At 38.4% G+C, this 72,089-nt stretch overlaps 3 protein-coding genes, 5 long non-coding RNA genes and 1 pseudogene across 8 annotated transcripts in view; all 9 read left to right on the top strand.

Moving 5' to 3' along the window:
* LOC128318571 (uncharacterized) overlaps nt 1-145 on the top strand; it is a 1,834-nt gene extending 1,689 nt beyond the window's left edge. The window contains exon 6 of the mRNA XM_053235263.1: nt 1-145. This exon is cut by the window's left edge and continues 46 nt beyond it. Coding sequence (XP_053091238.1) covers nt 1-101 — 101 coding nt within the window. The 3' untranslated portion in view covers nt 102-145.
* Nucleotides 146-11,252: 11,107 nt separating this feature from the next.
* On the top strand, nt 11,253-12,385 carry LOC117597717 (uncharacterized). Its single transcript, XR_008302063.1, has 3 exons — nt 11,253-11,730; nt 11,827-11,864; nt 11,989-12,385. It is a non-coding gene; the product is annotated as an uncharacterized LOC117597717 (long non-coding RNA).
* A 10,598-nt stretch (nt 12,386-22,983) lies between these two features.
* Nucleotides 22,984-24,097, top strand: LOC128318576 (uncharacterized). Its single transcript, XR_008301977.1, has 3 exons — nt 22,984-23,423; nt 23,525-23,562; nt 23,809-24,097. It is a non-coding gene; the product is annotated as an uncharacterized LOC128318576 (long non-coding RNA).
* Nucleotides 24,098-33,742: 9,645 nt separating this feature from the next.
* On the top strand, nt 33,743-34,897 carry LOC128318642 (uncharacterized). The gene is made up of 3 exons (XR_008302064.1): nt 33,743-34,219; nt 34,321-34,358; nt 34,501-34,897. It is a non-coding gene; the product is annotated as an uncharacterized LOC128318642 (long non-coding RNA).
* A 3,862-nt stretch (nt 34,898-38,759) lies between these two features.
* On the top strand, nt 38,760-40,655 carry LOC117597662 (uncharacterized). Its single transcript, XM_034305768.2, is given in 7 exon segments — nt 38,760-38,802; nt 38,967-39,351; nt 39,498-39,637; nt 39,768-39,863; nt 39,964-40,001; nt 40,227-40,346; nt 40,647-40,655. Coding segments are annotated over 7 exon segments (831 nt in total).
* A 3,879-nt stretch (nt 40,656-44,534) lies between these two features.
* Nucleotides 44,535-50,791, top strand: LOC113542720 (uncharacterized). Its single transcript, XM_034306052.2, has 7 exons — nt 44,535-44,577; nt 44,778-45,158; nt 45,337-45,453; nt 45,584-45,664; nt 45,782-45,819; nt 46,066-46,185; nt 50,657-50,791. Exons 1-7 carry the CDS (start codon nt 44,535-44,537, stop codon nt 50,789-50,791), a joined length of 915 nt encoding a protein of 304 aa, XP_034161943.2.
* A 481-nt stretch (nt 50,792-51,272) lies between these two features.
* LOC117597653 (uncharacterized) lies at nt 51,273-52,306 on the top strand. Its single transcript, XR_008301959.1, has 3 exons — nt 51,273-51,569; nt 51,671-51,708; nt 51,949-52,306. It is a non-coding gene; the product is annotated as an uncharacterized LOC117597653 (long non-coding RNA).
* Nucleotides 52,307-60,922: 8,616 nt separating this feature from the next.
* On the top strand, nt 60,923-62,066 carry LOC128318641 (uncharacterized). Its single transcript, XR_008302062.1, has 4 exons — nt 60,923-61,044; nt 61,174-61,263; nt 61,360-61,397; nt 61,762-62,066. It is a non-coding gene; the product is annotated as an uncharacterized LOC128318641 (long non-coding RNA).
* Nucleotides 62,067-69,440: 7,374 nt separating this feature from the next.
* Nucleotides 69,441-71,585, top strand: LOC117597671 (uncharacterized; annotated as a pseudogene).
* The last annotated feature ends 504 nt before the right edge of the window (nt 71,586-72,089 follow it).

Here is a 72,089-nt window from a genome sequence, read left to right as displayed (position 1 = left end):
AGCAGAAAGCCAAAGTTGGAAAAAGAAAAACTGGCCCATCAGATGAGTGTGTGTACTCTGATGTGAATAAAACTGTAAGATGTAACATAAATGATTCATAACACATGGTACTATTACACTGTAAAAACAGTGAAAATATTTTACCAAGTGAAAATATCTTGACTATACACTAATTTGTTCCACATTTTTGATTATGAGATGAAAAGAAACTTGAAATTGTCTTATTTGACTGAATTATGTATCTATTTCTAGAAGTAAAATTATATGCCAATAGAAAAAACAGAGATGTCTAGAGATAATCTTGTGATTTCTTTTTTACAGTAATCTCACAGTAAGAATAATTTAAAAAATGCCTTCTATTCAAGTTATCATGTTTTTTTTTTTTTTTTTTTTGCTGTGTAGCTAATCTTCTATGCCACAGGTTTATTTATTTACACGTTTAATGTAACTCTTGATTTTTTGACCTTTATTTCAAGTGCCATATATCTAACTACCAGTAACAGTGAACTTGTAAAAAATACATATTTGTATGACTTCAGATTTTGTGGCCTCATTTGTAAAACTCTGCCTTTTGCTGAAGACACAATAAATGTAAAGAGCAATCTCATTAAAAGAGTGAAAAAAATAAATAAATCAAACATATTTCTGAAAATTTCAGAGTTTAAATAAAAGTAATTTTCCATTACTGGTGTATTCTCAAAAAGGTTGTTCATTGGCCTTAAACATAATTCAAGGACCGTGACATCCACATTAACAGATTCATTGGGGGCGGGGCTTGTTTTATTCACCCATCTCTGTGCTCACATTTGCAGCACTAGTGAAAGGACATTGACAGTTATGCCTTATAAATGGATTATTTTAGAGGGTCAGATAGTGGTGTGAGGTTTTCCAGTGTAAGTGAGAAACCAGTGAATGCAGTGGGGATTATTAAATCAGCAGTAAAAGTACAACAAGGGCAACTGATATATTGATCCTAATACACGATCTGCTGAAAAACTGCCTTCCAACCTCTTTTAAGGCCAATTTTTGTTGTTGTTGTTGTTGTTTTCTTTCTTCTATATTTTTTCCTATGTTTACTTTGTTTTCCTGAATGTGGTGCCCAAAACACGGAAGTAATATTGTTCTGCGTTGAGTGTTGAGTAAAACTCCTTCAAACACTTTAAATTAACCAAAGTGAAGCATCAAACAGCAAAGATGAATCCTTCCAGAAACTACGCCATAAAAACTATTGTACAGTTCAGGGTTTTCAATACACAGTGCATACAATCATCATTCATTTATTGATTATGGATTTTACTGGCTTCTCTTTTAGCACATGAAAACTATGTTCATGCAATTTATTTGATCATCAGATTATTATAAACACATGATACCAATGGAGATTATTAAATAAAGTTTAATTACTAAAAAAATTAGGTGTAGTATGTCTAACTTTATTCGACACACAGGTTTAAAAATCGCTGCTGGAGTCTGGTTTAAAAAGAGTCTGCTGGTTGTTGCTCAAATGCTGCAGTACCTCTTACCAGATGCTAGTAGGCAGAAGAGACTGTGCTTAGGATCGATAGAAACATTGGTTTCTCTGCATGCTCTTGTTTTATAGTGCTGGAGGTAGATTCCTGATAAGGGGCTTAGTGGTGTGCCAACGATACCGTAGATGGGTTCCTTTGTTTATTTTTTAAAAATATTCCAAGTGACACATTTGACTTTTTCTAGCCTCCTGAGACAGAATAGGACTTGCTGGGCTTTCTTGGCCAGGGAGGATGTTGTGGTGGTTCATTTGAGGCCTTCAGCAATGTGCATACAGAGGAGATTGTAGTTTGAACACTTTCAGCAGAGGATCTGCAGATCGCTCATAGAGCATGTTCTTTTTCTTGTCTCAACACTAATTTCCTTGGTTTTGCTGACATTTACATAATTTTTGTCCGGACCACCAGCATGCAAGAGGGACCACCTCTTCCTTCTAAGCTGTTAGAAATTTTACGAGTCATTTCATTAGCAAACTTTAGAATGGTGTTGGTGCTATGTGTACTACAAGTACAAGAGAGAACTGAGGACACCTCCCTATGGGGCTGTGGTGATGGTGGTCCTAGTTGGACAGAACACATGCTGGTGAAATTTGGGAAGGACAGATCTTAGGTTGGCATGGTTAACATCTCTGGAGATAATGATGAACACTTTTAGTGTGCTATTTGTAGTTCATTGACCAAATTATGCAATCAGTTGTTAGAATTTTCAACATTTGCACTCACCAGGTGCTGTTCATGTAGATGCTTATGCCATCACTTTTGTTCTACCTGGATAGAGCAGTCCTGTCCCCTTGGATCAAAACAAGGCCACGTGCTGAGACAATTTCTTGTATGTCAACCAGCTGATTTCTCTCTGGATCAGACTGGGCAATATTCTAAGAGATATAGCGTCACAATCACTCAGTTTGGTGACTGAGATGTTAAGAAATTCAACCCCAGAGTCCATGGTAGTGGACCGAACCCAAACTGTCCCCAGAGAAATGTGCCAGAAGAATATGGGAATGTCTGTGTCTTTGTTGTAGTCTGGACACATGCAAGATTACTAGTGGCCTGAAGAGACCTGTATCTTAATTTGGGAGTAATATCTCTTAACATGATATTACAGACCTGGTTGACTCTGGGGGCATGGGCAGCTTTATAGCCGAGACCCGGTTCCCCTCCTCTCTGAGACCAGGATGTGGATGGTAGAACTCTGGCCTTAATATAAGTTCTGTTTCAAACCCATCCACTGACAGTACAGATTGAACCTATCCATTCAGAGACCACTGTAATTTTTGCCATTGACTCAACCAGACATTCTGCCATGCCAAAGATAATCTGGTCAAGAGGGTGGAGATAGCTGGCCACTGAGCTGCTCAGACATGTTGTTTCCAGTTTCCATAACTCCACAGAAAGCCCTAAAGCCCTGAAATGGAGACTGTGCCCACAAAGACCCATCGTCTGGGCAGATGTCTTTAGCAAGCAAGGTACCACCAAACTCCCACACTACAGACCATGAGATTGTGCTCTTGATCGGTTGCTAGAGGCCAATCCTTCTAGATTCCACTTATATCTTCTCTCCATCAAAAAAAAAAAAAAAACAGTTTCTGTGTAGGTGTACAGCGGGGAGGGCCATTCAACACTCCATATCACCTGTATCAGTTGACTACTTCTTCATAGAGTAAAAGGCCAAAGATTTGAGGCCATGCAATGACAGATTGGCCAAGCAAACAGCAGATCATTTGGGAGGGGGATGAGTGGAAGACAGTCTTCTCTAGAAGCCACTGGGCACTATGAATACTTGGTGATGCTGTATGGTTTGACAAATGCCCAAAATGTGTTCCAGTAATTCATTAAGATGGCGTTCCTGACACACATGGTTTACATTGATGATACCTTGATGTATCTTTTAGGAGGGTGGGGGTGAGGGGCTCCCAGTACGTGTCACAATTTGGAGTGTTTTAATGTTTAATCCACTTTTTGATGCTGCTTTTAAGTATAAGCTCAGGAATACATTCAGTATTTCCAAAGATGACCTGCATAGGCAGCTACAGATATACTGTTTAATTAATTTCAGGCATTGAAACAGGTATATATTGCTCCATAATACTGTACTATCTATGTGTCAGACAGATTCTCATATGCATCTTATACAGATGGTATAAATAATAAATTAGTATCCCAGACATGTCCCCCAATCATCAGCTTTTATTATTTTTAAAGTATTTCATGACTCTTTTGGGGAGCTAAGCTCCATCTGTAATGTCAACACTGTTGTCATGTTCTTCAATAATAAAAGTCAGATGAGATGTTAGTGTAGGCACATGTGAGAGTAAAAGTAACCCACATTTTCCATTTTGTCATAACATCTTTGTCATGATATCTCTGTGCAACACCAAAACACAAATATGGAAATATGTGGGTTAGATGTAGGCAGATCAGAATAGTGTGCTTGCTTATCATGTGTTTTTTTTTTTTTTTTATTACAACCAATCATGTCATATTCTGGGGCGTGCTCAGTACAGACCGCCTATAGTATAAATATAAATTCATACCATGCTTCAAGCGCATTCATATTCTGCTGATAAATGAAATACAAACACTGTAGAAACACTGTGAGAAATGAAAAATGACTAGTTTCTGGATTTTCATTTTGATCTTCAGTGCAATGTGTAAGTACTTTGAGCAAATTGTATGTAGAAAAAACTCTAATGTTATTCCTTTCAGGTGATTTTTAATAACCCTTTTTATATAATAATATCTGAAATACATTATTTACTTAATTAATGCATTTCCTTTTCTAGATACAGTCCAACCTGGTAGACGCTGGGTTACTGCACAATCCCTCACAGAATCACCAGTTTATCAGCCTGATAAAGAGCTCAGTGTGGATATCGGAGACTCGGCTACTCTGCGGTGTTGCATTTCTGAAAATGAAGTTGGGGTAATTGCCTGGTTTAAGCAACCAAACGGAAAAAAACCTCAGATTATAGTCACTGTATATAAAAGTGGCGGAGAGACATTTTACAATGAATCCCAAAAGCCTCGTTTCAAAATAGAAAGATCTTCAAACTGCTTCAATATGACCATTTTAAACACCATTCAGTCTGATGACGCCATGTACTACTGTGCACTGACAACACCCGACCTTGTGTTTGCAGATGGAACTTATTTAAAAATTAAAGGTAGGATTTCCACTAAAATTGATTAAGCTCCTGGTTTAATGTAGTGATATTTTTCCTTATTACCATTAGCATGTTCAACCTGGAAGACAAATAATAGTGAAGTAGTGAAATGCGAAGTGTGTTTTCTTCAACAACACTGAGTTACAGACTTTTAGTGAATCATGATAAATGTTTATAGGTGAGCATGTTACTATTGCATCAGAAACATCTACACCAGCTCTGTGTGATAATTCAGTGGTGTGTGAACCAACACTGCATGGAAACAGCACTAACATGAACACACAGGAGAAAACAAGTAAGGAGTCATAAAATTAATTTATTCATTAATCTTTAATTCATAATTCTTAATTTGTCTGGAAAATCATCTGCTCTTATCCAATTTTTAATGTGTTGAGTGTAAATTCAGTAATATGAAATGAAATTACAGTTTCAGAAATGTTATTTCTTTTTATCTATATATCTGACAGTGCTGGCTTTGGGAACGGCTTTGGGCTTGTGTGCACTTCTGATTTTATTTCTAACTTATTTCATACTCTGGAAAAGAAATTGTGATAAAAGTAAGTGTATTTCTCATCAGATAATAATTATTCATTTTAAAATTGGAAATTATGTTTCGTCATCTGCGACCATCACTTGGGGGGTTCCTCAGGGATCAATTCTTGGTCCGACTTTATTTTCATTATATATGTTACCTTTGGGGTCAATTTTTAGGCAATGTAATATTAATTATCACTTGTATGCTGATGATCTACAGCTGTATTTTCCCTTGGAGTGTGATGGCTGTACATCTTTTGCTAATTTTTATAAGTGTTTCACTGAGGTAAAGGGAAGGCTAGCAAATAATTTTTTACAACTAAATGAGGATAAGACTGAGTTTATTATGTTTGGGAACAAACTACCTGGAAATGACCTGATTGAAAGTTATGGACTGTTGTCCAATAATAGTTATGTGAAGAATCTTGGAGTAATTTTTGATTCTGAAATTCGCTTTGATCGTCAAGTTTACAGCGTTGTGAAAACATCTTTTTTTCAGTTAAGAAAATTGACTAAACTCAAACCTATCCTTTCAAACAAGGACTTGGAGACTGTTTTGCATGCCTTTATTTCCACACGGTTGGATTGTTGTAATGCTCTTTATATAGGCATAAGTGAATCCCTGGTTGCTCGTCTTCAGTACGTCCAAAATGCTGCTGCAAGAATTCTGACAAACACCAGAAAACGAGCTCATATAACGCCTGTATTGATATCTCTTCATTGGTTACCTGTAAAATACAGGATACAATACAAGGACATGTTAATCTCTTACCAGTCTCAACGTCATTTACGTTCCTCTCAAACTATGCTCCTAACTGTCCCACAGTCTAGGTTGAGGCGTAGTGGAGACCGCGCTTTTTCTGTTGCGGCTCCTGCACTCTGGAATGTGTTACCGTTATCTATAAAATCCTCGTCAAGCATGGACATTTTTAAAAAGGACTTGAAGACCTATTTATTTTATCAAGCTTGCGGCGTGTGATTAGGTCGGAGAATTGTGAAGGATTGGCTGTATGTTTTTCATGATGTTATGTCTTCTTGTTATTCTATGTTTTCATGAATTTTAGTATTTTATTATCTATGGACAGCACTTTGGTCCATTTTAATGGTTTTGAAAGTGCTTTATAAATAAAAGTTGAGTTGATTTGAGTTGATTCAGTTCAGTTCTATCTGCGTGATTAAATAAATAAATTTATGTTTTAATAGTGAACACCTTTACAGAAATCTCTTCAGGAATGAGAAAGGTACGTGTGCAGATATGTAAACATTTTATGTATTTAAACTGTAGTTTATGGAAGAAAAACTATGCATGATTATATATTGTACATTACTGTTTTCTTAGATATGACTGTGTTCTTTAGTCGTGGAGAAATCTCACTACTTCACTAGTTACATTTCTTTCCTTATGCATATTTTGTATATATGCTATTTTATATGATGCTCTAGTCAAATAGTGTTACTTATAATGGTCTACATTTAACTACATGTTGATTGTTGAAGCTTTTCTCAGCACTGTGTTCGTGTCACTGCTGAGTCTCATCCACCGCCCAAATAATATCTGCTCAGTGCCGCTCCTACACTGATCCTGTATACACACACACACACACTATATACTGATTTCATAATTCAATTAATTAATTCTTTTTTTCAGGAATCTCATTTCGACACCTTGAATTATGAAGCTTTGCTATTCTTCAAGAATAAAGTCAAACCTGGAGGAAGGGATGATTTGGTGTACTCTGATGTGATGTATGTGAAACTGTAATATATAACATGAACACAAGTGTAACATGAACACAAGTTAGTATTAGCTGAACTCCTGCTATGCTAAAGGTTATTATTATTATTATTATTATTATTATTATTATTATAGAATATAAACAAATGTATAAATAAATATGTATAATATAATGTGTAATGAATGTGAGTTTATATCATTCTATCTGTTGATGCTGTATATTTAACAAGTCATCGCTCTGCGTTCTACAGTACACCTATCCCAAACACTTGTTTATAAAAAGAAATGTCATATTTTTAACCCGAACTTTCCGAGTTTCATGAAAAATTTTATTCACTGAACAGAAAATCCAGATAATCCAGATTGTTTAACAGTAGATCTCGGCTCTGAGTGAACTGACACACCGGAGACTTAAACATCGACCAGACACTAGTGTAAGAACCACATGATCTGTTTAAAGAAAGACACTTAGGTTGACTTTGATGTGTATTATTACATCCTGTTTATTGCAGTCACAGCATTTTGCACAAGTAGCCGTTGGCACTTTGCTGCGCTTCTACAGGAAGACTAACAATAGCTCATAAGCAAACTCTGACCACAACTGACACCAGCAACAGCTTTGACCAACTGTGAAGTGCATTCAGCATCTCCAGTCTCTAATGCTGACTTTCACACACACACACACACACACACACACACACACACACACACACACACACAGAATATCTTTCCAAATGTCAGATTTACTGATTTAAAGAAGTTAGAAACTATTAACATTAAATTTGCTGGTAGATTTTCTGGACTCAGGGTCAAATATAATTTCTGAGGTAGTTTCTTTTAGCAATCACTGTGCATTAAGTAGTGTTTATTATATTATTTAATTTTTCATATTATAGACAGTTTACTCTATGAATTCATTGTCTGGTTTCATTTTGTTATAAACGCTAAACCCTTTACTGTCTAGTCAGTGCCCTGATCTTCATCACTACTTCGGTTCACCTCACTGCTCTAGTCTACATTACAGCTGTGTCACTTTCACTGCCTCGTTCACTTTTATTTCTCTCTTCTCCATAACTGCTCTGATCTTCCTCATAATCTTCACCACTGCACTCACTCTCACTACATCAAGAATCTGATATCTGAAAGGCTTCTACCAACAGTCTTGCTATTTCTTCAGCACACACTTTGATTTCAGCATAAAGCATAAATGTGCAAAATACCCATCATGCACAGTGTTATAATGGACAATATATGTACAGTGGTTACTAGGTGAAACCATTATATTTTAGCATTATAACATTCATATTTGATTTAATTTTCTTAGTGTTTTTTTTTTTAAATAAACAATAATTCTGTAAGATGTTGTCTGTAATATAAAACTACAACCATACATACATACAGAACTGGATGACCTGATAAGCAGTTTTGGAGGGGCCCCTCCTATAACCATGTAGACTCAGCTTTACAGAAAACCTGCAGTTATTACATCACTTCCTGTGTGCTACCTTTTTACCCTCCCCTGAACAACATTAAACATTTTCCTTAACTGTAGAGGTTCCCTGTTTAAACATTAATGCAATGAAGAAATGGGAAAAGAAAAGCTGGTTTCTCACAGGGACAATTCAGTACATCTATGATTTTATTATCTGCTATAATAATATATGCAAAAACATTTATCATGGTCAATGAACATGTTTAATTTTGATAATTATACCAGTGCGTTTCAGTGCCTATGCCTCTCATAAACATAAACAAGCAAGATTTTTTTCAGTAGTTAGGCCTGTACCTGGTTTAATCTTGATATCTCTGTTGCAGAATGTATTTACTTGCTTTTTTTTTTTTTTTTTTTAAAAAGATATTTATCTTTAAATAATGGCCTATACCAGCTGTTGATTCATGGATTCATTGATTCACTGATTAAGTACCTGATTCACTTGTTCATCATAGAGGTTATTGAGGTGCATTAACACTGTATTTGTAGTTGACTGTTGTTCTGTGGTTCCTGTTGCTATGGTAACCGAAATGCACTATTTCGTCACAAGAGTTTCAACACCACGGACAGCGACGTACTTTCACTCCTCATTGAGCTTCTCTCTGATCTCAAACTCTCACATTTCTGCTCTCAGTCTCTCTCTCACTGTCATCATCACACACTTTGTTACGCTTTTCTCCAACTTCACTACAAACACTATCTACCAGTGAGTACCAGTGTGTAGCACAACACTATAATATTTTATAGATTTTAATGTTTTAGGATTAAGAACTAATAAAACAATGGGAGACTCCTGATAGCTCGGGTTTAGCAGGAAAACAGCTTCATCTGATCATTTCAAGAAGGTTGATCATTTCATGATCATTTCAAATCTGCATACTTTATAATGCCTTAAATCTAGTCCTTGAATGATGTTAGGAGTAAAATATTCATTTCATTGTGAACACACTCTTCAGGGAACAATACTTACAGTTTGAACAGTTTTTTGAAATGTTATTTATTTATCATTTAATTAAGAAATCTGAAAAATGATTGTCCAAAATTGTCATTTCTAACTGTAGCGTCTCGCCTTAACATCACTTTTTTCCCATCTACTGACACTTACATTTACTGGTAGATCCTTTTATTAATCTAAAGCTATTTTAATCCAAATATAAAGCGGAGCAGTTTAGAGTTTAGGGTCTCACTCAGGCTCCAACATGCGCAGTTCTGGGATTTAAACACACAATGCTGTAACTCAGTGTCACTGTAACTGCTGAGGTTTCATTTATAGGAAACATCTTTAAACAATTGAATCATGAGTTAAATATACACTGCTATCTCCCACTAGGTGGCAATAAATTCTCACCCATCCAGCTCTGGTAGTAAAAGCTAGTTGTACAAAAATGAAGTTACATTAAACAACTGAAGAAATTTTCCTGTATTTGAAGTAATTTATGTACTTAAATTCACTGACAGTTATACACTCTTATACATTTTATATTGTGACAGAAACAGACCTTATGCTAAGACGGATCTGTTTCAGGTCACAGAGCAGGCCTTGACCTTACTGGCTATTATTTGACAGTTAAATACAAATACATATGAAGATGTTCAGTTATATCATACACTTCAATAGAATTCACAGTTCAGCTCAACACAACACTGGAAGTCCCACGTAACAGGGTGGTGACTATAGGGTGTACAGGGCCAAGTCTGTGTGTAACTGCTTCATTTATATTTACATCATTTGGCAGACTCACTAATCCAAGCAACATATTTGATTCTTTGTACAAACAAGTTGCATTAAGAGGGCAATTAAAATAAGCAACAATGAGATGTTAGTGTAGGCACATGTGAGTGTAAAAGTAACCCACATTTTCCTTTCAGTCATAACATCTTTGTCATGATATCTCTGTGCAACACCAAAACACAAATATGGAAATATGTGGGGTAGATGTAGGCAGATCACAATACCATGTGCTTCCTTATCATGTCTTTTTTTAAATTACAACCAATCACATCATATTCTGGGGCATGCTCAGTACAGACCGCCTATAGTATAAATATAAATTCAGACCATGCTTCAAGCGCATTCATATTCTGTAGTTAAATGAGATACAAACACTGTAGAATTTCTAAGAAATGAAAAAATGACAGCTTCATGGATTTTAATTTTGATCATCAGCACCATGTGTAAGTAATATGAGCTAATTATTCCCATCCATTTTAGTGTATTTTGAAAAATAAATTAATGAGAACTCTGTTACTCTATGTATGTAGAAGGAACTCTAATGTTATTCCATTAAGGTGATCTTTAATAACTCTTTATGCATAATAATATCTGAAATACATTATTTACTTAATTAATCCATTTGCTTTTCTAGATCCAGTCCAACCTGGTAGACGCTGGGTTACTGCACAATCCCTCACAGAGTCACCAGTTTATCAGCCTGATAAAGAGCTCAGTGTGGATATCGGAGACTCGGCTACTCTGCAGTGTTGTGTTTCTGAAAAAGAAATCGGGATAATTTCCTGGTTTAAGCAACTAAACAGAAAACAACCTCAGATTATAGTCACTGTATATAAAAGTGGTCAAGAAACATTTTACAGTGGATTCCAAAAGTCTCGTTTCAAAATAGAAAGATCTTCAAACTGCTTCAATATGACCATTTTAAACATCATTCAGTCTGATGAAGCCATGTACTACTGTTCAATGACGAGACTCAGCCTTGTGTTTGCAGATGGAACTTATTTAAAAATTAAAGGTAGGATTTCCACTAAAATTGATTAAGCTCCTGGTTTAATGTATTGATATTTTTCCTTATTACCATTAGCATGTTCAACCTGGGAGACAAATAATAGTGAAGTAGCGAAATGCTAACTGTGTTTTCTTCAACAACACTGAATTACAGACTTTTAGTGAATCATGATAAACGTTTATAGGTGAGCATGTTACTATTGCATCAGAAACATCTACACCAGCTCTGTGTGATAATTCAGTGGTGTGTGAACCAACACTGCGTGGAAACAGCACTAACATGAACACACAAGAGAAAACAGGTAAGATGTCTTATGATTCACAATTAATTAATTATCTTTAATTCATTCAAAATAATTTGCCTATAAAATAATTTGTACTAATATGAATGTAATGTGGTAAAATAACAGAACCAGAAAAGATTGGATCTCTACATTCGACAGTGCTCGGTTTGGGAACGGCTTTGGGTTTGTGTGCACTTCTGATTTTCTGCCTCATTTATTTCATTCTGAGGAGAAGAAAATGTGAAAACTCTAGAAGTAAGTGCTTTTGTAATCACGTAAAATAAAAGATTATAAATACAGTTAACATTAGTTGTACTAAAAGGACTAATAAGTGCGTTTCTATATTAATAGATAATGCTTCTATAGCAGATTCTCCAGGAGCGAGGCAGGTACGTGTGAAGATAATTTATTTTCTGTAGATAGACTAAAGTCTTATTACTAATTTCCCTGCCTGTGTACTTTAAATGTTGCTTCATTATTATTATTATTATTATTATTATTATTATTATTCAGGAATCTGATGCTGAAATGCTGAATTATGCAGCTCTACATTTCCCTAAGACGAAAGCCAAAGCTGAAAAAAGGAAAACTGGCTCATCAGATGAGTGTGTGTACTCCGATGTGAAGAAAACTTTTAGATAACATAAATGTTTCATAACACATGGTATTATTACACTGCAAAAACAGTGGAAATATTTTAGCAAGTGAAAATATCTTGACAGAAGGCAAATGTATTCCTTATTTATCATTGTGAAATCAAATGATTATTAAACTACCATTTTTGCTACAGAAATTTCAAGCTTGAAATTGTCTTATTCGACTGACAGGATAATTTATTTTTAGAAGTAAAATTATAAGCCAATAGAACAAAAACAGAGAAACCTAGATATAATCTTATGTTTGTTTACAATAATCCCATAACAAAAATATTTTATAATTTTATTTAAAATTTTTTTTTGCAGTGTAGCTAAAGTTCCATGCCACAGGTTTTATCTATGTACACGTTTAAAGTAACTTTGTACAGTAAAGTAACATGTTTAAAGTAAAGTACCTGACGTATTGTCCTGTTATTAGCAAGTGTCCTGTTATTCAATTTCACTAACAGTAAACTGTTCGGCTTTTGAACCTTAAACCACTTAATGAAAAGAAAAAGTAAAAATACAAAGCAAACAATATCTTAGTCTCGCTAGTCCTTTATTCCTTTGTATTTTGCATCCACACCTAGACCAGGTCGTAATAATGCTACTTAATTCATTTCAGGCATTGAAACAGGTATATAATTACACCATAATACTGTACTATCTGTGTGTCAGACAGATTCTGATCTGCATCTTATACAGTTGCTATAAATAATAAACTAATATCCCAGACCTGTCCCCCAATCATCAGCTTTTATTGTTTTTAAAGGATTTCATGACTCTTTTAGGGAGCTAAGCTCCATCTAGCTCCGCTTTACTTTCAACGCTGTTGTCAGGTTCTTCAATAATAAAAGTCAAAACCAAAATTCAAATGCATTACTCTGGCCCAAATGACCTTTACTATATTGGGAAGATTTTGTACAAACAAGTTGAATTAAGAGGGCAATTAAAATAAACAATGTGAATGTACAAATAAACCACATTTTCCATTTTGTCATAACATGTTTGTCATGATATCTCTGTGCAACACCAAAACACAAATATGGAAATATGTGGGGCAGAAAAATGACTGGTTTCTGGATTTTAATTTTGATCTTCAGCACCATGTGTAAGTAATATGAGCAAATTATTCCCATCTTTTTTGATATATTAAAAAAAAAAGAAGCCTATTACTCTAAGTATGTAGAAGGAACTCCAATATTAACCCTTTAAGGCGATCTTTAATGACTCTTTGTGTATAATAATATCTGAAATATATTGTTGACTTAATTAATGCATTTGATTTATACACTATACAATCATTTCATAATTCAATTAATTAATTCTTTTTTCAGGAATCTCATTTTGACACCTTGAATTATGCAGCTTTGAAATTCTTCAAGAATAAAGTCAAACCTGGAGGAAGGGATGATTTGGTGTATTCTGATGTGATGTATGTGAAACTGTAATATATAACATAAACACAAGTCTAACATGAACACAAGTTAGTATTAGCTGAACTCCTGCTATGCTAAATGTTATTATTATTATTATTATTATTATTATAGAATATAATCAAATGTATAAATAAATATGTATAATATAATGTGTAATCCATGTGAGTTTATATCTGTACATTCTATCTGTTGATGCTGTATATTTAACAAGTCATCGCTCTGCGTTCTACAGTACACCTATCCCAAACACTTGTTTCTAAAAAGAAATGTCATATTTTTAACCCGAACTTTCCGAGTTTCATGAAGGATTTTATTCACTGAACAGAAAATGCAGATAATCCAGATTGTTTAACAGTAGATCTCGGCTCTGAGTGAACTGACACACCGGAGACTTAAACATCGACCAGACACTAGTGTAAGAACCACATGATCTGTTTAAAGATAGACACTTAGGTTGACTTTGATGTGTATTATTACATCCTGTTTATTGCAGTCACAGCATTTTGCACAAGTAGCTGTTGGAACTTTGCTGCGCTTCTACAGGAAGACTAACAATAGCTCATAAGCAAACTCTGACCACAACTGACACCAGCAACAGCTTTGACCAACTGTGAAGTGCATTCAGCATCTCCAGTCTCTAATGCTGACTTTCACACACACACACACACACACACACACACACACAGAATATCTTTCCAAATGTCAGATTTATTGATTTAAAGAAGTTAGAAACTATTAACATTAAATTTGCTGGTAGATTTTCTGGGCTCAGGGTCAAATATAATTTCTGAGGTAGTTTCTTTTAGCAATCACTGTGCATTAAGTAGTGTTTATTATATTATTTAATTTTTCATATTATAGACAGTTTACTCTATGAATTCATTGTCTGGTTTCATTTTGTTATAAACGCTAAACCCTTTACTGTCTAGTCAGTGCCCTGATCTTCATCACTACTTCGGTTCACCTCACTGCTCTAGTCTACATTACGGCTGTGTCACTTTCACTGCCTCGTTCACTTTTATTTCTCTCTTCTCCATAAGTGCTCTGATCTTCCTCATAATCTTCACCACTGCACTCACTCTCACTACATCAAGAATCTGATATCTGAAAGGCTTCTACCAACAGTCTTGCTATTTCTTCAGCACACACTTTTGGTTTCAGCATAAAGCATAAATGTGCAAAACATCCATCACGCACAGTGTCATAATGGACAATATATGTACAGTGGTTACTAGGTGAAACCATTATATTTTAGCGTTATAACATTCATATTGTATTTAATTTTCTCAGGGTTTTTTTTTTAAAATAAACAATCATTCTGTAAGATGTTGTCTGTAATATAAAACTACAACCATACATACATACAGAACTGGATGACCTGATAAGCAGTTTTGGAGGGGCCCCTCCTATAACCATGTAGACTCAGCTTTACAGAAAACCTGCAGTTATTACATCACTTCCTGTGTGCTACCTTTTTACCCTCCCCTGAACAACATTAAACATTTTCCTTGACTGTAGAGGTTCCCTGTTTAAACATTAATGCAATGAAGAAATGGGAAAAGAAAAGCTGGTTTCTCACAGGGACAAGTCAGTACATCTGTGATTTTATTATCTGCTACAATAATATATGCAAAAACATTTATCATGGTCAATGAACATATTTAATTTTGATAATTATACCAGTACATTTCAGTGCCTATGCCTCTCATAAACATAAACAAACAAGATTTTTTTCAGTAGTTAGGCCTGTACCTGGTTTAATCTTGATATCTCTGTTGCAGAATGTATTTACTTACCTTTTTTTTTTTTTTAAAAAGATATTTATCTTTAAATAATGGCCTATACCAGCTGTTGATTCATGGATTCATTGATTCACTGATTCGGTACCTGGTTCACTTGTTCATCATAGAGGTTATTGAGGTGTATTAACACTGTATTTGTAGTCGACTGTTGTTCTGTGGTTCCTGTTGCTATGGTAACCGAGATGCACTGTTTCGTCACAAGAGTTTCAACACCATGGACAGCGACGAACTTTAACTCCTCATTGAGCTTCTCTCTGATCTCAAACTCTCACATTTCTGCTCTCAGTCTCTCTCTCACTGTCACCATCACACACTTTTTTACGCTTTTCTCCAACTTCACTACAAACACTATCTACCAGTGAGTACCAGTGTGTAGCACAACACTATAATATTTTATAGATTTTAATGTTTTAGGATTAAGAACTAATAAAACAATGGGAAACTCCTGATAGCTCGGGTTTAGCAGGAAAACAGCTTCATCTGATCATTTCATGAAGGTTGATCATTTCATGATCATTTCAAATCTACATACTTTATAATACCTTAAATCTAGTCCTTGAATGATGTTAGGAGTAAAATATTCATTTCATTGTCAACACAGTCTTCAGGGAACAATATTTACAGTTTGAACAGTTTTTTGAAATGCTATTTATTTATCATTTAATTAAGAAATCTGACAAATGATTGTCCAAAATTGTCATTTCTAACTGTAGCGTCTCGCCTTAACATCACTTTTTTCCCATCTACTGATACTTACATTTACTGGTAGATCCTTTTATTAATCTAAAGCTATTTTAATCCAGATATAAAGCTGAGCAGTTTAGAGTTTAGGGTCTCACTCAGGCTCCAACATGCACAGTTCTGGGACTTAAACACACAATGCTGTAACTCAGTGTCACTGTAACTGCTGAGGTTTCATTTACAGGAAACATCTTTAAACAATTGAATCATGAGTTAAATATACACTGCTATCTCCCACTAGGTGGCAATAAATTCTCACCCATCCAGCTCTGGTAGTAAAAGCTAGATGAACAAAAATTAATTTACATTAAACAACTGAAGAAATTTTCCTGTATTTATAGTAATTTATGTACTTAAATTCACTGACAGTTATACACTCTTATATATTTTATATTGTGACAGAAACAGACCTCATGCTAAGGAAGGAACTGTTTCAGGTCACAGAGCAGGCCTTGACTTTACTGGCTATTATTTGAACATTAAATACAAATACATATGAATGCATTCAGTTATATCATACACTTCAATACAATTCACAGTTCAGCTCAACACAACACTGGAAGTCCCACGTAACAGGGTGGTGACTATAGGGTGTATAGGGCCAAGTCTGTGTGTAACTGCTTCATTTATATTTACATCATTTTGCAGACTCACTAATCCAAGCAACATATTTGATTCTTTGTACAAATAAGTTGCATTCAGAGAACAATTAAAATAAACAATGAGATGTTAGTGTAGGCACATGAGAGAGTAAAAGTAACCCACATTTTCCATTCGGTCATAACATCTTTGTCATGATATCTCTGTGCAACACCAAAACACAAATATAGAAATATGTGAGGTAGATGTAGGCAGATCACAATACCATGTGCTTCCTTATCATGTCTTTTTTTAAATTACAACCAATCACATGTTATATTCTGGGGCGTGCTCAATACAGACCGCCTATAGTATAAATATAAATTCAGACCATGCTTCAAGCGCATTCATTTTGTGTAGTTAAATGAGATACAAAGACTGTAGAATTTCTAAGAAATGAAAAATGGCTGCTTCATGGATTTTAATTTTGATCTTTAGCACCATGTGTAAGTAATATGAGCAAATTATTCCCATCCATTTTAGTGTATTTTGAAAAATAAATTAATGAGAAGCCTGTTACTCTATGTATGTAGAAGGAAATCTAATGTAATTCCATTAAGGTGATCTTTAATTACTCTTTATGCATAATAATATCTGAAATAAATTATTTACTTAATTAATGCATTTCCTTTTCTAGATCCAGTCCAACCTGGTAGACGCTGGGTTACTGCACAATCCCTCACAGAGTCACCAGTTTATCAGCCTGATAAAGAGCTCAGTGTGGATATCGGAGACTCGGCTACTCTGCAGTGTTGTATTTCTGAAAAAGTAGTTGGGATGATAGCCTGGTTTAAGCAACCACACAGAAAACAGCCTCAGATTATAGTCAAAATCTTTCAAAATGTTGGAGGAACATTTTCCATTGAATTCCAAAATCCTGGTTTCCAGACAGAAAAACATTTAAACTGCTTCAATATGACCATTTTAAACATCACTCAGTCTGATGAAGCCATGTACTACTGTGCACTGATATACCCCAACTTCGTGTTTGCAGATGGAACTTATTTAAAAATTAAAGGTAGGATTTCCACTACAATTGATTAAGCTCCTGGTTTAATGTAGTGATATTTTTCCTTATTACCATTAGCATGTTCAACCTAGAATACAAATAATAATGAAGTAGTGAAATGCTAACTGTGTTTTCTTCAACAGCACTGAGTTACAGACTTTTAGTGAATCATGATAAATGTTTATAGGTGAGCATGTTACTATTGCATCAGAAACATCTACACCAGCTCTGTGTGATGATTCAGTGGTGTGTGAACCAACACTGCGTGGAAACAGCACTAACATGAACACACAACAGAAAACAGGTAAGGAGTCATGAAATTAATTTATTCATTAATCTTGAATTCATAATTCTTAATTTGTCTGGAAAATCATCTGCTCTTATCCAATTTTTAATGTGTTCAGTGTAAATTCAGTAATATGAAATGAAATTACAGTTTCAGAAATGTTATTTCTTTTGATCTATATATCTGATAGTGCTCGGTTTGGGAACGGCTTTGGGTTTGTGTGCACTTCTGATTTTATTTCTAACCTATTTCCTACTCTGGAAAAGAAATTGTGATAAAAGTAAGTGTATTTCTCATCAGATAGTAATTATTCAGTTCAGTTCTTTCTGCATGATTAAATAAGTGTATTTGTGTTTTAATAGTGAACACCTCTACAGAAATCTCTTCAGGAATGAGAAAGGTACGTGTGCAGATATGTAAACATTTTATGTATTTAAACTGTAGTTTATGGAAGAAAAACTATGCATGATTATATATTGTACATTACTGTTTTCTTAGATATGACTGTCTTCTTTAGTCATGGAGAAATCTCACTACTTCACTAGTTACATTTCTTTCCTTATGCATATTTTGTATATATGCTTTTTTATATGATGCTCTAGTCAAATAGTGTTACTTATAATGGTCTACATTTAACTACATGTTGATTGATGGAGCTTTTCTCAGCACTGTGTTCGTGTCACTGCTGAGTCTCATCCACCGCCCAAATAATATCTGCTCAGTGCTGCTCCTACACTGATCCTGTATACACACACACACACACACACACACACTATATACTGATTTCATAATTCAATTATTTAATTCTTTTTTTCAGGAATCTCATTTTGACACCTTGAATTATGCAGCTTTGAAATTCTTCAAGAATAAAGTCAAACCTGGAGGAAGGGATGATTTGGTGTACTCTGATGTGATGTATGTGAAACTGTAATATATAACATAAACACAAGTCTAACATGAACACAAGTTAGTATTAGCTGAACTCCTGCTATGCTAAAGGTTGTTATTTTTATTATTATTATTATTATCAAATGTATAAATAAATATGTATAATATAATGTGTAATCCATGTGAGTTTATATCATTATATCTGTTGATGCTGTATATTTAACAAGTCATCGCTCTGCGTTCTACAGTACACCTATCCCAAACACTTGTTTCTAAAAAGAAATGTCATATTTTTAACCCGAACTTTCCGAGTTTCATGAAAAATTTTATTCACTGAACAGAAAATGCAGATAATCCAGATTGTTTAACAGTAGATCTCGGCTCTGAGTGAACTGACACACCGGAGACTTAAACATTGACCAGACACTAGTGTAAGAACCACATGATCTGTTTAAAGAAAGACACTTAGGTTGACTTTGATGTGTATTATTACATCCTGTTTATTGCAGTCACAGCATTTTGCACAAGTAGCCGTTGGCACTTTGCTGCGCTTCTACAGGAAGACTAACAATAGCTCATAAGCAAACTCTGACCACAACTGACACCAGCAACAGCTTTGACCAACTGTGAAGTGCATTCAGCATCTCCAGTCTCTAATGCTGACTTTCACACACACACACACACACACACACACACACACAGAATTCCTTTCAAAATGTCAGATTAATTGATTTAAAGAAATTAGAAACTATTAACATTAAATTTGCTGGTAGATTTTCTGGACTCAGGGTCAAATGTAATTTCTGAGGTAGTTTCTTTTAGCAATCACTGTGCATTAAGTGGTGTTAATTATATTATTTAATTTTTCATATTATAGGCAGTTTACTCTATGAATTCATTATCTGGATTCATTTTGTTATAAACCCTAAACCCTTTACTGTCTAGTCAGTGCCCTGATCTTCATCACTACTTCGGTTCACCTCACTGCTCTAGTCTACATTACGGCTGTGTCACTTTCACTGCCTCGTTCACTTTTATTTCTCTCTTCTCCATAACTGCTCTGATCTTCCTCATAATCTTCACCACTGCACTCACTCTCACTACATCAAGAATCTGATATCTGAAAGGCTTCTACCAACAGTCTTGCTATTTCTTCAGCACACAATTTTGGTTTCAGCATAAAGCATAAATGTGCAAAACATCCATCACGCACAGTGTCATAATGGACAATATATGTACAGTGGTTACTAGGTGAAACCATTATATTTTAGCGTTATAACATTCATATTGTATTTAATTTTCTCAGGGTTTTTTTTTTTAAATAAACAATCATTCTGTAAGATGTTGTCTGTAATATAAAACTACAACCATACATACATACAGAACTGGATGACCTGATAAGCAGTTTTGGAGGGGCCCCTCCTATAACCATGTAGACTCAGCTTTACAGAAAACCTGCAGTTATTACATCACTTCCTGTGTGCTACCTTTTTACCCTCCCCTGAACAATATTAAACATTTTCTTTAACTGTAGAGGTTCCCTGTTTAAACATTAATGCAATGAAGAAATGGGAAAAGAAAAGCTGGTTTCTCACAGGGACAAGTCAGTACATCTGGGATTTTATTATCTGCTATAATAATATATGCAAAAACATTTATCATGGTCAATGAACATATTTAATTTTGATAATTATACCAGTGCATTTCAGTGCCTATGCCTCTCATAAACATAAACAAACAAGATTTTTTTCAGTAGTTACGTCTGTACCTGGTTTAATCTTTATATCTCTGTTGCAGAATGTATTTATTTACCTTTTTTTTTTTTTTTTAAAGATATTTATCTTTAAATAATGGCCTATACCAGCTGTTGATTCATGGATTCATTGATTCACTGATTAAGTACCTGGTTCACTTGTTCATCAGAAAGGTTATTGAGGTGCATTAACACTGTATTTGTAGTTGACTATTGTTCTGTGGTTCCTGTTGCTATGGTAACCGAGATGCACTATTTCGTCACAAGAGTTTCAACACCACGGACAGCGACGAACTTTAACTCCTCATTGAGCTTCTCTCTGATCTCAAACTCTCACATTTCTGCTCTCAGTCTCTCTCTCACTGTCACCATCACACACTTTTTTTACACTTTTCTCCACCTTCACTACAAACACTATCTACCAGTGAGTACCAGTGTGTAGCACAACACTATAATATTTTATAGATTTTAATGTTTTAGGATTAAGAACTAATAAAACAATGGGAGACTCCTGATAGCTCGGGTTTAGCAGGAAAACAGCTTCATCTGATCATTTCAAGAAGGTTGATCATTTCATGATCATTTCAAATCTGCATACTTTATAATACCTTAAATCTAGTCCTTGAATGATGTAAAGCGGAGCAGTTTAGAGTTTAGGGTCTCGCTCAGGCTCCAACATGCACAGTTCTGGGATTTAAACACACAATGCTGTAACTCAGTGTCACTGTAACTGCTGAGGTTTCATTTATAGGAAACATCTTTAAACAATTACATCATGAGTTAAATATACACTGCTATCTCCCACTAGGTGGCAATAAATTCTCACCCATCCAGCTCTGGTAGTAAAAGCTAGATGTACAAAAATTAAGTTACATTAAACAACTGAAGAAATTTTCCTGTATTTGAAGTAATTTATGTACTTAAATTCACTGACAGTTATACACTCTTATACATTTTATATTGTGACAGAAACAGACCTTGTGCTAAGACGGATCTGTTTCAGGTCACAGAGCAGGCCTTGACTTTACTGGCTATTATTTGACCTTTATATACAAATACATATGAAGATGTTCAGTTATATCATACACTTCAATACAATTCACAGTTCAGCTCAACACAACACTGGAAGTCCCACGTAACAGGGTGGTGACTATAGGGTGTGTAGCACCAAGTCTGTGTGTAACTGCTTCATTTATATTTACATCATTTTGCAGACTCACTAATCCAAGCAACATATTTGATTCTTTGTACAAACAAGTTGCATCCAGAGGGCAATTAGAATAAGCAACAATGAGATGTTAGTGTAGGCACATGTGAGAGTAAAAGTAACCCACATTTTCCATTTTGTGATAACATCTTCGTCATGATATCTCTGTGCAACACCAAAACACAAATATAGAAATATGTGGGGTAGATGTAGGCAGAGCAGAATACCATGTGCTTCCTTATCATGTCTTTTTTTTATTACAACCAATCACATCATATTCTGGGGCGTGCTCAGTACAGACCGCCTATAGTATAAATATAAATTCAAACCATGCTTCAAGCGCATTCATATTCTGTAGTTAAATGAGATACAAACACTGAAGAATTTCTAAGAAATGAAAAAATGACAGCTTCATGGATTTTAATTTTGATCATCAGCACCATGTGTAAGTAATATGAGCAAATTATTCTGATCCATTTTAGTGTATTTTGAAAAATAAATTAATGAGAAGCCTGTTACTCTATGTGTGTAGAAAGAACTCCAGTGTTATTCCTTTAAGCTGATCTTTAATAACTCTTTATGCATAATAATATCTGGAATACATTATTTGCTTAATTAATCCATTTGCTTTTCTAAATCCAGTCCAACCTGGTAGACGCTGGGTTACTGCACAATCCCTCACAGAGTCACCAGTTTATCAGCCTGATAAAGAGCTCAGTGTGGATATCGGAGACTCGGCTACTCTGCGTTGTTGTGTTTCTGAAAAAGTAGATGGGATAACTGCCTGGTTTAAGCAGCCAAACGGAAAAAAAACTCAGATTATAGTCATATTATATCAAAGTGGTGCAGAAACATTTAACAATGGATTCCAAAAGTCTCGTTTCAAAATAAAAAGATCTTCAAACTGCTGCAATATGACCATTTTAAACATCATTGAGTCTGATGAAGCCATGTACTACTGTGCACTGATGAGAAGCAGACTTGTGTATGGAGATGGAACTTATTTAAAAATTAAAGGTAGGATTTCCACTACAATTGATTAAGCTCCTGGTTTAATGTAGTGATATTTTTCCTTAGTACCATTAGCATGTTCAACCTGGAATACAAATAACAGTGAAGTAGTGAAATGCTAACTGTGTTTTCTTCAACAACACTGAGTTGCAGACTTTTAGTGAATCATGATAAATGTTTATAGTTGAGCATGTTACTATTGCATCAGAAACATCTACACCAGCTCTGTGTGATAATTCAGTGGTGTGTGAACCAACAGTGCATGGAAACAGCACTAACATGAACACACAAGAGAAAACAGGTAAGATGTCTTATAATTCACCATTAAATAATTATCCTTAATTCATAAAATAAAATTTGCCTAGACAATCAATTGTGCTAAGGTAAATGTAATGTGGTGAAATAACAGTATCAGAAATGACTAGATCTCTACATTCGACAGTGCTCGGTTTGGGAACGGCTTTGGGTTTGTGTGCACTTCTGATTTTCTGCCTCATTTATTTCATACTGAGGAGAAGAAAATGTGAAAACTCTAGAAGTAAGTGCTTTTATCATCACAATTATAATTATTATTTTTTATAAATACAATTAACTTTAGTTTCACCGGAAAAACTAATATGAGTGTTTCTGTATTAATAGTGAAAGCTTGTACAGAAAATTCTTCGGGAATGAGGCAGGTACGTGTCTTACTTATGTATGTGAAATGTTGCTACATTTATGTTACTTGTTATAATGTTCTAGAAATAATTTCTACAGTCACTTTGCTCAGATTTGTGGAACAATCCCAAGCTTTTATTTTGATGCTGCTCTTGTTCTGTCTAGTTAGTGTGTATAGTGCAGTTACCCATATTGTATGGTTATTACTTTAATTTGAACTTATTATTATTATTATTATTATTATTATTATTATTATTATTATTCAGGAATCTGAAGCTGAACCACTGAATTATGCAGCTGTGCAATTTACCAAGAGGAAAGCCAAAGCTGAAAAAAAGAAAACTGGCTCATTAGATGAGTGTGTGTACTCCGATGTGAAGAAAACTGTCAGATGTAACAGAAATAATTCATAACACATGGTATAATTACACTGCATAAACATAAAAATGCCTAGAAATAATCCTACATTTTACAATTCTATATTAGTTTACGCTTATGTATTATATAAGATATTATAATATAATATTATATATAATATAAGAGTTATATTAAAGTTCTGCCTGTATTTAAGATATTGTTGTTTTTTTTTTGCAGTGTAGATAGACTTCTATGCTACAGTTTTTATTTCTGGGCACATGTATGAACATTCGCTAACAGTGAACTTGTGAAAAATTCAACTTGAATGTTTTTTTTTTTTTTTATGATTTCAATATTGCACCTGTGTTGCACTTCCAATACAAATTTTATGGCTTCATTTGTATGCCTAATTTTTGCTGAAGACACAATAAATGTAAAAAGCGATTCCATTAAAAAATGTAACATGATCTTTAACATTATTCTGAAAGTTTGTGAGTTTTAACAATAGTAATGTTCCATTACTAATGTATTTTCAAAAAAGATGTGGGTTGCCTATGAAGGCAAATTAAGGACTGTGACCTCAACATTACTTGGCAGTGAGACTTGTTTTATTCACTCATCTCTGTGCTCGTGTTTCCCGGCACTAGTGAAAAGACACCAAAAATCAGGCCTCATGAATAGATTATTTTAGACGGTCAGAAAGTGGTGGGAGGTTTGCCAGTATAAGTGAGAAACCAGTGAGGATCATTAAAGCAGCTGTAAAAATACAACAAAGGTAACTATTGCATTTATCTTAATAAAGACCCTGTTGCAGAACTGGCTTCCAACCTCTTTTAAGGCTGTTTTTTGTCATTATTCTTTTGAGATTTTGTTGGTTTACTTTGTTTTCCTGATTGTGATGCCCAGAACCTGGAAGTAGTTTTCTTTACCATTGAGTGTCAAGTAAAACTTTTTCAAACACATTTTACACTAAACAAAGTGAAGCATCAAGCACAAAGATAAATCCTTCCAGAAATGGAGCCATAATCATTTATCATGCAGTCCAGGATTTTCACTTCACACTGCATGCAACATACAGCCATCACTCATTTATTTATGGATTTTACATGCTTTCTTACTATAAGTAAATATTATATCATGCAGATTGTTTGACCATCAGTTAATTATAAACATATGATACCAGTGAAGACTACCAAAAGTTTATGTAGCCGACAAAATATGCTTAGATTGTGATACCACTGGAATTGGTCATTAAATGAAAAAAGAAAAAGCCAATAAAATATTGGTGAACCCAAATAAAATAAAAAAAATTGGATAGATTCAGATTTTTATCTTTGATTTTCTAATAAAGAAGTAAAACAAAAGCAAAATGTAGTACTTATGGTTAGTGCAGGACAACAAACATATGGATGGGCAATAATTATTTAAAAATAACTAATATAAGTAAACCAAAATGCGTTAGTGCAATAATACTTACTTTTGTTGCTACTTAACATCTTATGTTAAACTTAATTTAGTTTACTCAGTATGGGTACTGTACTCTGCATTCTCTGTGCATAGTCTGTGTCCTTGTAATTTCTGTTGTTTATTGTGCTGACCACGTTCTGAAGCACATGTGAAATCAGTCCAATGGAGAAGTGAGACGTCACAAGCGGGGTGATGGGAGCAACCAGGAAGCATAAAGGCGAACCCGGCAAACGCACGTTAGCTTCTGCTTAAGCGAGCGCCTTCAGGGATGCAAGGAGTATGGCAGAGAGACGCAGAGTCTCGTTCCCTTCGGGGAACCATGGTTACATGCGTAATTTAGAGACGTTCCCCTTCAGGAATTCGAGCTGAGTTGAAACGCTTTGGGAATGAGAATACCCACTGCGCCATACGAGAAAGTCCCTGTCTGTGTGTATCTGGTGAGCACATTAAGGCGAGAGAACTTGGGACCCTGGGGTAGATGTCAGGTCCAAATTGTAGAAACGGACAAATGTGTGCAGAGAGGACCAGCCTGCCACAGCACAAATGTCCTGAAAGCCCACAAGGCCTTGGCGGCCGCAATATCCCTAGTCGAGTGCGCTCTGACCCCCATGGGTGACTGGAGGCCAGAGGACTCTTAGGCCAGTGTGATGGTCTCGACCACCCACCTACTCATGGTTTGCTTGGTCGCTGGAACCCCTTTTTAGGCGGACCGAAGCAAACAAACAACTGATCTGCCTTACGCCACTGGGCAGCTCTGTGGACGTAAGCGTCCAGTGCTCGCACTGGATAAAGTAGATTGAGTCTTTCCTGGCCTGCTTCCTGGAAGGGAGGAGGACAAAAGGCTCGCAGTACCATGCAGCCTGGCGAAGAAGTGGGCACTTTAGGGACATACCAAGGCAAACTCCAGGCATGACACAGCAAGTGCCTGAAAGAGAATATAGCGAGCAAGAAGATGCATGAGGAGCTTATCAGAAATATCTTCAATGGGTTCGAAGGGAGCATTGCACAAAGCCTCCAGAACCACGGCCAGGTCCCATGAGGGCACCTTGGTGCGCTGTACTGGCCTCAGCCTCAGGAAACGTGTAATGAATGACTGACCACCTAGAAGGGTGTGGTAAGCAACTATGGCCACCACGTAAACCTTCAGAGTGGAGGGAGATAACCCTGTGGAGAAGCGCTCCTGCAGAAACTCCAGAACTGTACCAACTGGGCAGTTGCTGGGTCTTGCATTTGCTGTCTGCACCAAGAAGTGAAAAGTTTCCACTTCAAGGTGTTCAGTTTCCTCATGGTGGGAGCTCTAGACTGGAGTATGGTCTTAACAACCTCAGTTGAGAGACCAGATGCTATGAGCTGTGCCCCCTCAGGGGCCACGCCCACAGCTTCCATAACTCTGGGCGGGGGTGAAGGATGGTGCCCCCCGCCTGAGAGAGGAGGTCCCTCCTGATTGGAATCTCCAGTAGAGAGCCGTTGAGGAGGGACACAAGGTCCGAGAACCATACTCGGGCCGGCCAGAACGGGGCAGAAGACGGACCCCGTACCGGCGTACTCTCTCCAGAACTCCCGGGAGCAGAGCAATCAGGGGAAAAGCATACAGATGAAGCCTCGGCCACGTCTGCACAGTGTGTCATTTCCTGTGACGCAAATAGATCCACTTCCACCTGACCGAACTCCCTCCAGAGGAGCTCCACCACCTCAGGGTGGAGCCTCCATTCCCCGGGCCTCAGCCCCTGTCTCGACAGGATGTCTGCTCCCTGATTGAGATGCCAGGGATGTAGACTGCTCTGAGCGAGAGGAGCTTTCCCTGAGCGTACAGGAGGATCTGGTGCGCCAGCCTGTATAGGGGGCGTGAGCGCAGACCCCCCTGTCGGTTGATGTAGGAGACCACTGATGTGTGGTCCATACGGACAAGCACAAGATGTCCCCTTAGGTCTGGAAGGAAGTGTTTTAGAGCTCGAAACACGGCCAGCATCTCCAGGAAGTTTATGTGCCACGTGAGATGTTGGCCTTCCCACAGACCTTGGGCAGACCGGCCACTCATGAACGCTCCCCAGCCCATGAGGGAGGTGTCCGTTGTTAGCATTACACGACGGCAAGGAGTCCACATGTCTAAGGCACGTAAGCATTGCCGCGTGACCTTGATCATGCGAAGCGGGTTCGCCCTTGGGGAAAACCCCTTGGCCCTGAGCCACCACTGCAGGGGTCTAATGTACAGCAGGCCAAAAGGTATCATGTTGGACGCAGCTGCCATCAGACCCAACAGTCTCTGAAATTGTTTGACAGTGAGTGACTAGCCTTCTCTCACTCCCCTCACAGCTGTGAGAATTGCTTCGATATGAGCTGGAGACAACTGTGCATGCATTGGATGCAACCCCCCATCCTTCTTCGGAATGATGAAGTAGCGGCTGTAGAACCCAGACTCTCTCTCGAGAGGAGGAACACGTTCTATGGTCTCCTTGCTCAAGAGAGTGTCTACTTCTTGTTCCAATACCAGAGCCTGCTCGGGGCCCACTAGTGTAGGAATGACCCCGTTGAAGTGAGGCGGACGAGAACCAAATCGAATTCTGTAACCTCCTTCTACAGTCTGCAGGACCCATTGTGAGACATTTGGCAGAAGTTTCCACACTGCCAGGAAGTCTACTAAGGGAACCAACCTCTCGAGACTGGCCTCTGGTGCAGCTAGAGGAGCCACTTCGGCACCGGCAGGGAACGACCGACCTGACTGCTCTAGCGCCCTCACTTGAGGGACGAGCTTTCCCGTGCCGTACCGCTGGCGGGCGGCACTCGGGAATTCCACTCGTTGGAGCCCACTGAGCCCTGAAGCACTGGGGGTGGCAGGGGTGACAGCTGGCCTAAGGACGCTAGCCCCTCAGGACTGGCGTCTGCTAGAGATTTTAATTTGGTGTCCTGAAGCAAATGACCGCCAGGTAGCGACCGATTTATCCACTCTAGCACCTTGACTTGAGGGAACGAGCTTTCCTGTGCTGTACCGTTGCCGGGCGGCAGCTGGGAAATTAGCCCGTTGGAGCTGACTGAGCCCTAAAGCACCGGGGGTGGCAGGGGTGTCAGTGCAGCTCTCTGAGGGCACTGAGGAGGATCGGGCACTGTATACTGAGGTGTGTACCTCTCCTCCCAGGGCCCTGGGATGGTGGCGTCAGGGCCGCTTGGCCGAGGTCCTCTTAGCCAGAATAACGGTCCGTAGATCCGTTTCCCGTTTCGAAGACCCAGACCGAGAGTGCCGCCCCGATGCCTGCTCTTTCTGCGGGGGGGTATGGGTCGCGATGCTCTGTTTCTGGGTCTGGCGATATGAGGAGCTAGACGGCCGGGGCTGCTCCCGCTCAGCAGCCCCAAAGACCTGGGAACGGCGAGGGAGGGAGTGCTGGAATGCCGCCGCCTGCTTCTTTGCCTCCTGAAACCTCTCGACGACAGTATCGATGCGCCACCGAAGAGGCCAGAAGGCGATAGCGGGGCATCCAGCAGGAAGAATCTGTCCTTGTCTTTTAGCTCAGACAGATTCAACCACAGGTGCCGCTCCATGGACACCAATGCTGCCATTGAACGGCCAATGGCTCTGGCCATTTCTTTGGTGGCCCAGAGCGACAGATCTGTGGCCCGTTGTAGTTCAGCAACCACGTCGGATTCCCCTTCCTCCGTTACATCCAGGTCTTTTAGCAGGTCGGCCTGGTACACCTGCAACACTGCCATGGTGTGCAGACACGCACCAATCTGACCTGCCACTGTATAAGCTTTGCCAACCAGGCTGGATGTCAGTCTTACTGGCCTTGTGGGAAGCCTTGGGGCCTTCAGGGACGATGCTGAAGATGGGGAGAGATAGCTCAAGAGCGTCTGCTCCACCGCCGGCATCACCCTATATCCGTTCTCATTCAGCCCTGTGATGTTTAAGTAATTTGAAACTGTAGGGCTGAAGAGTCGGAATGAATATGGTATCTCCCACAATCTCGACACCTCGGCGTGGAGCTTGGGGAAAAATGGAAGGCCACATCGTGAATGCTGTGATTTAGCTCCAAAGAAGCGCTCGTCCATCTTCTCGGCCGGCCAATCGATATTGAGCTTATCGGCACGAGTCACAACCTCCACGAGCTCCTCATACACAAGGGACTGTGGTGGCGAGCCCACAGTCTCCTCTGTGTCGATGCTGATCACGTCAACCTCCTCGGAGGAAGACAGATGAAACGCCTGGCTTTCTCTCCAGGGGGAAGAAACTGCGGGGCGGGCTTCCGATCCCTGAGAAGGATACATGGATCTAGTGGGTGAGGACTGAGATAAGGATGAGACCTTCTCGGATCCCTCCGCTAAATCCACTTGCAATCCCCACAACAACAGTCTCCGCTGTGCCTCGGCAACAGCGGGACTGGACCCAGCAGGATCGCGAACCTGGCCTCTTTCATCGAAGACCACCAGGCGGGAGCAGAGCACACGGAGCGGAAGAAGCTCACAATCATGACAGTTAGCCCCCTCGAGAGCTAACCGTGCATGCTCTGCTCCCAAACAGACGACGCACAAATCGTGTGCATCCCCACCTGAGAAATAGCGTGGGCAGGGAGGAAGACTTTGATTTTCGCTTTGACATTGCTTCACACACACACACATACACAGATCCGCTTGCTGAAGAGCAAAAGCTAACGTGCGTTTGCCGGGTGCGCCTTTATGCTTCCTGGTTGCTCACATCACCCCGCTCGTGACGTCTCGCTTCTCCATTGGACTGATTTCACACGTGCATCAGAACGTGGTCTCGACAGGGCGTTCCCAAAGCGTTTCGACGCAGCTTGAGTGCCTGAAGGGGAACCATTTCCTTCAGCCATCAGTAAAGTACTCTATCTATCTATCTTTCTATCTATCGATCTAATAGCTGTAATAATAACTGTAAGGGCATTATATTAAGTGGTCAAGTGGTATATCTGTTTTGAGTCCAGAGAGCTTAGCATTTACAACTTTTACATCCTGGAAAAAGAATCTGTTAAAGAGTCTCTTGGTTGTGGCTGAAATGTTGCAGTAGCTCTTACCAGATGCTAGTAGGCAGAAGAGACTATGGTTAGGATGGATAGAAACTTTGATTATTCTGCATGCTTTTGTTTTGCAAAGCTTGAGGTGGATTCATGATAAGAGCATTTAGTGATGCACCTATGAAACTATGGGTGTGTTTGTTTTAATGTTTAATATATCCCTTGTGTCCCTGTTTGATCTTGATCTGATGTAAGATCTATGACTGTCGTGTTATAAGCAAACTTTAGAATAGTGTTGGGGCTTTGTTTCACTATACAGTCATGAGTGTACTACAAGTGCAAGACAGAACTGATGACACCTCCATGTGGGGCTGTGGTGATGGTGATCCTCTTTGGACAGAGCATATGCTGTTGAAATTTGGGAAGGACAGATTTTAGAATGGCATGGTTAACATCTCCTGCAGTAATGATGAGCACTTTTAGTATGATGTTTGACCAAATTATACAGTCAGCTGTTAGAATTTTCAAGATTTGAACTTGGAGGAATGTAAATAGTTAGAATTATAATAGCCTTTCTAGAAGGTAAAATGGCTGACAATGCAGTGCCAGATATTCAACCTCTGTGGACCAAAAACATGAAGTAATAGTAACATTCATGCACCAGGTGTTGGACAATATCCTAAGAGAGCGAGCATTGTTCATGTAGATGCCTGTGCCATTACATTTCTTCTTACCAAATAGAGCAGTCCTGTCCCGACAGAACAAAACAAGTCCACCTTCCGAGAAAACTCCTTATACCCCAACCAGCTGATTTCCTTCTTGATCGGAGTGGACAATCTCATAAGAGAGTGAGTGTCATAATCAATCACTTCACTGACTGAGAATTGAAGAAATTCAACCACCCCATGGTAGTGGACCGAATCCATCCGTCCCCATAGGAACATGCCAGATAAATACGGAAATGCCTATGTCTGTGACTGCTGCAGAGTGTCTGGACACATGCTAGCTTCCTAGCTGCCTGGAAAGACCTGGTCCTCAGAGTCAACTGGGGAGTAACATCTCTAAACATGATATAGCTAACCTCATTTAACATCAAATGTGATTGAGTTGGGAAGAAATTTCTATATATTTTGCAGATATGATTGACTCTGGGACCATGGGCAACTTTAGAGCAGAGACCTGGTTCCCCTCCTCTCTGAGACCAAGATGTGAATGGTAAACTTCTGCCCTCAAAATGAGTTCTGATTCAAACTCAGCCACTGACAGTACAGATTGAACCTATCTTTTGAGAGACCACTGCAATTTTTGTGTTTGACTCAACTAGACATTCTGCCATCCCAAAGACAATCTGGTGGAGGGTGGAGATAGCTGGCCACTGAGCTGCTCAGACATGTTGTTTCCAGTTTTCATGTAGGTCCAACTCCATGGAAAGCCCTGAAACCTTGAAATGGAGTCTGTGCCCACAGAGACCCATCATCTGGGCAGAGGTCTTTAGCAAGCAAGGTGCCACCAAACTCCGACACTACAGACCATGAGATTGTGCTCTTGATCTATTGCTAGGAGCCAATCCTTCTAGATCCCATCTTCTCTCCTTAAAAAAAAAAAAACTGTTGCTGTATAGGAGTACAGTCAGGAGGGACTTAGGCAGGGGTACATTCAACACTCCATATCACCTGTATCAGTGGACTACTTCTTCATAGAGTAAAAGGCCAAAGGTCTGAGGCCATGCACTGATAGATTGGCCAAGCAGACAGCAGATCATTTGGGAGGGGAATGAGTGGAAGACGGTCTTCTCTATAGCCAATGGGCACTATGAATACTTGGTGATGCTGTATGTTTTGACAAATGCCCAAAATGTGTTCCAGTAATTCATTAAGATGGCGTTCCTGACACACATGGTTTACATTGATGATACCTTGATGTATCTTTTAGGAGGGTGGAGGTGAGGTGCTCCTCGATCGTGTCACAATTTCAAGTATTTTAATGTTTAATCCACTTTTTGATGCTGCTTTTAAGTATAAGCTCAGGAATACATTCAGTATTTCCAAAGATGACCTGCATAGGCAGCTACAGATATACTGTTTAATTCATTTCAGGCATTGAAACAGGTATATATTGCTCCATAATACTGTACTATCTATGTGTCAGACAGATTCTCATATGCATCTTATACAGCTGCTGTAAATAATAAATTAGTATCGCAGACCTGTCCCCCAATCATCAGGTTTTATTGTTTTTAAAATATTTCATGACTCTTTTGGGGAGCTAAGCTCCATCTTGCTCCACCGTAATTTCAACACTGTTGTCACGTTCTTCAATAATAAAAGTCAAATGCCAAAATTCAAATGCATTACTCTGGTCCAAAAGACCTTTATTAAATAGGCAAGATTTCATACAAACCAGTTGCATTCAGAGGGCAATTAAAATAAACAATGAGATGTTAGTGTAGGCACATGAGAGAGTAAAAATAACCCACATTTTCCATTCGGTCATAACATCTTTGTCATGATATCTCTGTGCAACACCAAAACACAAATATGGAAACATGTGGGGTAGATGTAGGCAGATCACAATACCATGTGCTTCCTTATCATGTCTTTTTTTTTTTAAAAATTACACCCAATCACATGTTATATTCTGGGGCGTGCTGAGTACAGACCGCCTACAGTATAAATATAAATTCAAACCATGCTTCAAGCGCATTCATATTCTGTAGTTAAATGAGATACAAAGACTGTAAAATTTCTAAGAAATGAAAAATGACAGCTTCATGGATTTTAATTTTGATCTTTAGCACCATGTGTAAGTAATATCAGCAAATTATTCCCATCCATTTTAGTGTATTTTGCAATGTATTAGTGTATTTTGTATGTAGAAGGAAATCTAATGTAATTCCTTTAAGGTGATCTTTAATAACTCTTTATGCATAATAATATCTGAAATACATTATTTACTTAATTAATCCATTTGCTTTTCTAGATACAGTCCAACCTGGTAGACGCTTGGTTACTGCACAATCCCTCACAGAGTCACCAGTTTATCAGCCTGATAAAGAGCTCAGTGTGGATATCGGAGACTCGGCTACTCTGCGGTGTTGTGTTACTGAAAATGAAGTTGCGATAATTGGCTGGTTTAAGCAACCAAACAGAAAAAAACCTCAGATTATAGTCATATTACATCAAAGTGGCAGAGAAACATTTTACAATGGATTTCAAAAGACTCATTTCAAAGTAAAAAGATCTTCAAACTGCTTCAATATGAACATTTTAAACGCCATTCAGTCTGATGAAGCCATGTACTACTGTGCACTGATGAGACTTAGCCTTGTGTTTGCAGATGGAACTTATTTAAAAATTAAAGGTAGGATTTCCACTAAAATTGATTAAGCTCCTGGTTTAATGTAGTGATATTTTTCCTTATTACCGTTAGCATGTTCAACCTGGAATACAAATGATAGTAAAGTAGTGAAATGCGAAGTGTGTTTTCTTCAACAACACTGAGTTACAGACTTTTAGTGAATCATGATAAATGTTTATATGTGAGCATGTTACTATTGCATCAGAAACATCTACACCAGCTCTGTGTGATAATTCAGTGGTGTGTGAACCAACAGTGTGTGGAAACAGCACTAACATGAACACACAAGAGAAAACAGGTAAGATGTCTTATGATTCACAATTAATTAATTATCTTTAATTCATTCAAAATAATTTGCCTATAAAATAATTTGTACTAATATGAATGTAATGTGGTAAAATAACAGAACCAGAAAAGATTGGATCTCTACATTCGACAGTGCTCGGTTTGGGAACGGCTTTGGGTTTGTGTGCACTTCTGATTTTCTGCCTCATTTATTTCATTCTGAGGAGAAGAAAATGTGAAAACTCTAGAAGTAATTGCATTTATCATCACAATAATTATTATTATTTAAAAAAAATACAGTTAACATTAGTTGTACTAAAAGGACTAATAAGTGCATTTCTGTATTAATAGATAATGCTTCTATAGCAGATTCTCCAGGAGCGAGGCAGGTATGTGTGAAGATAATTTTTTTTCTGTAGATAGACTAAAGTCTTATTACTAATTTCCCTGCCTGTGTACTTTAAATGTTGCTTCATTATTATTATTATTATTATTATTATTATTATTATTATTATTATTATTATTATTCAGGAATCTGATGCTGAAATGCTGAATTACGCAGCTCTACATTTCCCTAAGAGGAAAGCCAAAGCTGAAAAAAGGAAAACTGGCTCATCAGATGAGTGTGTGTACTCCGATGTGAAGAAAACTTTTAGATAAGATAAATGTTTCATAACACATGGTATTATTACACTGCAAAAACAGTGGAAATATTTTAGCAAGTTAAAATATCTTGACTGTAGGCAAATGTATTCCTTATTTATCATTGTGAAATCAAATGATTATTAAACTACCATTTTTGCTACAGAAATTTCAAGCTTGAAATTGTCTTATTCGACTGACAGGATAATTTATTTTTAGAAGTAAAATTATAAGCCAATAGAACAAAAACAGAGAAACCTAGATATAATCTTATGTTTGTTTACAATAATCCCATAACAAAAATATTTTATAATTTTATTTAAAAATTTTTTTTGCAGTGTAGCTAAAGTTCCATGCCACAGGTTTTATCTATGTACACGTTTAAAGTAACTTTGTACAGTAAAGTAACATGTTTAAAGTAAAGTACCTGACGTATTGTCCTGTTATTAGCAAGTGTCCTGTTATTCAATTTCACTAACAGTAAACTGTTCGGCTTTTGAACCTTAAACCACTTAATGAAAAGAAAAAGTAAAAATACAAAGCAAACAATATCTTAGTCTTGCTAGTCCTTTATTCCTTTGTATTTTGCATCCACACCTAGACCAGGTCGTAACAATGCTACTTAATTCATTTCAGGCATTGAAACAGGTATATAATTACACCATAATACTGTACTATCTGTGTGTCAGACAGATTCTGATCTGCATCTTATACAGTTGCTATAAATAATAAACTAATATCCCAGACCTGTCCCCCAATCATCAGCTTTTATTGTTTTTAAAGGATTTCATGACTCTTTTAGGGAGCTAAGCTCCATCTAGCTCCGCTTTACTTTCAACGCTGTTGTCAGGTTCTTCAATAATAAAAGTCAAAACCAAAATTCAAATGCATTACTCTGGCCCAAATGACCTTTACTATATTGGGAAGATTTTGTACAAACAAGTTGAATTAAGAGGGCAATTAAAATAAACAATGTGAATGTACAAATAAACCACATTTTCCATTTTGTCATAACATGTTTGTCATGATATCTCTGTGCAACACCAAAACACAAATATGGAAATATGTGGGGCAGAAAAATGACTGGTTTCTGGATTTTAATTTTGATCTTCAGCACCATGTGTAAGTAATATGAGCAAATTATTCCCATCTTTTTTGATATATTAAAAAAAAAAGAAGCCTATTACTCTAAGTATGTAGAAGGAACTCCAATATTAACCCTTTAAGGCGATCTTTAATGACTCTTTGTGTATAATAATATCTGAAATATATTGTTGACTTAATTAATGCATTTGATTTATACACTATACAATCATTTCATAATTCAATTAATTAATTCTTTTTTCAGGAATCTCATTTCGACACCTTGAATTATGAAGCTTTGCTATTCTTCAAGAATAAAGTCAAACCTGGAGGAAGGGATGATTTGGTGTACTCTGATGTGATGTATGTGAAACTGTAATATATAACATAAACACAAGTCTAACATGAACACAAGTTAGTATTAGCTGAACTCCTGCTATGCTAAAGGTTATTATTATTATTATTATTATTATTATAGAATATAATCAAATGAATAAATAAATATGTATAATATAATGTGTAATCCATGTGAGTTTATATCATTCTATCTGTTGATGCTGTATATTTAACAAGTCATCGCTCTGCGTTCTACAGTACACCTATCCCAAACACTTGTTTCTAAAAAGAAATGTCATATTTTTAACTTGAACTCTCCGAGTTTCATGAAGGATTTTATTCACTGAACAGAAAATCCAGATAATCCAGATTGTTTAACAGTAGATCTCGGCTCTGAGTGAACTGACACACCGGAGACTTAAACATCGACCAGACACTAGTGTAAGAGCCACTTGATCTGTTTAAAGAAAGACACTTAGGTTGACTTTGATGTGTATTATTACATCCTGTTTATTGCAGTCACAGCATTTTGCACAAGTAGCTGTTGGAACTTTGCTGCGCTTCTACAGGAAGACTAACAATAGCTCATAAGCAAACTCTGACCACAACTGACACCAGCAACAGCTTTGACCAACTGTGAAGTGCATTCAGCATCTCCAGTCTCTAATGCTGACTTTCACACACACACACACACACACACACACACACACACACACACAGAGAATATCTTTCCAAATGTCAGATTAATTGATTTAAAGAAGTTATAATAATATATGCAAAAACATTTATCATGGTCAATGAACATATTTAATTTTGATAATTATACCAGTGCATTTCAGTGCCTTTGCCTCTCATAAACATAAACAAACAAGATTTTTTTCAGTAGTTAGGCCTGTACCTGGTTTAATCTTGATATTTCTGTTGCAGAATGTATTTACTTACCTTTTTTTTAAAAAAGATATTTATCTTTAAATAATGGCATATACCAGCTGTTGATTCATGGATACATTGATTCACTGATTAAGTACCTGATTCACTTGTTGATCATAAAGGTTATTGAGGTGCATTAACACTGTATTTGTAGTTGACTGTTGTTCTGTGGTTCCTGTTGCTATGGTAACCGAGATGCACTGTTTCGTCACAAGAGTTTCAACACCACGGACAGCGACGAACTTTAACTCCTCATTGAGCTTCTCTCTGATCTCAAACTCTCACATTTCTGCTCTCAGTCTCTCTCTCACTGTCACCATCACACACTTTTTTACACTTTTCTCCACCTTCACTACAAACACTATCTACCAGTGAGTACCAGTGTGTAGCACAACACTATAATATTTTATAGATTTTAATGTTTTAGGATTAAGAACTAATAAAACAATGGGAAACTCCTGATAGCTCGGGTTTAGCAGGAAAACAGCTTCATCTGATCATTTCAAGAAGGTTGATCATTTCATGATCATTTCAAATCTGCATACTTTATAATACCTTAAATCTAGTCCTTGAATGATGTTAGGAGTAAAATATTCATTTCATTGTGAACACACTCTTCAGGGTACAATATTTACAGTTTGAACAGTTTGTTGAAATGTTATTTATTTATCATTTAATCAAGAAATCTGAAAAATGATTGTCCAAAATTGTCATTTCTAACTGTAGCGTCTCGCCTTAACATCACTTTTTTCCCATCTACTGACACTTACATTTACTGGTAGATCCTTTTATTAATCTAAAGCTATTTTAATCCAGATGTAAAGCTGATCAGTTTAGAGTTTAGGGTCTCACTCAGGCTCCAACATGCGCAGTTCTGGGACTTAAACACACAATGCTGTAACTCAGTGTCACTGTAACTGCTGAGGTTTCATTTATAGGAAACATTTTTAAACAATTACATCATGAGTTAAATATACACTGCTATCTCCCACTAGGTGGCAATAAATTCTCACCCATCCAGCTCTGGTAGTAAAAGCTAGTTGTACAAAAATGAAGTTACATTAAACAACTGAAGAAATTTTCCTGTATTTGAAGTAATTTATGTACTTAAATTCACTGACAGTTATACACTCTTATACATTTTATATTGTGACAGAAACAGACCTCATGGTAAGACGGATCTGTTTCAGGTCACAGAGCAGGCCTTGATTTTACTGGCTATTATTTGACCTTTATATACAAATACATATGAAGATGTTCAGTTATATCATACACTTCAATACAATTCACAGTTCAGCTCAACACAACACTGGAAGTCCCACGTAACAGGGTGGTGACTATAGGGTGTGTAGCACCAAGTCTGTGTGTAACTGCTTCATTTGTATTTACATCATTTTGCAGACTCACTAATCCAAGCAACATATTTGATTCTTTGTACAAACAAGTTGCATTCAGAGGGCAATTAGAATAAGCAACAATGAGATGTTAGTGTAGGCACATGAGAGAGTAAAAGTAACCCACATTTTCCATTCGGTCATAACATCTTTGTCATGATATCTCTGTGCAACACCAAAACACAAATATGGAAATATGTGGGGTAGATGTAGGCAGATCAGAATACCATGTGCTTCCTTATCATGTCTTTTTTTAAATTACAACCAATCACATGTTATATTCTGGGGCATGCTCAGTACAGACCGCCTATAGTATAAATATAAATTCAAACCATGCTTCAAGCGGATTCATATTCTGTTGTTAAATGGCACATGAACACTTTACAATTCATGAGAAATGAAAAAATGACCGGTTTCTGGATTATAATTTCGATCTTCAGCGCCGTGTGTAAGTACTATAAGAAAATTATTACATCCAATCCACATTGATGTATTTTTAAAAGTCTATGGCATATATTACTCTGAAGCACTTTTGTGCAAGCTGTATGAAGTTCTTTCATTTTTAATAACTCATTAATAATATCTAAATTGCATTTGCATTTTCTTTTCTAGTTACAGTCCAACCTGGTAGACGCTGGGTTACTGCACAATCCCTCACAGAGTCACGAGTTTATCAGCCTGATAAAGAGCTCAGTGTGGATACTGGAGACTCGGCTACTCTGCAGTGTTGTATTTCTGAAAATGAATTTGAACCGATAGCCTGGTTTAAGCAACCAAATGGAAAAAAACCTCAGATTATAGTCACTGTATATAAAAGTGATGGAGAAACATTTTCCAATGGATTCCAAGAGTCTCGTTTTCAAATTGTAAGATCTTCAAACTGCTTCAATATGACCATTTTAAACACCATTCAGTCTGATGAAGCCATGTACTACTGTGCACTGATGGAAGTCAACCCTGTGTTTGGAGATGGAACTTATTTAAAAATTAAAGGTAGGTTTTCCACTAAAATTGATTAAGCTCCTGGCTTAATGTAGTGATATTTTTCCTTATTACCATTATTCAACCTGGGAGACAAATAATAGTGAAGTAGTGAAATGCTAACTGTGTTTTCTTCAACAACACTGAGTTACAGACTTTTAGTGAATCATGATAAATGTTTATATGTGAGCATGTTACTATTGCATCAGAAACATCTACACCAGCTCTGTGTGATAATTCAGTGGTGTGTGAACCAACAGTGCATGGAAACAGCACTAACATGAACACACAAGAGAAAACAGGTAAGATGTAATTCATAATTAATTAATTATCCTTAAATCATAAAGTATAATTCAGTTAGAAAATAATTTGCACCAGTATAACATTGTGAAATAACAGTATCAGAAATGACTAGATCTCTACATTCGACAGTGCTCGGTTTGGGAACGGCTTTGGGTTTCTGTGCACTTCTAATTTTCTGCCTCACTTATTTCATACTGAGGAGAAGAAAATATGAAAACTCTAGAAGTAAGTGCATTTGTCATCACAATAATTATTATTATTTAAAAAAATACAGTTAACTTTAGTTTTTCCCGAAAAACTAATATGTGTGTTTCTGTATTAATAGTGAAAGCTTGTATAGAAAATTCCCCAGGAATGAGGCAGGTATGTGTCTTACTTATGCATGTGAAATGTTGCTACATTTATGTTACTTGTTATAATGTTCTAGATATAATTTCTACAGTCACTTTGCTCAGATTTGCAGAACAATCCCAAGCTTTTATTTTGATGCTGCTCTTGTTCTGTGTGCTTAGTGTGCACAGTGCAGTTACCCATATTGTATGGTTATAACTTTAATCTGAACTTATTATTATTATTATTATTATTCAGGAATCTGAACCTGAACCACTGAATTATGCAGCCGTGCAATTTACCAAGAGGAAAGCCAAAGCTGAAAAAAAGAAAACTGGCTCAGCAGATGAGTGTGTGTACTCCGATGTGAAGAAAACTGTAAGATGTAACAGAAATAATTCATAACACATGGTATTATTACACTGCATAAACAGTTAAATATTTTACCAAGTGAAAATATTTTGACTATAGGAAAATATACTCCATATTTTTCATTACATTGATATGATATCTGATGCCAAAAAAAAACCAAAAAAAAAAAAAAAAAAAAAAAAAAAACAGAAAATCCTAGAAATAATCCTACATTTTACAATTATATATTAGTTTACACTAATGTCATAATAAGAGTTATATTAAAGTTCTGCCTGTATTTAAGATATTTTTTTTTTTTTTTGGCAGTGTAGATAGACCTCTATGCTACAGGTTTTATTTCTGTGCACATGTATGAACATTCACTAACAGTCAACTTGTGAAAAATTCAACTTGAATGTTTTTTTTTTAATGATTTCAATATTGCACCTGTATTGCACTTCCTACAGATTTTATGGCCTCATTTGTATGCTTAATTTTTGCTGAAGACACAATAAATGTAAAAAGCGATTCCATTAAAAAATGTAACATGATCTTTAACATGATTCTGAAATTTTGTGAGTTGTAACAATAGTAGTGTTCCATTACTAGTGTATTTTCAAAAAGGATGTGGGTTGCCTATGAAGGCAAATTAAGGACTGTGACCTCAACATTACTTGGCGGTGGGGCTTGTTTTATTCACTCATCTCTGTGCTCGTGTTTCCGGCACTAGTGAAAAAACAATGCAAAACATGCCTCATGAATAGATTATTTTAGACGGTCAGATAGAGGTGGGAGGTTTGCCAGAATAAGTGAGAAACCAGTGAGGATTAGTAAAGCAGCTGTAAAAATACAACAAAGGCAACTAATGCATTGATCTTAATAAAGACTCTGTTGCAGAACTGGCTTCCAACCTCTTTTAAGGCTGTTTTTCATCATTATTTTTAGAGATTTTGTGGGTTTACTTTGTTTTCCTGATTGTGATGCCCAGAACCTGGAAGTAGTTTTCTTCACCACTGAGTGTCATGTAAAACACATTTTACCCTAAACAAAGTGAAGCATCAAGCACAAAGATAAATCCTTCCAGAAATGGAGCCATAATCATGTATCATGCAGTTCAGGATTTTCACTTCACACTGCATGCAACTTACAACCATCACTCATTTATTTGTGGATTTTACAAGCTTTCTCAGTATAAGTAAATATTGTATCATGCAGATTGTTTGACCATCAGATAATTATAAACATATGATACCAATGATGACTAACACATGTTTATGTAGCCAATAAAAAATGCTTAGTTTGTGATACCACTGGAATTGGTCATTAAATGAAAAAAGAAAAAGCATATGGAATGTTGGTGAAAGCAAATAAAAAAAATTAGATAGATTCAGATTTTTTTAATTGTTGATTTTCTAATAAAGAAGTAAAACAAAAGCAAAATATAGTACTTATGGTTAGTGCAGGAGCTTATCATTTATAATTTTTACATCCTGGAAAAAGAATCTGTTAAAGAGTCTCTTGGTTGTGGCTGAAATGATGCAGTACCTCTTACCAGATGCTAGTAGGCAGAAGAGACTATGGTTAGGATGGATAGAAACTTTGATTTTTCTGCATGGTCTTGTTTTGCAAAGCTTGAGGTAGATTCATGATAAGAGCATTTAGTGATGCACCAATGAAACTACTGGTGTGTTTATTTTAATGTTTTTAATATCCCTTGTGTCCCTGTTTTTCACTTCACACATTCTATGACTGTTGTGTTATAAGCAAACTTTATTATAGTGTTGGGGCTGTGTTTCACAATACAGTCATGAGTGTACTACAAGTGCAAGACAGAACTGATGACACCTCCATGTGGGGCTGTGGTGATGGTGATCCTCTTTGGACAGAGCACAAAGCTGGTGAAATTTGGGAAGGACAGATTTTAGAATGGCATGGTTAACATCTCCTGCAATAATGATGAGCACTTTTAGTATGATGTTTGACCAAATTATACAGTCAGCTGTTAGAATTTTGAAGATTTGCACTTGGAGAAATGTAAATGGTTAGAATTATAATAGCCTTTCTAGAAGGTAAAATGGCTGACAATGCAGTGCCAGATATTCAACCACCATGGACCAAAAACATGAAGTAATAGTTACATTCATGCACCAGGTGTTGGACAATATCCTAAGAGAGCGAGCATTGTTCATGTAGATGCCTATGCCATCACATTTCTTCTTACCAAATAGAGCAGTCCTGTCCCGACAGAACAAAAGAGAAAACTCCTTATACCCCAACCAGCTGATTTCCTTCTTGATCGGAGTGGACAATCTCATAAGAGAGTGATTGTCATAATCATTCACTTCACTGACTGAGAATTGAAGAAATTCAACCACCCCATGGTAGTGGACCAAACCCATCCGTCCCCATAGGAACATGCCATATAAATACGGAAATGCCTACGTCTGTGACTGCTGCAGAGTGTCTGGACACATGCTAGCTTCCTAGCTGCCTGGAAAGACCTGGTCCTCAGAGTCCACTGGGGAGCAACATCTCTAAACATGATATAGCTAACTCATTTAACATCAAATGTGATTGAGTTGGGAAGAAATTTCTATATATATTGCAGACACGATTGACTCTGGGGCCATGGGCAGCTTTATAGCAGAGACCTGGTTCCCCTCCTCTCTGAGACCAAGATGTGGATGGTAAACTTCTGCCCTAAAAATGAGTTCTGATTCAAACTCAGCCACTGACAGTACAGATTGAACCTATCTTTTGAGAGACCACTGCAATTTTTGTGTTTGACTCAACTAGACATTCTGCCATCCCAAAGACAATCTGGTGGAGGGTGGAGATAGCTGGCCACTGAGCTGCTCAGACATGTTGTTTCCAGTTTTCATGTAGGTCCAACTCCATGGAAAGCCCTGAAACCTTGAAATGGAGTCTGTGCCCACAGAGACCCATCATCTGGGCAGAGGTCTTTAGCAAGCAAGGTACCACTACAGACTACTGGATTGTGCTCTTGATCTATTGCTAGGAGCCAATCCTTCTAGATTCCACTTCTACCTTCTCTCCATAAAAAAAAAAAACTGTTGCTGTATAGGAGTACAGCTGGGAGGGCCTTAGGCAGGGGTACATTCAATATTCCATGTCACCTGTATCAGTGGGCTACTTTTTCAGAGAATGAAAGGCCAAAGGTCTGAGGCCATGCACTGATAGATTGGCCAAGCAGACAGCAGAGCATTAGGGAGGGGAATGAGTGGAAGACGGTCTTCTCTACAGCCACTGGGCACTATGAATACTTGGTGATGTTGTATGGTTTGACAAATGCCCAAAATGTGTTCCAGTAATTCATTAAGATGGCGTTCCTGACACACATGGTTCACATTGATGATACCTTGATGTATCTTTTAGGAGGGTGGAGGTGAGGGGCTCCCAGTACGTGTCACAATTTGGAGTGTTTTAATGTTTAATCCACTTTTTGATGCTGCTTTTAAGTATAAGCTCAGGAACACATTAAGTATTTCCAAAGATGACCTGCATAGGCAGCTACAGATATACTGTTTAATTAATTTCAGGCATTGAAACAGGTATATATTACTCCATAATACTGTACTATCTATGTGTCAGACAGATTCTCATATGCATCTTATACAGATGGTATAAATAATAAATTAGTATCCCAGGCCTGTCCCCCAATCATCAGCTTTTATTGTTTTTAAAATATTTCATGACTCTTTTGGAGAACTAAGCTCCATCTTGCTCCGCCGTAATTTCAACACTGTTGTCACGTTCTTCAATAAAAGAAATCAAATGCCAAAATTCAAATGCATTACTCTGGTCCAAAAGACCTTTATTAAATAGGCAAGATTTCATACAAATAAGTTGAATCCCAAGGGCAATTAAAATAAACAATGAGATGTTAGTGTAGGCACATGTGAGAGTAAAAGTAACCCACATTTTCCATTTTGTCATAAAATCTTTGTCATGATATCTCTGTGCAACACCAAAACACAAATATGGAAATATGTGGGGTAGATGTAGGCAGATCAGAACAGTGTGCTTGCTTATCATGTGTTTTTTTTTAAATTACAACCAATCATGTCATATTCTGGGGCGTGCTCAGTACAGACCGCCTATAGTATAAATATAAATTCAGACCATGCTTCAAGCGCATTCATATTCTGTTGATAAATGACAAAGGAACACTGTAGAATTTCTGAGAAATGAAAAATGACTTGTTTCTGGATTTTAATTTTGATCTTCAGCACAATGTGTAAGTAATATGAGCAAATTATTCCCATGTAGTTTGATGTATTTTTAAAAAATCTACGGAGACTATTACTTTAAAGCATTTAGTATGCGGTTGTATTTAGAAGAAACTTTAATGTTATTCATTTAAGGTGATTTTTAATAACTTTATATAATAATATTTGAAATAAATTATTTACTTAATTAATGCATTTTCTTTTCTAGTTACAGTCCAACCTGGTAGACGCTGGGTTACTGCACAATCCCTCACAGAGTCACCAGTTTATCAGCCTGATAAAGAGCTCAGTGTGGATATCGGAGACTCGGCTACTCTGCAGTGTTGTGTTTCTGAAAATGAAGTTGGGATAATTGCCTGGTTTAAGCAACTAAACGGAAAAAAACTTCAGCTTATAGTCACTGTATATAAAAGTGGCGGAGAAACATTTTACAATGGATTCCAAAAGTCTCGTTTCAAAATAGAAAAATCTTCAAACTGCTTCAATATGACCATTTTAAACATCATTCAGTCTGATGAAGCCATGTACTACTGTGCACTGACATTCCCTGACATTGTGTTTGCAGATGGAACTTCTTTAAAAATTAAAGGTAGGATTTCCACTAAAATTGATTAAGCTCCTGGTTTAATGTAGTGATATTTTTCCTTATTACCATTAGCATGTTCAACCTGGGAGACAAATAATAGTGAAGTAGTGAAATGCTAACTGTGTTTTCTTCAACAACACTGAGTCACAGTCTTTTAGTGAATAATGATAAATGTTTATATGTGAGCATGTTACTATTGCATCAGAAACATCTACACCAGCTCTGTGTGATAATTCAGTGGTGTGTGAACCAACACTGCATGGAAACAGCACTAACATAAACACACAAGAGAAAACAGGTGAGATGTAATTCATAATTAATTAATTATCCATAAATCATGAAGTATAATTCAGCTAGAAAATAATTTGCACTAATATAACATTGTGAAATAACAGTATCAGAAATTACTAGATCTCTACATTCGACAGTGCTCGGTTTGGGAACGGCTTTGGGTTTCTGTGCACTTCTAATTTTCTGCCTCACTTATTTCATACTGAGGAGAAGAAAATGTGAAAACTCAAGAAGTAAGTGCATTTGTCATCACAATTATAATCATTATTTTTTTATAAATACAATTAACTTTAGTTTCACCGGAAAAACTAATATGAGTGTTTCTGTATTAATAGTGAAAGCTTGTATAGAAAATTCTCCGGGAATGAGGCAGGTACGTGTCTTACTTATGTATGTGAAATGTTGCTACATTTATGTTACTTGTTATAATGTTCTAGATATAATTTCTACAGTCACTTTGCTCAGATTTGCGGAACAATCCCACGCTTTTATTTTGATGCTGCTCTTGTTCTGTATAGTTAGTGTGTATAGTGCAGTTACCCATATTGTATGGTTATTACTTTAATCTGGACTTGTTATTATTATTATTATTATTATCATTATTATTATTATTTTTCAGGAATTTGAAGCTGAACCACTGAATTATGCGGCCGTGCAATTTACCAAGAGGAAAGCCAAAGCTGAAAAAAAGAAAACTGGCTCAGCAGATGAGTGTGTGTACTCCGATGTGAAGAAAACTGTCAGATGTAACAGAAATAATTCATAACACATGGTATTATTACACTGCATAAACAGTTAAATATTTTACCAAGTGAAAATATTTTGACTATAGGAAAATGTACTTCATTTTTCATTACATTGATATGATATCTGATGCCAACAGAAAAAAAAAAGAAAAGCCTAGAAATAATCCTACATTTTACAATTATATATTAGTTTACACTAATCTCATTATAAGAGTTATATTAAAGTTCTGCCTGTATTTAAGATATTGTTTTTTTTTTTTTTTTTTTTTTGGCAGTGTAGATAGACCTCTATGCTACAGGTTTTATTTCTGTGCACATGTTTAAAGTAACTACTAATGTTTTTTCCACTATCATTTATGGAATAGTATGAACATTCGCTAACAATGAACTTGTGAAAAATTCAACTTGAATGTTTTTTTTTTTTTTTTATGATTTCAATATTGCACCTGTATTGCACTTCCTACAGATGTTATGGCCTCATTTGTATGCCTAATTTTTGCTGAAGACACAATAAATGTAAAAAGCAATTCCATTAAAAAATGTAACATGATCTTTAACATTATTCTGAAATTTTGTGAGTTGTAACAATAGTAGTGTTCAATTACTAGTGTATTTTCAAAAAGGATGTGGGTTGCCTATGAAGGCAAATTAAGGACTGTGACCTCAACATTACTTGGCGGTGGGGCTTGTTTTGTTCACTCATCTCTGTGCTCGTGTTTCCGGCACTAGTGAAAGGACACCGAAAATCATGCCTCATGAATAGATTATTTTAGACGGTCAGAAAGTGGTGGGAGGTTTGCCAGAATAAGTGAGAAACCAGTGAGGATTATTAAAGCAGCTGTAAAAATACAACAAAGGTAACTAATGCATTGATCTTAATAAAGACTCTGTTGCAGAACTGGCTTCCAATCTCTTTTAAGGCTGTTTTTTGTCATAATTTTTTTTTCAAGATTTTGTGGGTTTACTTTGTTTTCCTGATTGTGATGCCCAGAACCTGGAAGTAGTTTTCTTCACCACTGAGCGTCATGTACAACACATTTTACCCTAAACAAAGTGAAGCATCAAGCACAAAGATAAATCCTTCCAGAAATGGAGCCATAATCATGTATCATGCAGTTCAGGATTTTCACTTCACACTGCATGCAACTTACAACCGTCACTCATTTATTTGTGGATTTTACAAGCTTTCTCACTATAAGTAAATATTGTATCATGCATATTGTTTGACCATCAGATAATTATAAACATATGATACCAATGAAGACTACCAAATGTTTATGTAGCCAATAAAAAAATGCTTAGTTTGTGATACCACTGGAATTGGTCATTAAATGAAAAAAGAAAAAGCATATAGAATGTTGGTGAATGCAAATACCAAAACTAGATAGATTCAGATTTTTTTAATTATTGATTTTCTAATAAAGAAGTAAAACGAAAGCAAAATATAGTACTTATGGTTAGTGCAGGAGCTTATCATTTATAATTTTTACATCCTAGAAAAAGAATCTGTTAAAGAGTCTCTTTGTTGTGGCTGAAATGCTGCAGTACCTCTTACCAGATGCTAGTAGGCAGAAGAGACTATGGTTAGGATGGATAGAAACTTTGATTTTTCTGCATGCTCTTGTTTTGCAAAGCTTGAGGTAGATTCATGATAAGAGCATTTAGTGATGCACCAATGAAACTACTGGTGTGTTTATTTTAATGTTTTTAATATCCCTTGTGTCCCTGTTTTTCACTTCACACATTCTATGACTGTTGTGTTATAAGCAAACTTTATTATAGTGTTGGGGCTGTGTTTCACAATACAGTCATGAGTGTACTACAAGTGCAAGACAGAACTGATGACACCTCCATGTGGGGCTGTGGTGATGGTGATCCTCTTTGGACAGAGCACAAAGCACAGAGCACAAAGCTGGTGAAATTTGGGAAGGACAGATTTTCGATTGGCATGGTTAACATCTCCTGCAATAATGATGAGCACTTTTAGTATGATGTTTGACCAAATTATACAGTCAGCTGTTAGAATTTTGAAGATTTGCACTTGGAGGAATGTAAATAGTTAGAATTATAATAGCCTTTCTAGGAGGTAAAATGGCTGACAATGCAGTGCCAGATATTAAACCTCCGTGGACCAAAAACATGAAGTAATAGTAACATTCATGCACCAGGTGTTGGACAATATCCTAAGAGAGCGAGCATTGTTCATGTAGATGCCTATGCCATCACATTTCTTCTTACCAAATAGAGCAGTCCTGTCCCGACAGAACAAAAGAGAAAACTCCTTATACTCCAACCAGCTGATTTCCTTCTTGATCGGAGTGGACAATCTCATAAGAGAGTGATTGTCATAATAATTCACTTGACTGACTGAGAATTGAAGAAATTCAACAACTCCATGGTAGTGGACTGAACCCATCCGTCCCCATAGGAACATGCCAGATAAATACGGAAATGCCTATGTCTGTGTCTGTTGCAGAGTGTCTGGACACATGCTAGCTTCCTAGCTGCCTGGAAAGACCTGGTCCTCAGAGTCAGCTGGGGAGTAACATCTTTAAACATGATATAGCTAACTCATTTAACATCAAATGTGATTGAGTTGGGAAGAAATTTCTATATATATTGCAGACACGATTGACTCTGGGGCCATGGGCAACTTTAGAGCAGAGACCTGGTTCCCCTCCTCTCTGAGACCAAGATGTGAATGGTAAACTTCTGCCCTAAAAATGAGTTCTGATTCAAACTCAGCCACTGACAGTACAGATTGAACCTATTTTTTGAGAGACCACTGCAATTTTTGTGTTTGACTCAACTAGACATTCTGCCATCCTAAAGACAATCTGGTGGAGGGTGGAGATAGCTGGCCACTGAGCTGCTCAGACATGTTGTTTCCAGTTTTCATGTAGGTCCAACTCCATGGAAAGCCCTGAAACCTTGAAATGAAGTCTGTGCCCACAGAGACCCATCATCTGGGCAGAGGTCTTTAGCAAGCAAGGTGCCACCAAACTCCCACACTACAGACCATGAGATTGTGCTCTTGATCTATTGCTAGGAGCCAATCCTTCTAGATCCCATCTTCTCTCCTTAAAAAAAAAAACTGTTGCTGTATAGGAGTACAGTCAGGAGGGACTTAGGCAGGGGTACATTCAACACTCCATATCACCTGTATCAGTGGACTACTTCTTCATAGAGTAAAAGGCCAAAGGTCTGAGGCCATGCACTGATAGATTGGCCAAGCAGACAGCAGATCATTTGGGAGGGGGATGAGTGGAAGACGGTCTTCTTTATAGCCAATGGGCACTATGAATACTTGGTGATGCTGTATGTTTTGACAAATGCCCAAAATGTGTTCCAGTAATTCATTAAGATGGCGTTCCTGACACACATGGTTTACATTGATGATACCTTGATGTATCTTTTAGGAGGGTGGAGGTGAGGTGCTCCTCGATCGTGTCACAATTTCGAGTATTTTAATGTTTAATCCACTTTTTGATGCTGCTTTTAAGTATAAGCTCAGGAATACATTCAGTATTTCCAAAGATGACCTGCATAGGCAGCTACAGATATACTGTTTAATTCATTTCAGGCATTGAAACAGGTATATATTGCTCCATAATACTGTACTATCTATGTGTCAGACAGATTCTCATATGCATCTTATACAGCTGCTGTAAATAATAAATTAGTATCGCAGACCTGTCCCCCAATCATCAGGTTTTATTGTTTTTAAAATATTTCATGACTCTTTTGGAGAGCTAAGCTCCATCTTGCTCCGCCGTAATTTCAACACTGTTGTCACGTTCTTCAATAATAAAAGTCAAATGCCAAAATTCAAATGCATTACTCTGGTCCAAAAGACCTTTATTAAATAGGCAAGATTTCATACAAACCAGTTGCATTCAGAGGGCAATTAAAATAAACAATGAGATGTTAGTGTAGGCACATGTGAGAGTAAAAGTAACCCACATTTTCCATTTTGTCTCAACATCTTTGTCATGATATCTCTGTGCAACACCAAAACACAAATATGGAAATATGTGGGGTAGATGTAGGCAGATCAGAACAGTGTGCTCCCTTATCATGTGTTTTTTTTTTTAAAAATTACACCCAATCACATGTTATATTCTGGGGCGTGCTCAGTACAGACCGCCTACAGTATAAATATAAATTCAAACCATGCTTCAAGCGCATTCATATTCTGTAGTTAAATGAGATACAAAGACTGTAAAATTTCTAAGAAATGAAAAATGACAGCTTCATGGATTTTAATTTTGATCTTTAGCACCATGTGTAAGTAATATCAGCAAATTATTCCCATCCATTTTAGTGTATTTTGCAATGTATTAGTGTATTTTGTATGTAGAAGGAAATCTAATGTAATTCCTTTAAGGTGATCTTTAATAACTCTTTATGCATAATAATATCTGAAATAAATTATTTACTTAATTAATCCATTTGCTTTTCTAGATCCAGTCCAACCTGGTAGACGCTGGGTTACTGCACAATCCCTCACAGAGTCACCAGTTTATCAGCCTGATAAAGAGCTCAGTGTGGATATCGGAGGCTCGGCTACTCTGCGGTGTTGTGTTTCTGAAAAAGTAGGTCGGATAACTGCCTGGCTTAAGCAACCAAACAGAAAACAGCCTCAGATTATAGTCATATTATATAAAAGTGGTGCAGAAACATTTTACAATGGATTCCAAAAGTCTCGTTTCAAAATAGAAAGATCTTCAAACTGCTGCAATATGAACATTTTAAACATCATTCAGTCTGATGAAGCCATGTACTACTGTTCATTGACAACACCCGACCCTGTGTATGGAGATGGAACTTATTTAAAAATTAAAGGTAGGATTTCCACTAAAATTGGTTAAGCTACTGGTTTAATGTAGTGATATTTTCCCTTATTACCATTAGCATGTTCAACCTTGGAGACAAATGATAGTGAAGTAGTGAAATGCTAACTGTGTTTTCTTCAACAACACTGAGTTACAGACTTTTAGTGAATCATGATAAATGTTTATAGGTGAGCATGTTACTATTGCATCAGAAACATCTACACCAGCTCTGTGTGATAATTCAGTGGTGTGTGAACCAACACTGCATGGAAACAACACTAACATGAACACACAAGAGAAAACAGGTAAGATGTCTTATGATTCACAATTAATTAATTATCTTTAATTCATTCAAAATAATTTGCCTATAAAATCATTTGTACTAATATGAATGTAATGTGGTAAAATAACAGAACCAGAAAAGATTGGATCTCTACATTCAACAGTGCTCGGTTTGGGAACGGCTTTGGGTTTGTGTGCACTTCTGATTTTCTGCCTCATTTATTTCATACTGAGGAGAAGAAAATGTGAAAACTCTAGAAGTAAGTGCATTTATCATCACAATTATAATTATTATTTTTTATAAATACAATTAACTTTAGTTTCACCGGAAAAACTAATATGTTTGTTTCTGTATTAATAGTGAAAGCTTGTATAGAAAATTCTCCGGGAATGAGGCAGGTACGTGTCTTACTTATGTATGTGAAATGTTACTACATTTATGTTACTTGTTATAATGTTCTAGATATAATTTCTACAGTCACTTTGCTCAGATTTGTGGAACAATCCCAAGCTTTTATTTTGATGCTGCTCTTGTTCTGTATAGTTAGTGTGTATAGTGCAGTTACCCATATTGTATGGTTATTACTTTAATCTGGACTTGTTATTATTATTATTATTATTATTATTATTATTTTTCAGGAATCTGAAGCTGAACCACTGAATTATGCAGCTGTGCAATTTACCAAGAGGAAAGCCAAAGCTGAAAAAAAGAAAACTGGCTCAGCAGATGAGTGTGTGTACTCCGATGTGAAGAAAACTGTAAGATGTAACAGAAATAATTCATAACACATGGTATTATTACACTGCATAAACAGTTAAATATTTTACCAAGTGAAAATATTTTGATTATAGGAAAATGTACTCCATATTTTTCATTACATTGATATGATATCTGATGCCAACAGAAAAAAAAAACAGAAAAGCCTAGAAATAATCCTACATTTTACAGTTATATATTAGTTTACACTAATCTCATTATAAGAGTTATATTAAAGTTCTGCCTGTATTTAAGATATTGTTTTTTTTTTTTTTTTTTTTTTTTTGGCAGTGTAGATAGACCTCTATGCTACAGGTTTTATTTCTGTGCACATGTTTAAAGTAACTACTGATGTTTTTTCCACTATCATTTTGGAATAGTATGAACATTCGCTAACGATGAACTTGTGAAAAATTCAACTTGAATGTTTTTTTTTTTTTATGATTTCAATATTGCACCTGTATTGCACTTCCTACAGATGTTATGGCCTCATTTGTATGCCTAATTTTTGCTGAAGACACAATAAATGTAAAAAGCAATTCCATTAAAAAATGTAACATGATCTTTAACATTATTCTGAAATTGTGTGAGTTGTAACAATAGTAGTGTTCAATTACTAGTGTATTTTCAAAAAGGATGTGGGTTGCCTATGAAGGCAAATTAAGGACTGTGACCTCAACATTACTTGGCGGTGGGGCTTGTTTTGTTCACTCATCTCTGTGCTCGTGTTTCCGGCACTAGTGAAAGGACACCGAAAAACATGGCCCATGAATAGATTATTTTAGACGGTCAGAAAGTGGTGGGAGGTTTGCCAGTATAAGTGAGAAACCCGTGAGGATTATTAAAGCAGCTGTAAAAATACAACAAAGGTAAATGATAATTTGATCTTAATAAAGACCCTGTTGCAGAACTGGTTTCCAACCTCTTTTAAAGCTGTTTTTCGTCATTATTTTTAGAGCTTTTGTGGGTTTACTTTGTTTTCCTGATTGTGATGCCCAGAACCTGGAAGTAGTTTTCTTCACCATTGAGTGTCATGTAAAACACATTTTACCCTAAACAAAGTGAAGCATCAAGCACAAAGATAAATCCTTCCAGTAATGGAGCCATAATCATTTATCATTCAGTCCAGGATTTTCACTTCACACTGCATGCAACATACAGCCATCACTCATTTATTTATGTATTTTACGTGCTTTCTCAGTATAAGTAAATATTGTATCATGCATATTGTTTGACCATCAGATTATTATGAGCATATGATACCAATGAAGACTACCAAAAGTTTATGTAGGCAACAAAATATACTTAGTTTGTGATACCACTGGAATTGGTCATTAAATGAAAAAAGAAAAAGCATATGGAATGTTGGTGAAAGCAAATAAAAAAAATTAGATAGATTCAGATTTTTTTAATTGTTGATTTTCTAATAAAGAAGTAAAACGAAAGCAAAATATAATACTTATGGTAAGTGCAAGACAACAAACATATAGATGGGCAATAATTATTTAAAAATAACTAATATAAGTAAATAAAAATGCGTGCAATAATACTTACTTTTGTTGCTACTTAACATCTTATGTTAAACTTAATTTAGTTTACTCAGTATGGGTACTGTACTCTGCATTCTCTGTGCATAGACTGTGTCCTTGTAATTTCTGCTGTAACAGAACGTCTCTAGGTTACGCATGTAACCATGGTTCCCCGAAGGGAACGAGATGCTGCCTTCGAAACGCTTTGGGAACGCCCTGGTGAGACCACGTTCTGAAGCACATGTGAAATCAGTCCAATGGAGAAGGGTGACATCACGAGCGGGGTGACAGGAGCAACCAGGAAGCATAAATGCGAACCTGCCAAATGCACGTTATCTTCTGCTTAAGCGAGCGCCTGCAGGGATGCAGGGAATATGGCAGAGAGACGCAGCGCCTCATTCCCTTCGGGGAACCATGGTTACATGCGTAACCTAGAGACGTTCCCCTTCAGGAACTTGAGCTGAAACGCTGTGGAAACGAGAATACCCACTGCGCCATACGAGCAAGTCCCTGTCTGTGTGTATCTGGTGAGCACATCAAGACGAGAGAACTTGGGACCCTGGGGTAGATGTCCAAATTGTAGAAACGGACAAATGTGTACAGAGAGTACCAGCCTGCCACAGCACAAATGTCCCGAAGGCCCACAAGGCCTTGGCGGCCGCAATACCCCTAGTCGAGTGCGCTCTGACCCCCATGGGTGACTGGAGGCCAGAGGACTCGTAGGCCAGTGTGATGGTCTCGACCACCCATCTACTCATGGTTTGCTTGGTCGCTGGAACCCCTTTCTTAGGCGGACCAAAGCAAACGAACAACCGATCTGCCTGATGCTACTGGGCAGCTCTGTGGATGTAAGCGTCCAGTGCTCGCACTGGACAAAGTAGATTGAGTCTTTCCTGGCCTGCTTCCTGGAGGGGAGGAGGACAAAAGGCTTGCAGTACCACGGGGCCTGGCGAAGAAGTGGGCACTTTAGGGACATACCCAGGCAAACTCCAGGCATGACACAGCGAGTGCCTGAAGATCCCCTATCCTCCTGAGAGAGGATATAGCGAGCAAGAAGATAGTCTTCAGTGTGAGGAGCTTATCAGAAATATCTTCAATGGGTTCGAAGGGGGCATTGCACAAAGCCTACAGAACCACTGCCAGGTCCCATGAGGGCACCTTGGTGCGCTGTACTGGCCTCAGCCTCCGGGTGCCATGGAGGAAATGTGTAACGAATGGGTGTCTTCCCAATGACTGATCACCTAGAAGGGCGTGGTAAGCAGCTATGGTCACCACGTAAACCTTCAGAGTGGAGGGAGATAACCCTGCGGAGAAGCGCTCCTACAGAAACTCCAGAACTGTACCAACTGGGCAATTGACTGGGTCTTACATTCGCTGTCTGCACCAAGAAGTGAAACAGTTTCCTCGTGGTGGGAGCTCTAGACTGGAGTATGGTCTTAACAACCTCAGTTGAGAGACCGGATGCTATGAGTTGTGCCCCCTCAGGGGCCACGCCCACAGCTTCCATAACTCTGGGCGGGGGTGAAGGATGGTGCCCCCCGCTTGAGAGAGGAGGTCCCTCCTGATCGGAATCTCCAGTGGAGAGCTGTCAAGGAGGGACACAAGGTCCGAGAACCATACTCGGGCCGGCCAGAACGGGGCTACTAGCAGAAGACGCACCCCGTCACGGTGTACTCTCTCCAGAACTCCCAGGAGCAGAGCAATCGGGGGAAAAGCATACAGACGAAGCCTCGGCCACGTCTGCACCATGGCATCCAGCCCAAGCAGAGCTGGATGCGTGAGAGAGAACCAGAGCGGACAGTGTGTCGTTTCATGTGATGCAAATAGATCCACTTCCGCCTGGCCGAACACCCTCCAGAGGAGCTCCACCACCTCAGGTTGGAGCCTCCATTCCCCGGGCCTGAGCCCCTGTCTCGACAGGATGTCTGCTCCCTGATTGAGGTTGATGTAGGAGACCACCGATGTGTGGTCTGTACGGACAAGCACAAGTTGTCCCCTTGGGTCTGGAAGGAAGTGTTTTAGAGCTCGAAACATGGCCAGCATCTCCAAGCAGTTTATGTGCCACGTGAGATGATGGCCTTCCCACAGACCTTGGGCAGACCGGCCTCTCATGATCGCTCCCCAGCCCATGAGGGAGGTGTCCGTCATTAGCGTTACATGATGACAAGGAGCCCTGTGCACTGGGCCTTGTGACAGGAACTAAGGTTTCTTCCACATGCAGGGGTCTCATGTACAGCAGGCCAAAGGTATCACGTTGGGCGCAGCTGCCATCAGACGAAACAGTCTCTGAAACTGTTTGACAGTGAGTGACTAGCCTTCTCTCACTCCCCTCACGGCTGTGAGAATCGCTTCGATACGAGCTGGAGACAACTGTGCCTGCATTGGACGCAACCCCCCATCCTTCTTCGGAATGATGAAGTAGCGGCTGTAGAACCCAGACTCTCTCTCGAGAGGAGGAACACGTTCTATGGCCTCCTTCCTCAAGAGAGTGTCTACTTCTTGTTCCAATACCAGAGCTGCTCGGGGCCCACTAGTGTAGGAACGACCCCGTTGAAGCGAGGCCGATGAGAACCAAACTGAATTCTGTAATCTCCTTCTACAGTCTGCAGGACCCATTGTGAGACATTTGGCAGAAATTTCCACGCTGCCAGAAAGTCTCCTCTGGTGCAGCTAGAGGAGCCACTTCGGTGCCCTGAAGCAGATGACTGGCAGGGAACGACCGACCTGACTGCTCTAGCGCCCTCACTTGAGGGAACGAGCTTTCCCATGCCGTACCGCTGCCGGGCGGCACTCGGGAATTCCACTCGTTGGAGCCCACTGAGCCCTGAAGCACCTGGGGTGGCAGTGGTGACAGTTGGCCTAAGGACACCAGCCCCTCGGGACTGGCGTCTGCTAGAGATTTTAATTTGGTGTCCTGAAACAGATGACCACCAGGTAGCGACCAATTTATCCACTCTAGCACCCTCACTTGAGGAAACGAGCCCCCCGTGCCGTACCGTTGCCGGGTGGCACCTGGGAAATTAGCCCGTTGGAGCTCACTGAGCCCTGAAGCACCGGGGGTGGCAGGGGTGTCAGTGCAGCTCTCTGAGGGCACTGAGGAGGATCGGGCACCATATACTGAGGTGTGCACCTCTCCTCCCAGGGCCCTGGGATGGTGGCGTCAGGGCCGCTTGGCTGAGGTCCTCTTAGCCAGAATAACGGTCCGTAGATCCGTTTCCTGCTTCAAAGACCCCGACCGAGAGCGCCGCCCCGACCCCTGCTCTTTCTGCAGGGGGTATGGGTTGCGACGCTCTGTTTCTGGGTCTGGAGATATGAGGAGCTAGACGGCTGGGGCTGCTTTTGCTCAGCAGCCCCAAAGACCTGGGAACAGCGAGGGAGGGAGTGCTGGAATGCTGCCGCCTGCGTCTTCGCCTCCTGAAACCTCTCGACGACAGTATCGATGCGAAGAGGCCAGAAGGCGATAGCGGGGCATCCAGCAGGAAGCATCTGTCCTTGTCTTTTAGCTCAGACAGATTCAACCACAGGTGCCGCTCCGTGGCCACCAGTGCTGCCATTGAACGGCCAATGGCTCTGGCCATTTCTTTGGTAGCCCGGAGCAACAGTTCTGTGCCCCAACATAGTTCAGCGACCACGTCGGATTCCCCTTCCTCCCTTTCGTCCAGGTCTTTTAGCAGGTCGGCCTGGTACACCTGCAACGCCGCTGAAGACGGGGAGAGTCATATAAGCTTTGCCAACCAGGCTGGATGTCTGTCTTACCGGCCTGGTGGGAAGCCTTGGGGTCTTCAGGGACGATGCTGAAGACGGGGAGAGATAGCTCCGGCATCGCCCCGTATCCGTTCTCATTCAGCCCTGTGATGTTTGAGTAATTCGAAACTGTAAGGCTGAAGAGTCGGAATGAATATGGTTTCTCCCACAATCTCGACACCTCGGCATGGAGCTCGGGGAAAAATGGAAGGCCCCGTCGTGACCACGTGACTGTGTTGATGCTCATCACGTCAACCTCCTCGGAGGAAGACAAATGAAACGCCTTGCTCTCTCTCCAGGGGGAATAAACGGCGGGGCGGGCCTCCAATCCCTGAGAAGGATCCATGGATCTAGCGGGTGGGGACCAAGATAAGGATGAGACCGTCTCAGATCCCTCTGCTAAATCCACTTGTGATCCCCACGACAACAGTCGTGAGGATACGACAAGGATCACGAACCTGGCCGCTTTCATCAAAGAGCGCCAGGCGGGAGCGGAGCACACGGAGCGGAAGAAGCTCACAATCATGACAGTTAGCTCCCTCGAGAGCTAACCGTGCATGCTCTGCTCCCAAACAGACGATTTGAAATGCCATCTGCTCGCCACAGACTTTGATTTTCGCTTTGACATTGCTTCACACACATACACATACACAGATGCGCTGACTAAAGAGCAAAAGCTAACGTGTTTGCCGGGCGCGCCTTTATGCTTCCTGGTTGCTCACGTCACCCCGCTCATGATGTCTTGCTTCTCCATTGGACCGATTTCACACATGCGTCAGAACGTGGTCTCGACAGGGCGTTCCCAAAGCGTTTCGATGCAGCTCGAGTGCCTGAAGGGGAACCATTTCCTTCAGCCATCAGTAAAGTACTCTATCTATCTATCTATCTATCTATCTAATAGCTGTAATAATAACTGTAAGGGCATAATATTAAGTGGTCAAGTGGTATATCTGTTTTGAGTCCAGAGAGCCTAGCATTTACAACTTTTACATCCTGGAAAAAGAATCTGTTGAAGAGTCTCTTGGTTGTGGCTGAAATGCTGCAGTACCTCTTACTAGATGCTAGTAGGCAGAAGAGACTATGGTTAGGATGGAAGGAAACTTTGATTATTCTGCATGCTCTTGTTTTGCAAAGCTTGAGGTAGATTCATGATAAGAGCATTTAGTGATGCACCTATGAAACTATGGGTGTGTTTATTTTAATGTTTAATATATCCCTTGTGTCCCTGTTTGATCTTGATCTGATGTAAGATCTATGACTGTCATGTTATAAGCAAACTTTAGAATAGTGTTGGGGCTGTGTTTCACAATACAGTCATGAGTGTACTACAAGTGCAAGACAGAACTGATGACACCTCCATGTGGGGCTGTGGTGATGGTGATCCTCTTTGGACAGAACACATGCCGGTGAAATTTGGGAAGGACAGATTTTAGATTCCATGTGGGTCCAACTCCATAGAAAGCCCTGAAGCCCTGAAATGGAGTCTGTGCCCACAGAGACCCATCATCTGGGCAGAGGTCTTTAGTAAGCAAGATGCCACCAAACTCCCACACTACAGACCACGGGATTGTGCTCTTGATCGGTTGCTAGAGGCAAATCCTTCTAGATTCCACTTATATCTTCTCTCCATCAAAAAAAAATTGTTTCTGTGTAGGAGTACAGCCGGAAGGGCCTTAGGCAGGGGTACATTCAACACTCCATATCACCTGTATCACTTGACTACTTCTTCTTAGAGTAAAAGGCCAAAGGTCTGAGGCCATGCACTCATATATTGGCCAAGCAAACAGCAGAGCATTTGGGAGGGGGATGAGTGGAAGACAGTCTTCTCTAGAAGCCTCTGGGCACTATGAATACTTGGTGATACTGTATGGTTTGACAAATGCCCAAAATGTGTTCCAGTAATTCATTAATATGGTGTTCCTGACACACATAGTTCACATTGATGATACCCTGATGTATCATTTAGGAAGGTGGGGGTGAGGGGCTCGCAGTACATGTCACAGTTTGGAGTGTTTTAATGTATAATCCACTTTTTGATGCTCCTTTTAAGTATAAGCTCAGGAACACATTCAGTATTTCCAAAGATGACCTGCATAGGCAGCTACAGATATACTGTTTAATTCATTTCAGGCATTGAAACAGGTATATATTACTCCATAATACAGTACTATCTATGAGTCAGACAGATTCTCATATGCATCTTATACAGCTGCTGTAAATAATAAATTTGTATCCCAGACATGTCCCCCAATCATCAGCTTTTATTGTTTTTAAAGGATTTCATGACTCTTTTGGGGAGCTAAGCTCCAACTGGCTCCCCTGTAAATTCAACACTGTTGTCACGTTCTTCAATAATAAAAGTCAAATCCCAAAATTCAAATGCATTACTCTGGTCCAAAAGACCTTTATTAAATAGGCAAGATTTCATACAAACAAGTTGAATCTCAAGGGCAATTAAAATAAACAATGAGATGTTAGTGTAGGCACATGAGAGAGTAAAAATAACCCACATTTTCCATTTTGTCACAACATCTTTGTCATGATATCTCTGTGCAACACCAAAACACAAATATGGAAATATGTGGGGTAGATGTAGGCAGATCAGAACAGTGTGCTTGCTTATCATGTGTTTTTTTTTAAAATTACAACCAATCATGTCATATTCCGGGGCGTGCTCAGTACAGACCGCCTATAGTATAAATATAAATTCAGACCATGCTTCAAGCGCATTCATATTCTGTTGATAAATGACAAAGGAACACTGTAGAATTTCTGAGAAATGAAAAATGACTTGTTTCTGGATTTTAATTTTGATCTTCAGCGCAATGTGTAAGTAATATGAGCAAATTATTCCCATGTAGTTTGATGTATTTTTAAAAAATCTACGGAGACTATTACTTTAAAGCATTTAGTATGCGGTTGTATGTAGAAGAAACTTTAATGTTATTCATTTAAGGTGATTTTTAATAACTTTATATAATAATATTTGAAATAAATTATTTACTTAATTAATGCATTTTCTTTTCTAGATACAGTCCAACCTGGTAGACGCTGGGTTACTGCACAATCCCTCACAGAGTCGCCAGTTTATCAGCCTGATAAAGAGCTCAATGTGGATATCGGAGACTCGGCTACTCTGCGATGTTGCATTTCTAAAAAGGAAATCGGGATAATTGCCTGGTTTAAGCAACTAAACGGAAAAAAACCTCAGATTATAGTCACTGTATATAAAACTACCGGAGAGACGTTTTACAATGAATCCGAAAAGTCTCGTTTCAAAATAGAAAAATCTTCAAACTGCTTCAATATGACCATTTTAAACACCATTCAGTCTGATGAAGCCATGTACTACTGTGCACTGACAAAACCCGACCCTTTGTTTGCAGATGGAACTTATTTAAAAATTAAAGGTAGGATTTCCACTAAACTTTATTAAGCTACTGGTTTAATGTAGTGATATTTTTCCTTATTACCATTAGCATGTTCAACCTGGAAGACAAATAATAGTGAAGTAGTGAAATGCTAACTGTGTTTTCTTCAACAACACTGAGTTACAGACTTTTAGTGAATCATGATAAATGTTTATAGGTGAGCATGTTACTATTGCATCAGAAACATCTACACCAGCTCTGTGTGATAATTCAGTGGTGTGTGAACCAACACTGCATGGAAACAGCACTAACATGAACACACAAGGGAAAACAGGTAAGATGTAGTTTATAATTAATTAATCATCCTTAATTCATAAAGCATATAGAGAATCATTTGTACCGAAGTAAATGTAATGTGGTGAAATAACAGTATAAGAAATGACTAGATCTCTACATTCGACAGTGCTTGGTTTGGGAACGGCTTTGGGTTTGTGTGCACTTCTGATTTTCTGCCTCATTTATTTCATACTGAGGAGAAGAAATTGTGATAAAAGTAAGTGCTTTTGTGATCAGATTACTTATAAATGAATAAGTACAGTTACCATTAGTTCTATCAGAAAGACTAATAGGTGTGTTTCTGTATTTATAGTAAATGCTTCTATAGAAAACTCTCCAGGAACAAGGCAGGTACGTGTGCAAGAAAATTCTATACAATTACATACTGTACGGGTAATTCTGTTTATTTCTGTAGATGAGTCTGACTACTAATTTTGCTACTTATATATGTGAAATGTTGCTACATTCATATGCTACTTGTTATCATGTTCTGAATATAATTTATATTATTAATTTGATGAGATTTGCACAATAATTCCAAGCTTTTTATTTTGATGCTGCTCTTGTTCTGTGTAATTTGTGTGTATTGTGCAGTTACCCATATTGTATGGTTATTACTTTGAGCTGGACTTGTTATTATATTTTTGCATTATTATTATTATTATTATTATTATTATTATTACTATTATTATTATATTTTTGTCATATTATTCAGGAATATGAAGCAGAAATGCTGAATTATGCAGCTTTGAAATTCTCCAAGCAGAAAGCCAAAGTTGGAAAAAGAAAAACTGGCCCATCAGATGAGTGTGTGTACTCTGATGTGAATAAAACTGTAAGATGTAACATAAATGATTCATAACACATGGTACTATTACACTGTAAAAACAGTGAAAATATTTTACCAAGTGAAAATATCTTGACTATACACTAATTTGTTCCACATTTTTGATTATGAGATGAAAAGAAACTTGAAATTGTCTTATTTCGACTGAATTATGTATCTATTTCTAGAAGTAAAATTATATGCCAATAGAAAAATCTTCTATGCCACAGGTTTATTTATTTACACGTTTAATGTAACTCTTGATTTTTTGACCTTTATTTCAAGTGCCATATATCTAACTACCAGTAACAGTGAACTTGTAAAAAATACATATTTGTGTGACTTCAGATTTTGTGGCCTCATTTGTAAAACTATGCCTTTTGCTGATGATACAATAAATGTAAAGAGCAATCTCATTAAAAGAGTGAAAAAAATAAATAAATCAAACATTTTTCTGAAAATTTCAGAGTTTAAATAAAAGTAATTTTCCATTACTGGTGTATTTTCTAAAAGGTTGTTCATTGGCCTTAAACATAAGTCAAGGACCGTGACATCCACATTAACAGATTCATTGGGGGCGGGGCTTGTTTTGTTCACCCATCTCTGTGCTCACATTTGCAGCACTAGTGAAAGGACATTGACAATTATGTCTTATAAATGGATTATTTTAGAGGGTCAGATAGTGGTGTGAGGTTTTCTAGTGTAAGTGAGAAACCAGTGAATGCAGTGGGGATTATTAAATCAGCAGTAAAAGTACAACAATGGCAACTGATATATTGATCCTAATACACAATCTGCTGAAAAACTGCCTTCCAACCGCTTTTAAGGCCAATTTTTTTTTTGTTGTTGTTGTTTTCATTGTATTACATTTTCTACGTTTACTTTGTTTTCCTGAATGTGGTGCCCAAAACACAGAAGTAATATTGTTCTGCATTGAGTGTTGAGTAAAACTCCTTCAAACACTTTAAATGAACCAAAGTGAAGCATCAAACAACAAAGATGAATCCTTCCAGAAACTACACCATAAAATCTATTGTACAGTTCAGGGTTTTCAATACACAGTGCATACAATCATCATTCATTTATTGATTATGGAGTTTTTTTTACTGGCTTCTCTTTTAGCACATGAAAACTATGATCATGCAATTTATTTGACCATCAGATTATTATAAACACATGATACCAATGGAGATTATTAAATAAAGTTTAATTACTACAAAAAAATTAAGCGTAGTATGTGTAACTTTATTCCACACACAGGTTTAAAAAGAGTCTGCTGGTTGTTCCTCAAATGCTGCAGTACCTCTTACCAGATGCTAGTAGGCAGAAGAGACTGTGCTTAGGATCGATAGAAACTTTGGTTTCTCTGCATGCTCTTGTTTTATAGTGCTGGAGGTAGATTCCTGATAAGGGGCTTAGTGGTGTGCCAACGATACCGTAGATGGGTTCCTTTGTTTATTTTTTTTTTAAATATTCCAAGTGACACATTTGACTTTTTCCAGCTTCCTGAGACAGAACAGGACTTGCTGGGCTTTCTTGGCCAGGGAGGATGTTGTGGTGGTTCATTTGAGGCCTTCAGCAATGTGCATACAGAAAAGATTGTAGTTTGAACACTTTCAGCAGCGGATCTGCAGATCGCTCAGAGAGCATGTTCTTTTTCTTGTCTCAATACTAATTTCCTTGGTTTTGCTGACATTTACATAATTTTTGTCCTGACCACCAGCATGCAAGAGGGACCACCTCTTCCTTCTAAGCGGTTAGAAATTTTACGAGTCATTTCATTAGCAAACTTTAGAATGGTGTTGGTGCTATGTGTAGTACAAGTACAAGAGAGAACTGAGGACACCTCCCTATGGGGCTGTGGCGATGGTGGTCCTAGTTGGACAGAACACATGCTGGTGAAATTTGGGAAGGACAGATCTTAGGTTGGCATGGTTAACATCTCCAGAGATAATGATGAACACTTGTACTGTGCTATTTGTAGTTCATTGACCAAATTATGCAATCAGTTGTTAGAATTTTCAACATTTGCACTCACCAGGTGCTGTTCATGTAGATGCCTATGCCATCACTTTTGTTCTACCTGGATAGAGCAGTCCTGTCCCTGTGGAACAAAACAAGGCCACGTGCTGAAACGATTCCTCGTATGTCAACCAGCTGATTTCTCTCTTGATCAGACTGGGCAATCTTGTAAGAGAGAGAGCATCACAATCACTCAGTTTGGTGACTGAGATGTTAAGAAATTCAACCACCCCAGAGTCCATGGTAGTGGACCGAACCCAAACTGTCCCCAGAGAAATGTGCCAGAAGAATATCGGAATGTCTGTGTCTTTGTTGTAGTCTGGACACATGCAAGATTACTAGTGGTCTGAAGAGACCTGACTCTTAATTTGGGAGTAATATCTCTTAACATGATATTACAGACCTGGTTGACTCTGGGGCCATGGGCAGCTTTATAGCCGAGACCCGGTTCCCCTCCTCTCTCAGACCAGGATGTGGATGGTAGAACTCTGGCCTTAATATAAGTTCTATTTCAAACCCATCCACTGATTGTACAGATTGAACCTATCCATTCAGAGACCACTGTAATTTTTGCCATTGACTCAACCAGACATTCTGCCATCCCAAAGATAATCTGGTCAAGAGGGTGGAGATAGCTGGCCACTGAGCTGCTCAGACATGTTGTTTCCAGTTTCCATAACTCCACAGAAAGCCCTGAAGCTCTGAAATGGAGACTGTGCCCACAAAGACCCATTATCTGGGCAGAGTTCTTTAGCAAGCAAGGTGCCACCAAACTCCCACACTACAGACCATGAGATTGTGCTCTTGATTAGTTGCTAGAGGCAAATCCTTCTAGATTCCACTTCTACCTTCTCTCCATCAAAAAAAAACCTGTTGCTGTGTAGGAGTATTCCAAGATGGCGGCGCGGCAGTAGCACGCAGCGGCCACTCCGGATACAAAATGGTGCTTTTTTCGTCCTTAGGCCGACTTTTTAATGGCACATGGACATCGGAACTACCGGTGTTCGTGTATACCACCGCCAGACACTTATAAACTTAAGACACAACAATACAGCCACTCTGAAGGATGATCTGGTGGAGAAGCTACGCGATCTCGGCTTGCTGCGGGGACCAGGCCTCCAGCGCTCGGCGGTGGGAGGGGACGTCGCAAGCGGTGCGCGAGAAAGCAGAAGCGCGGAAAGAGGGCGGGGGTTCGTGCTAGGCTAAAAACAAACCCTAGCCGACCGGATTTCCCGTCCATCCTGCTCCCTGGACAATAAACTGGATTACATCCGACTCCAGCAAACTACGCGGCGTGAGTTCAGAGACTGCTGCGTCTTTGTTTTCACGGAGACGTGGCTCAGCGACAGAGTTCCGGACGACGCCATTCAGCTAGACGGGCTAGCCTCGTTTCGTGCCGACAGAAACACAGCTCTGTGCGGTAAGGCTTGCGGCGGCGGCTTGTGTGTTTACATCAACACGGAATGGTGCAAGAACTCTGTGCTAGTCTCTAGTTAGTGCTCATCGCTGGTGGAGATTGTGACTGTTAGATGCAGACCTTTTTATTTACCACGGGAATTCACAACCGTCCTCATAATCAGTGTATACATTCCCCCCAGTGCTAATGCTAAGGAGGCGCTCTGTGAACTGTATGGGGCTATTAGCCAGCTGCAGAACTCAAACCCTGATGGACTGTTTATTGTTGCTGGAGATTTCAACCATGCAAATCTCAAGTCAGTGCTCCCTAAATTCCATCAGCATGTGGACTTTGCAACAAGAGGGAAGAACGTGCTGGACCTTGTTTACACAAACATCCCCGGCGCGTACCGGACGGAGCCCCGCCCCACCACGGCTACTCAGACCACATCTCTGTTATGCTAATCCCAGCATACAGACCGCTAGTCAGACGAACCAAACCGGTTCTGAAGCAGGTGAAAACCTGGCCAGCAGGAGCCATCTCTGCTCTTCAGGACTGATTTGAACACACTGACTGGCACATGTTCAGGGAAGCGGCAACTGATATATACTGATATACTGACTATATCAGCAAGTGCATTGATGACGTCACCGTCTCCAAGACCATCACCTCACGCTCCAACCAGAAGCCGTGGATGACTGCAGAGGTGCGCGCGCTACTGAGGACCCGGGACTCTGCTTTCATAGCAGGAGACAAGGTGGCCCTAAGAACAGAGAGGGCCAAACTGTCCCAGGCCATCAGAGAAGCAAAGCGCGCACACGCTCAGAGAATCCACAACTACTTCAAGACCAGCAGAGACACACGGTACATGTGGCAGGGCATCCAGAACATCACAAACTACAGGACACCACCATCTGCCTGTGACAGTGATGCCGCCCTCCCAGATGCGCTGAAAGACTTCTACGCTCGGTTCGAGGCACAGAACGGCGTGACGACGAGGAAGACCACCCCTTCTCCCAATGACCAGGTGCTGTGTCTAACCACGGCCGACGTGAGGAAGACTCTACACAGAGTCAACCCACGAAAGGCTGCTGGACCAGACAACATTCCTGGCAGGGTGCTCAGGGGATGTGCAGACCAGTTGGCAGATGTTTTCACGGACATCTTCAACACCTCCCTGAGCAGCACCGTTGTTCTTATGTTATAAGACACTTATGTTAGAATGCTGTTCATAGACTTTAGTTCAGCATTCAATACAATCATTCCTCAGCACCTGATTGGAAAGCTGAACCTGCTGGGCCTGAACACCTCCCTCTGTAACTGGATCCTGGACTTCCTGACCGGGAGACCTCAGTCAGTCCGGATCGGGAAAAGCATCTCGAACACCACCACACTGAGCACCGGAGCCCCACAGGGCTGTGTGCTCAGTCCATTGCTGTTCACTCTGCTGACTCACAACTGTGTAGCAATGCACAGCTCAAATCACATCATCAAGTTCGCCGATAACACGACCGTGGTGGGTCTCATCAGCAAGAACGACGAGTCAGCATACAGAGATGAGGTGCAGCAGCTAACGGACTGGTGCAGAGCCAACAACCTGTCCCTGAATGTGGACAAAACTAAAGAGATGGTTGTTGACTGCAGAAGAGCACAGAGTGACCACTCTCCGCTGAACATCGGCGGCTCCTCCGTGGAGATCGTCAAGAGCACCAAGTTTCTTGGTGTTCACCTGGCGGAGAACCTCAGCTGGTCGCTCAACACCAGTTCCATAACAAAGAAAGCCCAGGAGCGCCTGTACTTTCTGCAAAGGCTGAGGAAATCTCCCACCCTCCATCCTCACCATGTTCTACAGAGGGACTATCGAGAGCATCCTGTGCAGCTGCATCACTGACTGGTTTGGGAATTGCACTGTCTCAGATCGCAAGACCCTGCAGCGGATAGTGAGGACAGCTGAGAAGATCATCGGAGTCTCTCTTCCCTCCATCTCAGACATTTACACCTCCCACTGCATCCGCAAAGCCACCAGCATTGTGGATGACCCCACACACCCCTCTCACACACTCTTCACCCTCCTGCCGTCTGGTAAACGATACCGAAGCATTCGGGCCCTCACAACCAGACTGTGCAATAGTTTCTTCCCTCATGCCATCAGACTCCTAGAACTGGACTGAAGGAAGGAATACACACACACATACATACACACACATACACACAACTGAACAATCTTCCATGCACATGTTTTACACGTTTTGCACGTTTTATGCTGCTTCTGCTACTATTATGTTTACACATAATACAGTACCATTATGTTTACATTACTTCAGCTATTTATATCAAACTCTGTATTATTTGCACTATTGTCACTTGGTCACTTTCAAACAGAACTGCGTACTGGTTGGTGTTGTAGTTATTGTACTGTCTTGTTCTGTCTTGTGCGTCCGCACGTTTGCATTGGTGCACTTTATGTTTAATTTGTGTAGTCCCCGTAGTTCTGTGTTGTTCTGTGTTGTCTTATGTAGCACCTTGATCCTGGAGAAACGTTGTTTCGTTTCACTATGTACTTGTATATGGCTGAAATGACAATAAACTCCACTTGACTTGACTTGACTTGACTTGAGTACAGCCGGGAGGGCCTTAGGCAGGGGTACGTTCAACACTCCATATCACCTGATACAGGTGATTGACTACTTCTTCATAGAGTAAAAGGCCAAAGGTCTGAGGCCATGCACTGATCCCATCTTGATAATCTGATCAAGATGGTGGAGATAGCTGGCCACTGAGCTGCTGAGACATGTTGTTTCCAGTTTTCATGTAGGTCCAACTCCATAGAAAGCCCTGAAACCTTGAAATGGAGACTGTGCCCACAGAGACCCATCATCTGGGCAGAGGTTTTTAGCAAGCAAGGTACCACCAAACTCCCACACTACAGACCATGAGATTGTGCTCTTGATCGGTTGCTAGAAGCAAATCCTTCTAGATCCCACTTATATCTTCTCTCCATCAAAAAAAAAAAAATTGTTGCTGTGTAGGAGTACAGCCAGGGGCAGGGGTACGTTCAACACTCCATATCACCTGTATCACTTGACTACTTCTTCATAGAGTAAAAGGCCAAAGGTCTGAGGCCATGCAATGACAGATTGGCCAAGCAGACAGCAGAGCATTAGGGAGGGGGATGAGTGGAAGACGGTCTTCTCTAGATGCCACTGGGCACTATGAATACTTGGTGATGTTGTATGGTTTGACAAATGCCCAAAATGTGTTCCAGTTATTCATTAAGATGGCGTTCCTGACACACATGGTTCACATTGATGATACCTTGATGTATCTTTTAGGATGGTGGAGGTGAGGGGCTCCCAGTACGTGTCACAATTTTGAGTGTTTTAATGTTTAATCCAATTTTTGATGCTGCTTTTAAGTATAAGCTCAGGAACACATTAAGTATTTCCAAAGATGACCTGCATAGGCAGCTACAGATATACTGTTTAATTCATTTCAGGCATTGAAACAGGTAAATATTACTCCATAATACTGTACTATCTATGTGTCAGACAGATTCTCATATGCATCTTATACAGATGGTATAAATAATAAATTAGTATCCCAGACCTGTCCCCCAATCATCAGCTTTTATTGTTTTTAAAATATTTCATGACTCTTTTGGGGAGCTAAGCTCCATCTGGCTCCGCTGTAATTTCAACACTGTTGTCACGTTCTTCAATATTAAAAGTCAAATGCCAAAATTCAAATGCATTACTATGGTCCAAAAGACCTTTATTAAATAGGCAAGATTTCATACAAACAAGTTGCATTCAGAGGACAATTAAAATAAACAATGAGATGTTAGTGTAGGCACATGAGAGTGTAAAAGTAACCCACATTTTCCATTTTGTCACAACATCTTTGTCATGATATCTCTGTGCAACACCAAAACACAAATATGGAAATATGTGGGGTAGATGTAGGCAGATCAGAATAGTGTGCTTGCTTATCATGTTTTTTTAAAAAATTACAACCAATCATGTCATATTCTGGGGCGTGCTCAGTACAGACCGCCTATAGTATAAATATAAATTCAGACCATGCTTCAAGCGCATTCATATTCTGCTGATAAATGAGATACAAAGACTGTAAAATTTCTAAGAAATGAAAAATGACAGCTTCATGGATTTTAATTTTGATCTTCAGCACCATGTGTAAGTTATATGAGCAAATTGTATGTAGAAAAAAATCTAATGTTATTCCTTTAAGGTGATTTTTAATAACCCTTTTTATATAATAATATCTCAAATACATTATTTACTTAATTAATCCATTTGCTTTTCTAGATCCAGTCCAACCTGGTAGACACTGGGTTACTGCACAATCCCTCACAGAGTCACCAGTTTATCAGCCTGATAAAGAGCTCAGTGTGGATATTGGAGACTCGGCTACTCTGCGATGTTGTGTTTCTGAAAATGAAGTTGGGATAATTGCCTGGTTCAAGCAACCAAACGGAAAAAACCTCAGATTATAGTCACTGTATATAAAACTGCTGGAGAGGCGTTTTACAATGAATCCCAAAAGTCTCGTTTCAAAATAGAAAGATCTTCAAACTGCTTCAATATGACCATTTTAAACACCATTCAGTCTGATGAAGCCATGTACTACTGTGCACTGACAAAACCCAACCCTGTGTTTGGAGATGGAACTTATTTAAAAATTAAAGGTAGGATTTCCACTAAAATTGATTAAGCTCCTGGTTTAATGTAGTGATATTTTTCCTTATTACCATTAGCATGTTCAACCTGGAAGACAAATAATAGTGAAGTAGTGAAATGCTAACTGTGTTTTCTTCAACATCACTGAATTACAGACTTTTAGTGAATCATGATAAATGTTTATATGTGACCATGTTACTATTGCATCAGAAACATCGAAACCAGGTCTGTGTGATAATTCAGTGGTGTGTGAACCAACACTGCATGGAAACAGCACTAACATGAACACACAAGAGAAAACAGGTAAGATGTAGTTTATAATTAATTAATCATCCTTAATTCATAAAGCATATAGAGAATCATTTGTACTGAAGTAAATGTAATGTGGTGAAATAACAGTATCAGAAATGACTAGATCTCTACATTCGACAGTGCTCGGTTTGGGAACGGCTTTGGGTTTGTGTGCACTTCTGATTTTCTGTCTCACTTATTTCATACTGAGGAGAAGAAATTGTAATAAAAGTAAGTCCTTTTGTGATCAGATTAATTATAAATGAATAAGTACAGTTACCATTAGTTCTATCAGAAAGACTAATAGGTGTGTTTCTGTATTAATAGTAAATGCTTCTATAGAAAACTCTCCAGGAACAAGGCAGGTACGTGTGCAAGAAAATTCTATACTATTATATACTGCACAGGTAATTCTGTTTATTTCTGTAGATGAGTCTGACTACTAATTTTGTTACTTATATATGTGAAATGTTGCTACATTCATATGCTATTTGTTATCATGTTCTGAATATAATTTATATTATTAATTTGATGAGATTTGCACAACAATTCCAAGCTTTTTATTTTGATGCTGCTCTTGTTCTGTGTAATTTGTGTGTATTGTGCAGTTACCCATATTGTATGGTTATTACTTTGAGCTGGACTTGTTATTATATTTTTGCATTATTATTATTATTATTATTATTATTATTATTATTATTATTACATTTTTGTTATATTATTCAGGAATATGAAGCAGAAATGCTGAATTATGCAGCTTTGAAATTCTCCAAGCAGAAAGCCAAAGTTGGAAAAAGAAAAACTGGCCCATCAGATGAGTGTGTGTACTCTGATGTGAATAAAACTGTAAGATGTAACATAAATGATTCATAACACATGGTACTATTACGCTGTAAAAACAGTGAAAATATTTTACCAAGTGAAAATATCTTGACTATACACTAATTTGTTCCACATTTTTGATTATGAGATGAAAAGAAACTTGAAATTGTCTTATTTCGACTGAATTATGTATCTATTGCTAGAAGTAAAATTATATGCCAATAGAAAAAACAGAGATGTCTAGAGATAATCTTGTGATTTTTTTTTACAGTAATCTCACAGTAAGAATTATTTAAAAAATGCCTTCTATTCAAGTTATCATGTTTTTTTTTTTTTTGCTGTGAAGCTAATCTTCTATGCCACAGGTTTATTTATTTACACGTTTAAGGTAACTCCTGATTTTTTTCACCTTTATTTCAAGTGCCATATATCTAACTACCAGTAACAGTGAACTTGTAAAAAACACATATTTGTATGACTTCAGATTTTGTGGCCTCATTTGTAAAACTCTGCCTTTTGCTGAAGACACAATAAATGTAAAGAGCAATCTCATTAAAAGAGTGAACAAAATAAATAAATCAAACATAATTCTGAAAATTTCGGAGTTTAAATAAAAGTAATTTTCCATTACTGGTGTATTTTCTAAAAGGTTGTTCATTGGCCTTAAACATAAGTCAAGGACCGTGACATCCACATTAACAGATTCATTGAGGGCGGGGCTTGTTTTGTTCACCCATCTCTGTGCTCACATTTGCAGCACTAGTGAAAGGACAATGACAATTTTGTCTTATAAATGGATTATTTTAGAGGGTCAGATAGTGGTGTGAGGTTTTCCAGTGTAAGTGAGAAACCAGTGAATGCAGTGGGGATTATTAAATCAGCAGTAAAAGTACAACAAGGGCAACTGATATATTGATCCTAATACACAATCTGCTGAAAAACTGCCTTCCAACCTCTTTTAAGGCCAATTTTTTTTTTGTTGTTGTTGT

The sequence above is a fragment of the Pangasianodon hypophthalmus genome, chromosome 7, assembly GCF_027358585.1.
Source record: "Pangasianodon hypophthalmus isolate fPanHyp1 chromosome 7, fPanHyp1.pri, whole genome shotgun sequence".
NCBI lineage: Eukaryota > Metazoa > Chordata > Actinopteri > Siluriformes > Pangasiidae > Pangasianodon > Pangasianodon hypophthalmus.
Note: the sequence above shows the minus strand (reverse complement) of the source record. Positions and strands in the feature narration are given on the sequence as shown.

What these genes read in the sequence shown, in the direction of transcription:
- LOC113542720 (XM_034306052.2), top strand. Translation starts at nt 44,535, where the DNA reads ATGACTTGTTTCTGGATTTTAATTTTGATCTTCAGCACAATGT. An exon ending in AACTTCTTTAAAAATTAAAG is followed by an intron (nt 45,159 to 45,336) that starts GTAGGATTTCCA and finishes AAATGTTTATAT; the next exon opens with GTGAGCATGTTACTATTGCA. An exon ending in CATACTGAGGAGAAGAAAAT is followed by an intron (nt 45,665 to 45,781) that starts GTGAAAACTCAA and finishes CTGTATTAATAG; the next exon opens with TGAAAGCTTGTATAGAAAAT.